The sequence below is a fragment of the Tachypleus tridentatus genome, chromosome 7 (assembly GCF_004210375.1).
Source record: "Tachypleus tridentatus isolate NWPU-2018 chromosome 7, ASM421037v1, whole genome shotgun sequence".
Classification (NCBI taxonomy): Eukaryota; Metazoa; Arthropoda; class Merostomata; order Xiphosura; family Limulidae; genus Tachypleus; species Tachypleus tridentatus.
Genome location: NC_134831.1, coordinates 2,639,523 through 2,711,611, shown reverse-complemented (window position 1 = coordinate 2,711,611; position 72,089 = coordinate 2,639,523). Strand labels below are relative to the sequence as shown.

Here is a 72,089-nt window from a genome sequence, read left to right as displayed (position 1 = left end):
GGCGGGACACTCGCAATATGTGTACTTTGCAGGCCCGAATCCCATCACAGAGCATGCTCACCCTTTCAGCCTTGGTTGCGTTATAATGTTACGGACTACCTCACTTTTCATTAGTAAAGAAATAGCTCGGTGGGTGATGTTGATTAGCTGTATTCTCCTTAGCTTATGACATCTAGACTAAAGACTATTAGCGAAGATAGTTGTTGAGTACCTTTGGGTCATTAGAGGTACAAACAGTAACCGTTAACCTGGTGCCTTGTTTTAATTCAGTGTTACAATTTGTCATGTGGTGAAGGTATAAAATGTTTTTGCTTTAGTTATAAGAAGTAAACAAAGGTTTTTTGGTTAAAAAATAGTTAACACAAAGATTTCTTAGATATATCTTTAGTCGAATTTGATTTACAAGGTGCTATTGAATATTCCATATTATGTACACGACTTTACTAATATAATCGTAATTTGTATACTTTGTTCTTCAGACTGCTGTCTACCTTAGACAAGGAAGTTTTAAAAGTGCTCAGTGTGGGGGCGCTCTAGTCACCAACAAACACGTGATAACAGCATCTCACTGCGTCGTAAACAATGCAGGAACAGATGTGTAAGTAATTATGCTATTTTACAGTATGTAGTTGGTAAATTCTACATGTTTTTGTTTTCTGTATAAACTTAAACACACCAATAATGAGGTGTAACATAAGTAATGGAGAAGTACTTCATTATGGAGGTGCTATCTTGTAGAAATTTGTTATAAAAGTAAAAAGTAGAGAATACGTGGTTAGAATAAATGGTTAAACAACTTTGAAATAGAAGAAGCTTGGAGTTTAGAAAAGTCAGGACCCAGAACAGTAAAATGTTCTTACAAGGAAACAAAGACATGTATTTTATTGTTGTCAAACAGCTAAGTACAACCTGACTTTATAGAGCCATCTCGAGGTGAAAAAAAGAACTAAATATGTAAATCTGGTATTCTGCTATGATTGAGGCTTAGATTCAGTCATCTGCACTCTAATAATACTTGTATGGATGACCAATAGTCTATAATGAGGCTAGTCCTAAGGATTTCAAAAACATTACAAGCTATAAACTGGAAGTACCAGTAAAATGAACGACACTAGAAATTCTAGTATTATGTGAGAGATGTATTTTATCACTACTAGGGATTGGCTGTTAATTACCATAACCTAACTCTGTAAACACCGAGATGAAGTCACATGAATAGAGTTATTCAATAACATAAATGCTAATGATATGTGAACGAGTGGATTAAATATTCATTATACACTTCCTACTTGATTTAAAAACACATTTCATAAACTTTAAACCAGGAATAAACTCTGTACGTGTAATTATTTCTTAGCATAATAGAGAATGCAAAACATTAAAAGCTTTCAACTTTGGTCATCAGATGTACGCCTATTTGTGTCTAGTTATGCAGAACGATTATATTGAATGTTTCATATTTTCATTTTGTAACTCAATTAATTACGTTATTTTATATTTCATTCAACTTTTGTAGAGGTTTTTGTCGTATTTTAAAATGCTAGTAAAGTTACTTTATTTCAAGATATGCTTTTTTATTTGCCTCTTAAAAATCAACCTTCTTATAGCTGTTAAAATAAATGTTACTAAATGTGAAATTGCTATCTGAAGCTTAAAAGCAATTAAATTTTTTTGAAGAAAAGCACAAAAAGTGAATTATGCAAAACATTCTTTAAAGAGTACAAGAATAGCTCTTAAATGCCCCATATAATTAACCCAGAGACAGTGAAATACATACAGACAATATCAACCTAAGTGTTGAAGTAAGGTGGACGAAGTTGTTGTACATTTTCTGACTTTAGATATGACAACAACATGAATCTTGTTATGTATCTGGTGTTATGTTTTATGTTTGCGTTATTTGCAGTGAACATGAGATCAGTCTGTGAAGTTTTGTGATACAAGATGTGTGTGTGTGTGTGGTTATGGCGGTTACAAAATGGCTTTTATGTTTTTTGTGTTTGGTGTGGGACAAATATGTGAAGATCTGTAACGCGTGGTATGTGTTATACAATTGGTGGCCTTTTAACGTTGTAGGTGGCAGTAGTACTTAAAGCTTTGTAAGATGTGGTGTGTTATACAGTGGAAATCTCGTGCATGTTGTAGGTGGCAGCACAATGTAAAGTTTTATGATCTGGGATAATTACGGAATATAATGAGTTACATTATGCGTATTGAATATGGGAGCTGAACCTCCATGATTTGGGGCGGAAGGTGAGAAATCAACGCTGTGCAAGGAAAGAATCTATCTTTTATTATGGAATTAACTTCATTCTGTGTGTTGAACAGGTCTGCATGAATAAATGAAAGTTTTAGGTTCTTCCGAGTGACAACCAAAAGCCAGAATGAGTTTTTGTTAATATCTGTGTTTGTTATCCAATTTAGGCTACCTGCAGAGGACTTTTCAGTTCGATTAGGTGAACACAACTTGTTTAGTACCAATGACAGTTCTGATCCAATTGATTTTCCAATCAAGTCAGTGAAGCGTCATGAAGATTTTGAACTCAAGACGTACAAGAATGATATCGCTATTTTGACAATAGATGGCACTGTTACATTTACGAATAGAATACAGCCAATATGTCTGCCATACAATAATTTACGGTTGGAAGATTTAGCAATGAGGAAACCTTTTGTTGCAGGATGGGGAACAACAGCATTTAGTAAGTAAGCAGAAAATGTATTTAGGAGTATAAAACTTGTTATTAATCATGCATCATTTCACTTGTTAAGATTTTAAATTGTTTGTTTCAATGTGTTAAATCACATACAATAATAATGATGCGTGTAATTATTTACGTTATAGTAGCTGTTTCAGACGAACCGCCAACGCTGTTTATTAAAGAACAGAACGTTTAGGCTAAAGAAAGTTCAAATGACCACATACTGGTACATTCCTCAGAATATGCTTTATGAAGCAATAACGTAAATTTATGGATTGTTCTATATTATCGGTTTAAATTTTGCGCAAAATTACACGAACACCATTTGCGCTAGCCGTCCGTAATTTAGCACTGAAAGACTAGAGGGAGGGAAGACAGTCATCACCATCCATCACCAACTCTTTTACCAACAAAACGTGGGATTGATAGATTATAACGCTTCCTCAGCTGAAAGGACGTGTATGTTTGAAGGAGAGGGATTCAAACTCGCTACCCTCAGTTACGAATCGAGCTCCCGTTAACCACCTGGTTATGTTGAACTCAAAGAACGTAGATATCCCATTGTGTAGCTTTAGGCAAAAATAAGCAAGCTTAATTTAAAGCTATAGAAATGCACTTTACAAACTGTGGTACCAATAATTCATTGTTTCAGAAAGAAAACATAAACATGACTTCAATTTTTTCTTTTAGAGGTTGGAGTGTTAATGATATATTTTTACAACAAGTTTTCTTTTATTACTTCAGATGGTCCTAGTAGTCCAGTATTACGGGAAGTTCAAGTACCTGTTTGGGAACATGAAAGTTGTCAAGACGCTTATAAAAATGACGTAAACATAACTAATGTTTACATGTGTGCAGGATTTGCAGTAGGTGGAAAAGATGCCTGTCAGGTGTGTTTTCTGGTTTATTAAAAAAATATATACACTTATGTGTCCATATATGTATAATATTTTATCTTCTAGTTTAATGTTAACACTCCATAACTACATTTCGCATACAATAAATCAAATGCTCAGAAAATATAGTTTAGTCTACGTTTAAAAACTATTGAGCTTAGATCACTAGTTAAACAAAGTTCTATTGTCGTGTGGTTTTTCTTTCAAATCACAATTTCAAATTGAATAAATTATATTTGTTTCATCTGTGAAATAAGTCATTAAAATATTTGTGCTGTTATAGCCACACACCTTAACTTTTTGCCATAGCTAGACAAACCCAACCAAAAAACAACAGTTTCCATAATTAATTTAAAAAAAATCGTTTTTCTTTAGGGAGATTCCGGAGGCCCGCTAATGTTGCCCCATGAAAAGAAATTCCACCTTATCGGGATCGTGTCCTTCGGAAAGAGTTGTGCACAACCCGGATTTCCTGGAGTATACACTCGAGTGACCGAGTTTTTAAATTGGATTGCAGTTAATTTAGTGTAGTTAAAGATGTGTTCAGAGTGTTGATGTTATCAGCAGAACTGAAAACTTGTTTTAAAGTCCAAATAGTCACACATTTTTCGCGTATTTTGTGTTATTTGTGTTTTATTTCTAGCTGATGACACAAAAAACATAAAAATAGTCTTTATAAGCCTTTTTTGTGTGGGTTTGATTTATTTTTAGTTTGCACTGTATATTGTCTCGCAACATAAACACAGTAGCCTGATTGATTATTAAAATAATATGTTACTCGTTGAGCCTAATTGACAAATATAAGTCGTTAACTTTAACGATCTCAGGTTCTTGGACGTTCCTTCCAGTTTCGTAATATTAGGCTCTGACTTAGTCTTGCTACGAAATTGTGGAATTATGTATTTTAGAAGTACGTATAATTATGTTTTACTTGTAGGTAAATATTTGTGAATTAATAAAAATGAAGTGACTAAGGCTGAAGATAATCTCTAAAACTGTAGTTTATTTTCATACACACATACATGAAGACATACTTTTATTCGTCAAGTGTTCCCGAAACCACGAATTATTTTGCAGAGAATATAAATTTAGAAAATGCTTGTTTCTTTGTTTGTAATTTCGCGCAAATCTATATAATGGTTACCTGTACTAGCCGTCCCTAATTTAGCAGTGCAAGACTAGAGGGAAGGCAGCTAGTCATCACCATTTACTGCCAACTCTAGGGTTATGTTTTTTATCAACGAAAAGTGGGATTCGCTGTTATTTAATAACGTACTCACGACTGAAAGGGATAGCACGTTTGGTGGGAAGGGGCTTTGACCCAGCGACCATCAGAGTGCGAGTCGATCACTTTAGCCACTTGGCCATGGCGGGCACTTAGAAAAATGTATCTTTCATGATGTTAGTTATTACTCATCACCATAGAGAATATAATTTCATTATATATTTTCTCTTTTCAAAAGTAAATATAAATACTTAGATATTTTCAACTCGAACGCTTTTCTTTTTCCGACATATGAGGCCCATAGTGGTACGTCTGTGGACTTACAAAGGTAGAAATCAGGTTTCAATACCTGTGGTGGGCAGAGCACAGGTAGACCATTGTGTAGTTTGTGCTTAATTACAAAAAACTAGAGCAAGCGACACATGGGAGATCACAAATACCACAAAGTTCAACACAGCTATTCCTAATTCAGAATTACTGATCAAGAGGACGGGAACTAATCAGGAGTACACACCGCCAACATAGTTATTCTTAAACAAATGGCAGGATTGTTTGTTTGTTTTGTGAATTTAGCGCAAAACTACACCAGGACTATCTGCGCTAGCAGTGTAAGACTAGAGGGAAGACAGCTAGTTATCACCACCAACCGCCAACTCTTGGACTACTCTTTTACCAACGAATAGTGGGATTGACCGTCACATTATAACGCCCCCATGGCTGGGAGGGAGAACATGTTTGGCGCGTCGGGGATTCGTACCGGCGACCCTCAAATTATGAGTCTAATGCATTAACCCATCTGGCCATGCCGGGCACAGATGGCAGAACTGATAGTCACAGTAATAACGTCTCAACAGCTGAAAGTTCTGGTGTGTTCAGCATTATATCACTTCTCGAACCTTGAGCTGTCCGAAACGTAACATTACACTCTAACCACTAGGCTAGGCCTGGGTTAGCAAAAAACTAACTACTAACTTGATTTATTTATATGTAGAAAAAAAATGGCCGAGAATGAGTTTTAACCATTGGTACATAGTGAAGATGTTAAAACAGAGAATGATGTTTTCAAGTGACATCGAAATGATGTAGCTTTATTAACTTGAATTTGTCCCAAGCGTTGTTGGAAAAAAAAAAATTGTATATTAACCCAATAATTTTCATTACTACTCACGTTGTTAGGATACTACTGATGAGATAACAGTTACACTTACTGGAAGAACTTCACCAATTTAAAGTAAAACAAAATGACTGTTCCATACAATTCATTCATTTTTTATTTTACTTACTGTAGTCTTGTACATAATACAAAGTGAAACATAAAATGATGGAGAATACCCACCTTGGATAGAATGTTGGACTTCGTCCTTTCTTAGGACTTTTCGTTCGCAATACTTCAAGCCAAGAATAAAATATTCTGTTCGAACTTTGTAAGCTCAGTATATAGAAACGGTTTGGTTTGAATTTCGTGAAAAGACTCACGACGGCTATTTGCAATAGCTGTTCCTAATTTAGCAGTGAAAGACTTATAAAAAATGATAACAGCCAGTCATCGCTACCCACTGCCAACTCTTGAGTTACTTTTTTACCAATGAATAGTGGGATTAACCATCACTTTATAACTTCCCCAGGTAGCCATGCCTTACTACATCTAGACGACTGTATATGTAAGGTGATTGGTCAGGTAATGTTTGTCGTGAATGTACGCATCAGTAACATATTTACTTCATATTTGTTTCGTCTAAATTTTCTATCAGATGAGATAGGATATAAGTGGTTCTAATATCACCACGTTCGTATTTAGAGTTGCCTGTGTGACCTGCAATATAGCATTTAAATTTTGGCTAATGCCATATTACCACATGGGCGAAAGCATTTAACAGGAGACAATGGCATGTAATGGGCAAAATGTTTAAGGTATATAAGAATCTTAGTGTATTATTATGAACTTCTGTTATTGCTAGAATTATTTATATCATATGCTTGTTTTGTGTTACAGACGATACAGGTATAAGGAAGACTTTTGTTAAGGAATCAGTGGTGTTACATGAAGCAAACAACTAGTTTTTATGTGTCTTGTATTATATTCAGTTTTCATTTAAAGCTTGCTTCATTAACATTATTATTTAAATATTTTATTATATATAATATAACATAAATTTTTATTACTTAGACATTTTATTATTATAGGGATCATTTTACACAGCGAACTTACAGTGTGAACTTAGGACTAATCTAAGCCCTCTGTGGTTATGAAACGTCACGAAGTTTTATTGGGCTTACTGCTAAAAATGCCGATGTTGAAAAGTGAACTCAACTTACGAATCAATACAATTATAATCATTAATAATTTTTAGTTTAAGACATACCTTTAATTAGACCTAAATATTAAATTACCTTTACTATTTTCTAGGTTTTTTTTTTAATTCTCATGTATGAAAATGGCTTGCTTTCTCCAGAAGATACTTATTGTTGAATGAAGTTAATTAAAAAACATAAATTTTATATGTTTTTTATCTTTCATTCACAACAATGAACTAATATTTATATAGATTTTGAAGAACTGTAACACTGATAATAATTTATTTTTCCTGAACTATTCAGATAACAGGCTGTTTAAGATATAAACAAACAAAAGAAAGAACTAATTACCATGAAGTCCAAACTGTTTCAATTCACCACTTGTTACTTAGTTATACACGTTTCGAGGAATTCCACCTCTCGCCAGAAACTCCAGTTAAGGGCAAATTGAAAAAAATACAAGGCTTAGGTTTCGTATATCGGTGAGCCCCCCAGTTACAAAGCGGAATGTTTGAGGAATCACACCTTTAGAAATCTAGTTTCGATATTCGTGATGGGCAGACCGCAGTTAACCCATTGTGTGGCTTTGTGCTTAATTACAAAACAATACGTTGGTGAACTGTGTATCAGAAGTTTGTTGCCATTACTCACTGGAGTGAAGATATGTTTTACAGGTTTCGAATATAAATACCTTAATTAATTTTTCTGAATTATTCAAAGGCAGTTTTTAAGATACTTAAAAAAAATATGAAGGCTAATTACTTGTTACTGGTTTATAAAGATTTCGGAAAATTCCACCCCACGTAAGTGAACCAAGTGACGAGTAAACTGAAGATAAAAAAACCTTTTTTGTTTTCGATTCTCACTTATCTCCAAAGTTGGTGTGTGTTTTCTTATAGCAGAGCCACATCGGTCTATCTGCTGAGCCCACCGAGGGAATCGAAACCCTGATCTTAACGTTGTAAATCCGTAGACTTACCGCTGTACTAGCGGGGGGCTCCAAGGTTAGAGACGAGGTGTAAAATCAATTGAAACTACTTGTGTAGTGGTTTAAGTACAGGTGTTTTCATTAATATGAAATTGATATAATTACAGGAACAACTTATGTAAAAAAAAACAAAATAAGGAAAAAAAGATTTTATGTAGTAGAAGTGTTTGTTACTCTTTGAATTTCCTTCAAAGCTACACGAGGGCTATCTGCGGTAGCCGTCCCTAATTTAGCAGTTTGAGGCTAGAGGGAAAGTAGCTAGTCAGCACCACCCACCGCCAAATCTTGGGCTATTCTTTTACCAACGAATAGTGGGATTGACCATACATTATAACGCCTCCACGGCTGAAAGGGTAAGCATGTTTGGTGTGACGCGGATTACAGTACTAAATGAATTAATTACAGTACAAAATGTATTAATTAATTACAAGATGAATTAAATACAGCACAAAACTAATTAATTAATTATAAAATGAATTAATTACAGTACAAAATGTATTAATTATTGTACAAAATGAATTAATTAATTATAAAATGAATTAATTACAGTACAAAATGTATTAATTATTGTACAAAATGAATTAATTATAGTACAAAATGTATTAATTACAGTAAAAAATGAATTGTAATTTGTTTTCACCAAACTGAAAAAATACAATGATACTAAAATTATTCGTTGATTAATATTTACATTACCCGTGAATACGAAGTCTGATAAAAAAGCTCTAAGACTTCTGTTACAGGTACCAGTACAAGGAACTGAGCTTCACTGAGGTGTGTACAAAGTACAAATAGTGATCTATCCCACGAACAAGCCATTTCTCTAGACCTCACACCCACGTTACGAAGAAACATGTTCAAAGACAGACGTATCTCTTACCCCTGTCGTAATAAAAATGAACAAACAAGAAGAGCAACGTGTTTATATCACGTTTTGTGTGAAAAATGGTAAAGGAGAAATAGAAATCCTCGAAATGTTAAGAACTGCCTTTGGTGATGACTGTTTACGTTAGGCTGTCGTTTATCAGTAAATAAAACGCTTACAAGATGGCCGGGAATCGGTCAGAGATGACCCACGTTCTAGGCAACCGTCGGCATCGCCCACTGATGAAACGGTCGCTAAGGTGAAAGACAGTTAACCAGGCCTTTTATAAAGAGGTCTTAATTTGCTTAAGAGACAAAGTTAGAAGAAACCTCCACGAGCTGTGGGAGAATGGTCACTGGTTTCTTCATTAGGACAACGGACATCACACACTGCTGTGTCCGTTCAGTAAGTTTTGGCAGAAAAAAACATTCCTGTGGCACCACATCTCCCGTACTCTCTCGATCATGCCCCGTGTGATTTTTTTTGTCCCAAAAATCAAAATTAAATTAAAAGGAAAGAGATTTGATGACACTCCAACCATCCATAGTAATGTGATAACAGAACCTAGTCATATGACAGTTGAAGACTTCCAGCATTGCTTCTGACAATAACAGAAACGTTGGAAGAAGTGTGTATCAGCTTGGGGTTATTACTTTGAAGGTGATAGCACATGATACTGATGTATGTACATTATTATTCGGAATAAAAGTGAAGTCTTAGAACTTTTTGATCACACTTCGTATTTTCAGATAAAACAATGTGCAAAAATAGGAATGGGAAAATGAGGTATTTTAATAGAATATTATGGAGTGACTATTAATAAAATACTGGTTAGTTTTTCGCTTACAAAATTTAAAACATTTGCCTGCTAGTTGATTTTTTCAAGTTATAAAGTTAAATTGTTCAGCAATTAAACCGAAAAAGACAAAAAAGCACTTGAGTTATCTGTAAACTAGCGTTGATTTAATTTAATATTTGATAAATATAATTATTGTGTTTGTTGTTTACCACGCAGTTACACAATGGGGGTTAGCTACGTTCTGCCACCAAGGGTATTGAAACCAGGTTTCTAGAGTTGTAAATCTGCAGAGAAACCGCTGTGCTACTGGGGGGAATGCCCTGCGACTTCTTGCTAAGCGTATCAAAGGAGAGGAGTGGAATAAACGATACGATATTTTCGATCACGTATTATAGTTGTATTTGGTTCTGAAACACACCTGTTTAACCAACCTTGTGGCTTCAGCTTAGTGACCAGAAATAGCCAGTATCTAATGAAAATTCATCTTAATGCTTTAACAAGAGATAGAAATCTCATATACACAAGTTCGGACTTACATTTTCAGAATCTTTTCCAGTTATATTCACATACCAGATGTTTTAAATCCTAGGTTCCTGTTTTTCTGCTGCTTTTCACACTATCATGGCTTCATAAACAAATGCGCACCGTAAGCGGACATGACAAGGAGATTTCAGATCGCCTTTTATCAAACGTATAGTTTTAACAACGTTAAACACACACATTCATATGAGTGAATTTCATCTAGATACACTGAGTAGTTGATATGAAGTTTGTGTGTAAGGCTTTCTCTACTTTATCTGAAACGTGCTCCAAACGTTTCTGTATTGACATCGTATTACACGTTTCGTTTAACACGCTAACTTAAAAATACATGGCAATTTTCCGTTCTAAATAAATTTTGTTTTAACAGTTCAGTTATGTAATTTGACGGAAATGAGCATCTAACACCGACAAACATTATCAGAACACCCATACTGCTCTGTTAAATGTTCATGTTGTATTGTGAGAAATATTTTACACCCATACTGCTCTGTTAAATGTTCATGTTTTATTGTGAGAAATATTTTATCCATTACTACGATATTTTACACTGCTACAGTGTCGACACAACCAGAACTCAAAGAACTACCAGTTGCTTTCTTTTCTGTGTAGAAGACGCGTTAAGAACACAGAAGTATTAGTATTAGAAAAAAAAACGTTTGACGATCCTACATCATAATACATAAATAATACAGGAACAGTTCCCGTGTCATGAAACTAAGGCACAGCTTTTGTATACTTTTCATTTCCATCTTCTGCTCCTGCCTTTTCTCGTGAGAAATAGTATGTATAAACCATTTTTTGGTAACATTAACATGATACTTTAGTAAAAAAAGAAAAATATGATAAAATAATAAATTAATAAACAACGATTTATAAGCGTGATGAAGTGAATTGTTTTGAGTAAATCAACTTAATGAGAACACGTTAGCATCTCACACTTAAAGTTCCTAGCGAATAAGACTGTATCTTAAAGATATGCTTTGTTTATGTCATCCTATTGGATGTGTTTAAGAACGCTATTATTGATCTTATTGGTTGTTTAAAAGAAGCCTTTAGTGTAACGTCAGTATATTGGTTGCTCTTAAAGAATATCTCAATGTCACGTCACGTTAAAAGATGTTAAATGTTATCCTATTGAATGATAATAAGTTAGCTGTTAGTGTTCATCGTCATGTTGGTTGTTTTTGAAGAATATTTCAATGTCACGTCATCCTAATGATTGGTTTAAGGAAAATTTCAATGTTAATTTATTGGTTCTTTTTGAGAAAGCTGTTAGTGTTGCGCCACGTTACTGGTTGTTTAAAGAAACGTAATAGTGTTACATCAGTTTGGTTTTATTTGCCATTAATTAATAGTGTCATGACATTCTGATAGGTTTATTTATACTTTTGATCTCTGATGTTACATTTCTTCGGTATATCTTGTGGCGAATATGCTTGTTACTAGAGAACTAGTCTTCTGATCCAATGACACTTATGCCATTTTAAGGTAACAAGCTTGAAACTAGAGAACTAGAATATAAAAAATAAATATACTATATAAGCGTTTCTGTTTTACCATTCTTTTATTTTTTGCTGTTTGTATTGTACTTAAGACTTTATCCACGTTTTATAAATCTGTGTTATTGTTTTGCTTCATTTCTTAACAATTAACTTTCAAAGAACTCAAATTTTTAATATTTTACCTAATTTATCGTTAAAATTGGAACTTTGTTTAGGGTGAAGAGAAAACGCTTAACTATTCCAAATATCATTTTTATCTTGTGGATAACCGGCCCAAAGGATGTGGGAAAATAATCAATCCACACATAGCTGGTGATCAGGAAGCAGGAATTTGAAAGTTTCCGTGGGTGGTAAGTCACAATGGATTTTTAACAGTCTTTGTTTAGTAAACATATATTTCATTCATTGTTACATCATTAATCAATCGTGAAGAGGTTTTGTATCATATTTATTGTTCAGATTATAAACTAATTATTAAAATAGTGGTATTAGTTAGTTGTTTTATTCGTCCTGAAGATAAAATAGTCAGGAAAATCTATGTACACTACAGAAGATAAAACAGTCAAGGAAATCTATGTACACTACAGAAAATAATATAGTCAGGAAAATCTATGTACACTACGGAAGATAAAATAGTCAAGAAATGCTATGTACACTACAGAAGATAAAATAGTCAGGAAAAGCTGTGTACTCTACAGAAGATAAAATAGTCAGGAAAATTTACACTACAGAAGATAAAATAGTCAGGAAAATCTATGTACACTTCAGAAGATAAAATACTCAGGAAAATCCATGTACATTACGGAAGATAAAATAGTCAAGAAATGCTATGTACACTACAGAAGATAAAATAGTCAGGAAAAGCTGTGTCTCCACAGAAGATAAAACAGTCAAGGAAATCTATGTACACTACAGAAGATAAAATAGTTAGGAAAATTTATATACACTATACAAGATAAAATAGTCAGGAATACATCTGTACACTACACAAGATAAAATAGTCAAGAAATGTTATGTACACTACAGAAGATAAAATAGTCAGGAAAAGCTGTGTACTCTACAGAAGATAAAATAGTTAGGAAAATTTACACTACAGAAGAAAAAATAGTTAGGAAAATTTATGTACACTTCAGAAGATAAAACAGTCAAGGAAATCTATGTACACTACAGAAAATAAAACAGTCAGGAAAATCTATGTACACTTCAGAAGATAAAATACTCAGGAAAATCTATGTACACTACGTAAGATAAAATAGTCAAGAAATGCTATGTACACTACAGAAGATAAAATAGTCAGGAAAAGCTGTGTCTCTACAGAAGATAAAACAGTCAAGGAAATCTATGTACACTACAGAAGATAAAATGGTCAGGAAAATCTATGTACACTACAGAAGATAAAATAGTTAGGAAAACTTATATACACTATACAAGATAAAATAGTCAGGAATTCATATGTACACTACACAAGATAAAATAGTCAAGAAATGTTATGTACACTACAGAAGATAAAATAGTCAGGAAAAGCTGTGTACTCTACAGAAGATAAAATAGTCAGGAAAATTTACACTACAGAAGAAAAAATAGTTAGGAAAATTTATGTATACTTCAGAAGATAAAACAGTCAAGGAAATCTATGTACACTACAGAAAATAAAATAGTCAGGAAAATCTATGTACACTACAGAAAATAAAACAGTCAGGAAAATCTATGTACACTTCAGAAGATAAAATACTCAGGAAAATCTATGTACACTACGGAAGATAAAATAGTCAAGAAATGCTATGTACACTACAGAAGATAAAATATTCAGGAAAAGCTATGTCTCTACAGAAGATAAAACAGTCAAGGAAATCTATGTACACTTCAGAAGATAAAATACTCAGGAAAATCTATGTACACTACGGAAGATAAAATAGTCAAGAAATGCTATGTACACTACAGAAGATAAAATATTCAGGAAAAGCTATGTCTCTACAGAAGATAAAACAGTCAAGGAAATCTATGTACACTACAGAAGATAAAATAGTCAGGAAAATCTATGTGCACTACAGAAGATAAAACAGTCAGGAAAATCTATGTACACTATGGAAGATAAAATAGTCAAGAAATGCTATGTACACTACAGAAGATAAAATAGTTATGAAAATTTATATACACTATACAAGATAAAATAGTCAGGAAAACATATGTACACTGCACAAGTTGTTGAATAAATAGTACACTATTTATTGAATCAAAATAGTCAGGAAAAGCTATGTACACTACACGAGATAAAATAGTCAGGGACAGCTGTGTACACTACACGAGATAAAATAGTCAGAGACAGCTATGTACACTACACGAGATAAAATAGTCAGGGACAGCTATGTAATTGATAGTTGCTGAGAGACCGTCTTGTTTTTTATTTTCCATGTTTTTTGTTGTATATTTAAGAAATAAATAGTGTTTTAGTTTATTACAGTGTACAGTAAGTAACAAAATAGTAGAAAATATAGTTAAATAATCATTGCAAAATTCCCACCTGACTTTTGGATGTCGTTGTAGGATTTTCAGTATTCGCATTTATGTTTCAAATTTCCATTAAAATGGGAAAGTGAAGTGAAATAACGATGTGTTTAGTGCTTCAACATGTTGTTAATTAATTATTTTATAATGTTTCAACATCGACGCTCCGCCCTCACTTCATTTATTCTCTACTGATGTTTGAGCATAATTATTGAAATGGGGTTTTGGCACCTAAACATGTTTAGGTTTATTTATATTATGCGACTTTAAAATTGCAGAAAACCGAATCAAAACTGTTGATCCAAGTATGAGTCAATCAAGAAAATGTTCACAACTGCTGAAACGACGTAGTCTAAATCAAACTACTTCGAAAAGAGGTCGCACTGGCAACAAAGCTTTGTATATATACCATTGTTTTTATGAGAAAGACATTGTTGGAAAAAATACACACGTAAAAGAGAGATTAAGAAATACAAATTATTTTTTAATGTTGTTGTCAAGATGTGTTTCGTCAGACTGTTATGTCGATTTTGCACAAACACACACACACAAAATATTAATTTATCGACATCAGATAGGGCTGAGCTTCGCTTAGTGATTAGTTACCCAAACTGTAACTCCAAGAGTTCGTGGTTCTCATCCTGCACATCTTGTTGCTGCAAGAACATGCTCGAAAGGGCTCTGGAGCTGCTGTTGCGATGTTACAGTTATTATCAAATCTTATTATTCAGGTAAACCAAAAGTTGGCAGTGGATGCTGTTGATTAGCTGCCTTTCCTTTATTTTGTAAGTTTCAAAATAAGAATAGCTGGCTGTGTACAGATAGTGTAGGAATGCGAAAAAAAATCTAAATAAATAAACAAACTCAGAATACAATATGTCTAAAGTTTCGTGTTTCAGATAGGTTGGTGGACAAGTTTCGACTTTTTAATAATGTTAAAAAAATGACTTAAGTTACTTATTTAAATAACATATTTTAATCACCAGCTGACCGAAGGAAAACAGAAAGTTGCTTTTACTCATTTTAACCTCGAAAAGGTAGTTAATTAAGCCGGACTAGCCGACTTCTCGCGGCGCCAGTTCTTTAAATCAGTGCATGACGTTTCATGATGTCATATCTATACCCTGAGAATAGAGAAAAATAAGGTTTTATGTGACGAGAAACTGAGACAAAAGGAGAAAACCGTGACCCTATAGCACATTTGTAACAAGGATAGGAAATTGTGCTTGTATTCTTTTTTCTCTCTTGACATAACAAACATTATGAGTACAATAAAAATACGTGAAGGTAACAACACTGGAAAGAAAAACAGTGTTTTCAAGAATTCTAACAATACAGTGAATTGAAGCGAAATAACAATTCGTGTTTAGTGCTTTAACTCTTTGATAATTAAATTTTATAATCTCTTAACATCTAAGCCTCACTTTATAACCATAACCAACTTTCAAAGAGTTCAAGTTTTCAAAACTGTTACATTTACTTCATTTAGTATTACGTAATTTTACCAGTGTTTTTAAAAGTGTTTTAAAAGTTTTCATGAATAAAATTATTTTTGAGAAATTCATAAAATCTGGAAGTTTTGCTCCTGTTTCATTTATTGTTAAAAGTAAGGCTATGTTTTAACGTTATAAATTCAAAGACCTACTGTAGTTTCATTAAAAACAAATTCAACGCCACTATATAAAAATGGATCTTATGAAATAATGCGTGCCATTTAGACCTTATGATTGTTGCCATGTGTATAAGAAGAGTATAATTTTCTTTTGTTATTGTTGTTTGGAATGGGGTGTCTGTCCACCACAGGTATCGAAACCCGTTTTCTAGTGTTGTAAGTCCGCAGTCACACCGTTGTGCCACTACAGGTCAATTTTCTCTTCGAACCATTATTAAGATAAATAGTATGGCAGTGGCAATGATGGTGAAGTACTCTAAAATGTTGTGGAATTATGACTTCAATCATTTATGATACTTAAAACACAGGAAGAGGAGAGATACCTTGATACGCTTCAGTACCATATGTGATAGTCAGGTTTTGTAAATGTCGCACTCATGGGTATATTCTAATTAATGAATCTACTAGTCCAAATTATGTAGTTCACATAAGAGGTTGAAAAGCGTCACAGACTGGATCGTGAATTTGTGTTAAACAACGAAATGGTTAATAATAAGCAAGTAAAAGCATTATTATGTTAAAGCTCTGAAACATACAGTGTTTACAAAATGAGGCAGGTTGTAGTCTCTTAAAAAATGTGGTTAGACAGCTGAGGTAATAATCTATTTGAGCATTTACTCTTCATTTAAAATTTCAAAATAAGCAAGTAATAAATACCAAGGTCATTGCTGTAAACTTTTTAGGTAATAAACTCGTGAATTCTTATCTTTGTCAGACTGTCATTTTCATTAAAGAAATAGGTATCAAATACTTTCAATGCGGAGGCACTCTAGTCGGCGACAAACACGCAATTACAGCAGCCCACCGCATTACAAACATCGAAGGTTTGTTTGTTTTGTTTTTGAATTTCGCGCAAAGCTACTAGAGGGCTATCTGCGCTAGCCGTCCCCAATTTAGCAGTGTAAGAGTAGAGGGAAGGAAGCTAGCCATCACCACCAACCGCCAACTCTTGGGCTACTCTTTTACCAACGAATAGTGGGATTGATCGTCACATTATAACGCTCCCACGGCTGAAAGGGCAAACATGTTTGGTGTGGCGGGGATTCGAACCCACGACCCTCAGATTATGTCAATGATTTTACTGCTCTATTTTACCTACGCATATAAATTTATGGCGTTGACTATTGAAGTCAGTTTATTATTAAATAATTATTAGTTTCGGTAATTTAAAATTTACTTTTTGATATTATTTACTTCCTGATCCAGGCAGCTGTAATATTCTGTGACGTAATCATTTCCCATCTTCCTTGTTTAGGACAATATCCATATTAAATATTAAATAAACCAGTAACTTTGTCTCAAGTATTTGTTTACGTATATTTTGCGACTAATAAGAATAAAATAATAACACACACATAATCGATATGCAAAGACGTGTTGTATTAGATAGAACTAAGTTATGACAGCGTTTGGTGTTCCTTAGCTTTTTAAAATGTCACACGTTTGTTGTTAAACGCGAAGCTACACAATGGGTTATCTGTACCCTTCCCACCGCGGCTATCGAAACCCGATTTTTGGCTCATGTCTGTCTCTGCAGCATGTGAAGTCCAGTGTGAGACGTGGTGGAGATCATCACGCCGCGCAGTGGACGAAAAACAAACAAATCATAAATGCGGTAACTGCGGAGAAAACCATACATGACGTGTGTGAAATAGTCAAAATTAAACAATCCATATTTAAGATAAAAACAAACAAACCACAATAAGCAAAGACATAAATGCCAACACCAGCACACAACAAATCAAGCAACCACAACTAGCAACACCATAATATACTAAAACAATGCATGCAATGTGCTTAAAAATGTAAAACTAGCAACCATCAGCAGAAAACACAAATACCATTATTTCAACTCAAAAACAAATTGAATTGAGAATAACAACAAAACAGCAACAAATATACGAACAAGAAAGAAAACACACGTATTCATGAACATTGTTAAAAACACGTTCGTATATTTCTTTGTGGAGTATTCTAATACAAAACAGACGAAAGACTGCATTGAACTTATTTTCCTAGAATTAACACACGATTAACTTGGGTTGAATACTTAACTAATATTCTAATATGACGAAGTCTTACGGGGCGAAAACAACGAAAATTCAGTGGCCAACATAATTAAAATTTATGAAACATATGTATTCACAGTTATTTAATGAATGCCCAGCATGGATAAAAATAGCTTCGACAGACGTTAGTAAAGTACAAACAGTACAAAACTTGTTACTAACCGCTGTATACACTTCAACTTTTATGAACAGTTATAGAAATTTACAAATTATATCAGACAGACTTCTACATAATTTCTAAATTATTTCGCAAAAACATAGCAAAAAATGACCTTCTGTGTGAATTAGATCGCTACTGCGCACGTGATGGGAAAAGTCCTGGATACCTTTCACTAATTAATGGTCATAAATAAGCATTTATTAATGCCATCTATTACTAGAAACTCACATTAGTTTTAAGGTGACACGACAGCATTAAAACGGTATGTATGTGAATATTCTCGATTTATAGTTAATAAAGTTAACTCAGTTCAAAATTACGTACAATTTGCACAGATTATCCTTGCATATTTTTGAGCGGACACAAGAATGTCTGAGTTCTAAGTAATCTGTCATCCGAGTACTTCAAAGTTGTTATCTTTCGAATCACTCGATCCCGACTAGAATAAGAAAGATAAATAATTAGATACATTATTGTTTTTAACTAACGCAAGACTGTTATTTTAGGGACCGCATTTTTATTTTTTATTTAAATATCACTGCTTATAGAATGCATTAAAACCTATTTCTAATAATATTTCCTTCAGGGAGATTCTGGAGGGTCACTCATATTAAAAGGCGAAGACTTTACTTCGTGATTAGCATTTCTTCGTTTGAACGGAAGTGCACCGAACCTGGGTTTCGTGGCAGTTTACACACGAGTCGTTGATTTCTTTGACTGGCTTGAGAGAAGCACAGCCTAAGACGAAATGCCACCTATTTTCACTTTATCATTAGTGCCAGAAAATTCATCTGAATTTTGCTGTCTTAAAGAGTGCCACAAAAGTTGTAAAAATTGTTTGATTACTGTTTAAATAAAAATCGCTGTTTATCTTTTCTTATTATATTATTATTTTCTTAATAGTGATCGAAATATTTATATAGTCAATACAAGTTGAATAAATTTAATGTTATAGTTATCTGTTTAAAGAATCAAAATGACACAACATCGTGTGTAACAGTCAGAGAACAATAACAACAAAAATGCTGTAAACAGAATAGATTGTCAGAAGTCTTGTCACTAAACTAATTTCGACACGTTCTGGTGTCTTCTTAAGCCTTTCTTTGTCTCCTGGCAACTGTTGTTAATAGTTGTAGGCTTTGAATCAGTACTTAATTGTTGGTTATAAACTTATCGGAATCATTGGTGAGTGGTCTGAATCTGAGCTGAGAAAATTGTGCATCTGTATTTTTGTCAAACAAAGAAATACGTAACATAAAAGGTGTGTTTCATTTCATCATCAAAACATAACATAATTAATGATAGTCATGTGTTTCATTTATTTTTGACTATAAAACAATATAGCAGTTGTGCAAGCTGTAACAAACTATATTAAGCAGTTATAATATAACACAGAAGGAAAATGGACGTAGTTAAGAAATATCAATACTTATATCATACATAATTACTCTACTTTAATTTGTAGAACAGCTGCTGATACATAGAATTGATATTTTAATTTATTAAGTTTCAACCAACAAAATTCAATCAACGAGAGGGCGTTCCAAAACAAAACGCGAAGTACATTATATTACCTAGTAGTAAAGAGTACTGTTTTTGATGGGATGGAGGCGCGAATTGAATTACATTTTTTATACTAACAGATTTGGAACGATTTCATACCACATATAACAGTTTAATGAACCGAATATTTTTAGGTCAAATCTATATTTCTGTTATCAATTAGGTTATAATAACAAGTCTATAATTCACGTAGTGCCCAAAATCACAGGGTGGCATTAGAATGGAACGAACGTGGACAGTTATTACTAAGGCTGCCTTGAAAATGTATATATTACTAGCACGTGAGAGTAAAAGATAAAATACAAGCGGTTGTAAATATTTTTATTGTCTTTCAATATTGGAGTTCATCCCTTAAATTCCATCCCACCCAGATTTCAATGGATACCATATGGAGTAGAAATATTTCTAAAATTATTATTCAACAACTGACAGTTTCCCAAATAGAGTAGTCAATAATTATGTAAACATTTGTGTATTACTTTTACATGATACTAATGGTTTTTCAATTATGTCAAACTGAGTAAAAGGTGAAATAACCTTATTGACCATTCATTTCTTCCTTTATTATGGTAAAAGTTCCCGTGGAACATTAAGGTACTTTACTGTTGTGTACCTAAAGGCTACATAACTGTAGCAAACACTTTTTTAGGTAAACTAGAATTATCATTATTGTAACGAATGGATATATTGTTGTCACAAATCCTATTTTTGGGTTAACTAACATTATAATCGTAATTGTTTAACATCATGGTTACTAAACCGTTAGAAATTTAGATATTATGAAAAAAAAACACCCCAAAAACACTCAGCAGAATTGAATAATATTCTAACACTCTAAATATCTAGAATGATAAGCAAAAATTACGTAACAACTACAAATATTTTGAAATGTAATACAGACACAATTTATGTTTTTCTATTCTTTCTGCTTTAAGTTTCAGTTTAGTTTCAGCTTGGCGCAATTGATTGTATATTCCACATCAGTATCATGTGATGAATATCATCAAATACTCTCTTGACGTTGTTAGTATCAGTGGCAGTGGTAAAGTGCCAGTAGCAATCTCGCTTCTTGGTTTCCCTGTGTAAGTCGTAGTACATTTCTGTTGTACTCATGCGTCGATTTGTTTGTGGTTTTCTGGTAATTTCCTAAATATGAGAGATAAGTTGTAATAGAACGTGAATTTGATAATTTAGATTTAGCATGACAACAACAAATATTATGATTGCTATGCTTTAACTGAAAACACCGAAGAAAAAAAAAAAGGGCCTGGTTTCCAATTAATGTTTTCTAAGATCAGAAACAGAGTCTTCCTTAAACATTGTTCTTAATATTATATGTATTTTTGTAGGGGTTTTATTATTACAGTGAGCACATCACAGACAGCCAATTATGCAACATTGTTCTTAATATTATATGTACTTTTGTAGGGGTTTTATTATTGCAGTGAGCACATCACAGACAGCCCAATGTGCAACATTGTTCTGAACAATTAGTTTTCAAAACTTTAATTACATTTTATCCTAAAACCTCACGAATTAAAAAGACAAACAAATAACATTTAATCCATTGCATTTAATGAGATTTACGAGTGATAATTAGTGGTCGGAGAGTAAACTAGGAATTTTGTCTATATTCAATATTAAGAGATACATTTGTCTGAAGTTTTCGACATTATGCTTTTATAAAAGACAATGTAATTTTAATTATTTCCTGAATATTTCATGTTAAAAGATGAATTAATGTATGCATAAGTATTTACTCACTGTCATGACTTTTGATTGTTTTTAGATCAGTAAATATAATTCATTCAATTAAAATATTAATATGAGTCACTAGATGGAGACATTAATGAAATTACCTATAGAATTATTTCAAATTAAACCTCTTTAAGTTTGGACAAATGACAGTTAATACAATTTTAATACTAATAAATCACCTTCAGCACGTAATTATCCCAAAGAATAATAATGGTTTCTTAAACTAATAGGTTTGTAAAATTTGACTTTTAGTTGATGTACATATAAGAAATTACAAGCCTAGAAAAATGTTATTTTTTGTGATAAAGCGCGAAAAATAGTTGTATTTGACACTATTTTAAAATTAGAAATATAATAACTTTCTTAAACTCAGTATCTCAAGACGGATAGTATGGCTAGTAAAACGTTTATTAAAATAAAGTAGAGAACAGCATTTCGACCTTCTTAGGTCATCTTCAGGTTAACAATAAGAGTTTGCAACTAACTGTTGCCGGGCGCATATCTTAGGAAAGAGAGTATAAACATATACGAAATTGAAGGGAGCGTTCCAGTATATGTTAGGTTATTAATTAGTATTGGTATAAAGGTTTTCCTTTACATTGGTTTAATATTGTTTTTTGTTATTGTGTAAGTAGGGCTTCTTTCATTTTGCGTTTGTTTATGTTTCCTCCTTAGTATTTTTTTTTATAGTTATGTTGTGTTTATTTGATTTGCAGTGCTCAAAAGCTTATGAATGAATTTTCTGTGTGTGTTTTTAATCTAGTTTCCATTTTTCTGCTTGTTTGCCCAATATGAAAGTCATGGTAGTTGTTGCAATGTGTTTTATAAATAATATTGGTGTTGTGTTTGTCAGTGTAGTTTTTAATAGTATGGACTTCAGTTTTGTACCTGATTTTTTAATATATTTAGTGTTTACTGGAATGTTACATTTTGTTATAAGTTTTTTTTCCAAATGTTGGTTATTTTTCTGCTAATATTGGGAATATATGGCATGTAGCAGTGTCAGGTTTTGTAGTTTGTGGTTTCATTGAATTTATTATTGTTTGTTTATTATTAACTGTGTTGCTGGTCTGTGTGTACAATTTTTCAACGGTTTTTGAAACTTACGTTGATGAAGTGTTGTTTTATTTTGTTGATTTCATCGTTAATTTTATGGGGTGAGTATAATTTTGTGGCTGTGTTTATTTGGTTTCTAAATATGTTTGTTTTTTTTTGTTTCATGAGTCCAGGAAATGTATAATCCAGTATGGGTGATTTTTCTGTGGATTTCTGTTTTGAATTATGTATCGGTTCTTGTGATCTTGAGGCTGAGAAATGCTATTTGGTTAGTTTCTTGGTGTTTACAGGTGAACGTAATGTTGGGGTGTCTAGATGTAACGTGGTTCAAGAAAACTAAGTGTGTGTTGTTTAGATGTGAATCCAGCAATTGTATCATCAACATACCGGTACCAATATAGTGGTGGGTGTAAGTCTGAATTGATTGCTTGAGAATCAATCTGTGTCATAAAATTGTTGGCTGGAGCTGGTGACATGGGATTACCCATACTTAGGCCATTTATTTGTAGGTAGTTTTGGTTATTGAACATAAAGTTAGTTTTGGTAGTAATTAATTCTATAAGGGTTGCTAATTGGTTGCTGGGGATGTGTATCAATGGGTTGGGATCTTGTATATAAAGTTCTAAAGCTACCTTGCAGGTTCGGTAGATGGAACTTCTGTGAAGAGGGAGATTACATTAAAACTGACCACTAAGGCTTTATGGTTTAGTTGGTCAAGAATAGATTTAAAGCTAAAAGAGTCTTTAAAAAAGGAGACGGCCGATGTTATATATTTAGAAAACGCCCACGCTAAATAATAAATTTCACGAAACAACACACTACATAACTTCACACTGCTGCATATCATATATTCCATATATCAGCAAAAAATAAGCAACATTCGAAAAAAAAAACTTATAACAAAACACAACACTCCAGTAAACACTAAATATATTCAAAAACCAGGTATAAAACTAAAGTCTATGCTATGTAAAAACTACACTGACAAACACAACACCAACATAATTTATAAAATACAATGCAACAACTGTTACGATTTCTATATTGAAGAAACACGCAGAAAAATGGAAACTAGATTAAAAAAAACCCAAAAGGAAACACCTTCGCACGTTTTTGAACACTGCAAATCAAATAAACACAACATAACCATAGAAAATACCTAGATATTAAGAAGGGAACAAATATAAACAAACGCAAAATTAAAGAAGCCCTACTTATAGAACAACTAAAACTAAAATTAAACCAATATAAAGGAAAACCTTTGTGTCTATACTAATTAATAACCTAGCATATACTGCAGCGCCCCCTACAATCCCATACCTTTTACACTCTCATCCCCATTTAATTACATGAAACATGGATTACAATAAAAACTGTTGTCCTTACCAAAAATTTATCACGAATAAAACAGCGAGCTCTATTGTACTCATTATCTTCGTCTTCGTCTCGATCTAAAACTCACATTAAAGTTTCAGAGTGAAAAGTGAGACATTTGTAAAATAACTGTTTAACACTTTAGTAACATTTCATATAAATATTAAAACAACTGTGTATAATTACTGTCATTCTACAATCGCGCACCTACAATATTAAAAACTTTCTCACAATTACTCAATTTTTAAACCTTATTTAGGGCTATATTTAGTTAAGATATTTCGGCCCGGCATGGCCAAGCGTGTTAAGGCGTGCGACTCGTAATAATAGGGTCGCGGGTTCGTATCTCGGTCGCGTCAAACATGCTCGCCCTTTCAACCGTGGGGACGTTATAATATGACGGTCAATCCCACTATTCGTCGGTGAAAGAGTAGCCCAAGAGTTGGCGGTGGGTGGTGACTAGATGACTAGCTGCCTTCCCTCTAGTCTTACTCTGCTAAATTAGGGATAGCTTTCGAGTAGCTGTGTACGAAATTCAAAAACAAACAAGCACACAGTTAAGATATTTAAAAAAGCAAATTTAGATATACTAAGAACCTTGAATAGTAGACATTACGAAAAGATGGTTACGTGTGTGTGAAATTGAACATTGTTGGTTTGTATTTTTTGAATTTCGTGCCGAGCTACGCGATAAATAACCATAATTTACAGGTAATAAATTTGAGGGAAGGAAGATAGCCATCATCATCCCTCGCTAATGTTTGAGATACTCTTTACTAGCGTGTAGTAGGATTGACCATAACTTATAACGACTTCAGGGATGAAAGGACGAGCACGTTTGGTGGAGTTGGGGATTCGAATACGCGACCCAAATAGTGCAAGTTGAGCGCCCTAGCCATCTGCCTATCGCCAGAAATAGCATTATGTAAGGGGTTTGAAATGGAAGTTACGTTGCATGGTTGCCAGGATGGAGCATGATCAAATATGGCGAGATGGACCATAACAACGTGGTTAGGCTAAAAACGCATTTAAATATAACTTTGCTGGTGTGAGTTTGCTCGTAGTGCCAAGAAAAGCTAAACATTGGTAAAAACTTCCAAACTTTTAAGTTATCGTGCTTGAACTATCAATTAACATGATAAAGCTTGATTGTGTTAATTTAAACGTTGAGAATAAAGTGAATTTGTTTGTTTTTATCTAACTTCGCGCAAAGCTACACGAGGGCTATTTGCGCTAGTCGTCCCTAATTTAACAGTGTAAGACTAGAATGAAGGCAGCTAGTCATCACCACCCACCAACAACTCTTGGGCTACTATTTTACTAATGAATAGTGGAGTTGGCCGTGAATTTATAACGCCCTCACAGCTGAAAGGATGAGCATGTTTGATGGGAACGAGAATTCGAACCCGCGACTCTAAGGTTGCGAGTCGAGATCACTAACCACCTGTCCATGACGGAAACTGACTCTTCCAATGATTTTTTTTAACAGTGTGTTGCATTATTTGAAAACCAAAGGTTTGCTTATTCAAACTGAATGAAGAAATATGTTTAACCGTACGCTATTTTGACATACGGATGTAAAACTATTACCAATCTTCGGAAACTAGCTCTACCTTGTGTACTTAGGCTATAACTGTCAAATTCTGGAAAATACTTCGCCAGTTGCGCTCCGGCTTGGAGTTTCTTTTTCAGAACATCCTGCTTGTTTAGAAAAAGAATAAATCCGGATTCGCGTAGGAACCTGTCTAGAAAGAAACAGATGTATCAGAGTTTATATAAATATGTTCAAGTTAAGACGTAACATGAAATTTACAAACTGTTCACAAACAGAAACAAATATTTAGTGAAATATCACAAGTGTTGTCAACTTACCAGACTCTGTCTGATATTCCAGTCTGTCTTTTAACATTTTCTAGGTCCCACTTAATGTGTTTGCAATGCTAAATTAGTAACCAATAGAACGGTGATCAGTTAGAAACACTTAACTTGTCCGTCGTTGACAGCATGATTATTACTTTAAAATATTTATCCAATACTTGATGGTGTGGTGGCCAGTTTGAAGTATTTCACTAGTAAATGATATATTAGCGGTCAGATTTAAAAATTTAGCAGCTGGTAAAATGGAGGTCAATTTGTAATTTTGAATTAGCTGTTACTGTAGTTGTAAAAGTCATTTGAAATATTTAACACGTGGTCACTGGTAAAATATTTAACATTATTTGATAGAATAATGATTCTTCGAAATATGAAGTCATTACCTGATGGAGTGGAAGTTAGTTTATTTTAAAACCGTATGTGGAAAAGTGATGTTTAATAATGTTATGGTCGCATAGGTTAAGCTTCGCGAACACGAATGTGAAACGCGTTTTGAGTAATATATTATGTATTCCTTGTCAGTTTGTTTTTCATAACTAGATTAATTTACTTTTATGTTTTGGTGTGGATTGTTTTGACTATTTGCACTAGCTGTCCCTAATTTAGCAGTGTAAGACTAGATAAAAGGCAGCTAGTCGTCGCCACCCACCACCAACTCTTGGGTTACTCTTTTAACAACGAATAATGGTATTAACCATATTATTATGACGCCTCCACGGCTGAAATGGCGAATATATTTGGTGTGAAGGGGATTTGAACCCGCGACCCTCGGATTACGAGTCGAGTGCCTTGACCGCCGGGCCTATATGGTCTGTCTGTATAGTTATTTATAAAATCGCACATTGTGTGCCACTTTAAACCGTTTAAATGTTTATAGAAAAAACAATAACTTTAAATACATCATTGTAAAAAAGTTAAATTATAGTGACTTCTAATATAATAGCGTGTTGTCAATATTATTCTAAGTTACGAGTTTAAGTAATTCCTGTAAAAATGAAATAATTGATTTAATAATATTTGCTACAATCTTGAATTTTTGTAAATAATAAGAGGTTGTAGTTGTATATTTTCTTGGATAATGCGTGTGAAATAGAATACATAAGAGTAAACGATACTAATATAAGTACAACTGACAGAGAGAGACACCTATCTGCTTGACCAGACGTCATGGAATAGAATACACAGCAGTAAACGATACTAATATAAGTACAACTGACAGAGAGAGACACCTATCTGCTTGACCAGACGTCATGGAATAGAATACACAGCAGTAAACGATACTAATATAAGTACAACTGACAGAGAGGGACACCTACCTGCTTGACCAGACGTCATGGAATAGAATACACAGCAGTAAACGATACTAATATAAGTACAACTAACAGAGAGAGACACCTACCTGCTTGACCAGACGTCATGGAATAGAATACACAGCAGTAAACAATACTAATATAAGTACAACTGACAGAGAGGGACACCTACCTGCTTGACCAGACGTCATGGAATAGAATACACAGCAGTAAACGATACTAATATAAGTACAACTGACAGAGAGAGACACCTATCTGCTTGACCAGACGTCATGGAATTGAATACACAGCAGTAAACGATACTATTATAGGTACAATTGACAGAGAGAGACACCTACCTGCTTGACCAGACGTCTTGGAAAAGCTCGAGGGATTCTTTCATTCGGTTTCTGTCGCTGTCTTCTCTAAGTTTCATGTCGAAACCGGATGATGATACAAGAAATAAGATGGCTGTAATACCATCAAATACTTGAATCCACTTGCGACGTTCTCCACGTTGTCCTCCAACATCAAACATCCTAAAGTATATGAATATATGAGCTTCACCTAATGAAACTGAGAAAGTGTAATGTTATGACAAATGACCTACTGGGGTATAACTATATATGAGCCTTACTCACAGCAAATGAAACCTAGAAAGTCTGACGTTTTGAGGAGTTACGTAATAAATAACAGGTGTAACCTTACTTACAATAAAGAAACCTAGAAAGTTTGACGTTTTGAGGAGTTACGTACTGAAGGTGTAACCTTACTTACAATAATGAAACCTAGAAAGTTTGATGTTTTGAGGAGTTACTATTAAAGGTGTAACCTTAATTACAATAATGAAACCTAGAAAGTTTGATGTTTTGGGGAGTTACGTATGTGATAAAAATAATATCTTTAATTTACCAAAACAGCTGTGAGCTACCCCCATATTTCTTCGGGACTTTAACTTGAAATTCAACCTTCTGAATTTCTGATGTTCTTATTCTGCAACATAGGATGTCCTGTTGAAAACACAGAAGGTAATTATATCAGATAATTAAAAAAATTATTTACATACGTTTTAAAATATTATTAATAATTCTTTCAAATGTTACAAGATAACGAATAGTGTTGAGAAGCTAACTTTCTAATATTCCACATAACGTTCACATTGAAAGTATAGCATAAAAACAGAACAGTAAAACTGGACATATAAAACAAGGTGTCATACGGTTTATTCCGTTTGATTGTTTGTTTTGTGAATTTTGCTCAAAGCTACGCTAGGGCTGTCTGCAATAGCTGTCCCTAATTTAACAGTGTAAGACTTGAAGGAAGGCTGCTAGTCATCACCACCCACCGCCAAATGTTGGACTACTCTTTTACCAGCGACTAGTGGGACTTATTTTCACAGTATAACGTCCCTAACTGAAAGGGCGAGCATGTTTGGTGTAACGGGAATTCGAAACCGCGACCCTCAGATTATGAATCGAGCGCCCTAACCACCTGACTATCCTGGCCCCTCCTCGTTGGAAGTGGTAAATGTGGAAGTTATGAAGTCCACAACCTGGTGTGTAGAGAGAAGGAAAGGAATCAATACAATATTACATTAATTATGTAGTCCACAACCTGTTGTGTAGAGAGAAGGAAAGGAATCAATACAATATTACATTAATTATGAAGTCCACAACCTGGTGTGTAGAGAGAAGGAAGGGAATCAACACAATATTACATTAATTATGTAGTCCACAACCTGTTGTGTAGAGAGAAGGAAGGGAATCAACACAATATTACATTAATTATGTAGTCCACAACCTGTTGTGTAGAGAGAAGGAAAGGAATCAATACAATATTACATTAATTATGTAGTCCACAACCTGTTGTGTAGAGAGAAGGAAAGGAATCAATACAATATTACATTAATTATGTAGTCCACAACCTGTTGTGTAGAGAGAAGGAAAGGAATCAATACAATATTACATTAATTATGTAGTCCACAACCTGTTGTGTAGAGAGAAGGAAAGGAATCAATACAATATTACATTAATTATGTAGTCCACAACCAGTTGTGTAGAGAGAAGGAAGGGAATCAACACAATATTACATTATGTAGTCCACAACCTGGTGTGTAGAGAGAAGGAAAGGAATCAATACAATATTACACTAATTATGTAGTCCTCAACCTGGTGTGTAGAGAGAAGGAAGGGAATCAACACAATATTACATTAATTATGTAGTCCACAACCTGTTGTGTAGAGAGAAGGAAAGGAATCAATACAATATTACATTAATTATGTAGTCCACAACCTGTTGTGTAGAGAGAAGGAAAGGAATCAATACAATATTACATTAATTATGTAGTCCACAACCTGGTGTGTAGAGAGAAGGAAAGGAATCAATACAATATTACATTAATTATGTAGTCCACAACCTGTTGTGTAGAGAGAAGGAAGGGAATCAACACAATATTACATTATGTAGTCCACAACCTGGTGTGTAGAGAGAAGGAAAGGAATCAATACAATATTACATTAATTATGTAGTCCACAACCTGGTGTGTAGAGAGAAGGAAGGGAATCAACACAATATTACATTAATTATGTAGTCCACAACCTGTTGTGTAGAGAGAAGGAAAGGAATCAATACAATATTACATTAATTATGTAGTCCACAACCTGGTGTGTAGAGAGAAGGAAAGGAATCAATACAATATTACATTAATTATGTAGTCCACAACCTGGTGTGTAGAGAGAAGGAAGGGAATCAACACAATATTACATTAATTATGTAGTCCACAACCTGTTGTGTAGAGAGAAGGAAAGGAATCAATACAATATTACATTAATTATGTAGTCCACAACCTGGTGTGTAGAGAGAAGGAAGGGAATCAACACAATATTACATTAATTATGTTTTTCATAATACTTTATGTTAGGCCCATCATGTTCTATAATACCACACCCTTTATTTAGTTCCTTATAGATATTCACGTATTAGAATATTGTATAATAGTAGTATTCCATTACAGACGCTGAGTTTTGCTCAATTCAGAGCTCATTAGGTTAGCTGGGACAGAACAAACACACTAGTTATTATATCTGTAAATCCTACTCATGTGGATACTGCCACATAGTGCTTACCTGCCACTCACACGTGGATAGTGCTTACCTGCCACTCACACGTGGATAGTGCTTACCTGCCACTCACATGTGGATAGTGCTTACCTCCCACTCACATGTGGATAGTGCTTACCTGCCACTCACAGAGAAGGAAACTTTTCATCACCATTCTATCACACACTATAAGGTATCACCGTCACTCTTATAACACACATACAGCTTAAAGTACGAGAAATATTTTGTGGTATAAGATGGACTGGAATCTAGTTCGCAGTTCCGAAATCCAAAGCTCTTCGAAAAGCTCGGACCTCGTGTCCATTGATATTGTGTAGAAATAAACCTCATAATGCGAGATAACTCACAGCTTAAATTAAAAAAATAATATGTTGGAACAACAAGAATGAACTAGCCTTTATAGAACTTTATTTCACAACGATGGATTATATCACAAATCGGTAATATTATCAAGCAGCTAACATACAGACATAAGAAAATAACTAAATAAAACTAACCTGGTCTGAAGGTTTGTAATCTGGATCACGGATTTCGTCAATCTTGTCTAAAAAGCTAGGAGAAAAATAGAGGAAAAAATTATATAAATATTATCGTTCGCTTAAGAGAGAGAGAGAGAAAAAAAAGCGACATTTTCTTGAGTTTACATGAATGTTGTTCTTCAAAAAATCTGGAATTTGTGGGTTCAAGTCATAAACACTCGAAAAGATTTAAAACATTCAAAATACGGGCCTCTGATTATGGAGACGGGTGTATGTCGAAAAACATGTCAGACATGTTTATAAAACCGTATATTTCTAATTTCTTAATCAATAAATATTAACAATTTTTTATCTTTTTTTTTTGCCCAGTCAGGTGTTGAAGGCACTCGGTTTGTAATCCGAGAGTCGCGGGTTCGAATCCTCGTCACACCAAACATGCTCGCCCTTTCAGCCATGGGAGTGCTACTATGTTACGGTCAATCCCACTATCCATTGGTAAAAGAGTAGCCCAAGAGTTGGCGGTGGGTGGTAATGACTAGCTGCCTTCACTCTAGTCTTACATTACAAAATTAAGCATGGCTAGCGCAGATGGCCCTCGTGTAACTTTGCGCGAATTTCAAAATCAAACAAACAAACATCTTTATTTTTTTTGTAATTATACGTTAAAGAGAATAAACGTGGATGAGTAATAATAAATATAAGGCAAAACATTTAAAATTCAGTGTCATCTTCTCCGAAAAAAATAATTACTAAATTGAGTAAAAGGGAAGTACAAAATGTTTGGTACATTTTATTAAAACGAATCTGAATATATAGCTCAGAGAGTCCAATAATAGCCACTAGGGGTATACAGTCGCGGTAAAACTAATTATTCAGAATTACAAGTTGTTATTGTATGGTATTGAGTAAGTCAATAAATAGGTGTTTAGATCGTGGACTGATAATTAATAATAATGACATACCTTTTGTATTTAATGGCACAGGATAACAACAGAATATGGGCCAACTTATAGCACCAGGAGCATTCTGAAAGTGACCAATAACAATCCGTACCCCAGTCATGGTAAGGAAAGTGAGATGTATAGTAAGAAATGATAGAGGTAAAAGCAGTCCACGCACCCCAGACAACTAGCTGTAAGCAGCATAATGAAGAAGGATCTACTTCTGGAAGAGATGTGTGTATACAAGTTGCTTCGTGACATACTTGTTAAAACTTCTGACACTACAAGGAGTTGCAAACGAAACAGGTATTCGAACTATTCATTCTCTACATCCTTCCCTAACCCCCAGCGACATAGCGGTATTTCTGCAGACTCACACAGCTAGAAATCGGGTTTCGATATCCGTGATGGGCAGAACACAGATAGCCCATTGTGTAGCTTTGTTCTTAATTCCAAACAGACAAACATTCCATACGGTTACGTACCAGTTAAATAGCCGGACGCAGCTCGAGAAATTCCCGTCTTTATGTACGAGATGGATTATGGAAATTATGCAAAGATGAACAGAGCAGCTTAGACATAACACCCTTACAACCGAGCCTTTTCACATGGAAACTACACTGGTGAGCTATTGTTAAAGATGAAACTTCGTGAGATAGAGTGTGACTGGACGTGGACAGTAATGATGTGATAAGAATTCGAAACTATTTCAATACAAATACCTTCTTCTCCTTACTAATTTATTTTCACTTCAGAAACTCAAAACACAAAATAACGAGGTTATGAATTATTACTCAAGTATCACAGGTATAAGAGAAATTGCAAGGTTAACTGATTGGTTTGTTTTGAATTTCGCGCAAAGCTACTCGAGGGTAATTTGCGCTAGCCATCCCTAATTTAGCAGTGTAAGGCTAAATGGAAGGCAGCTATTCATCACCACCCATCGCCAATTCTAGGGCTGCTCTTTTATCAACGAATTGTGAGATTGACCGTATTATAACGCCCCCACGTCTGAAAAGGCAAACATATTTAGTGTGACGGGGATTCGATTACAGTTTTTCATTTTAAAGTGAGAAGAATGTTACTTACTATTTGGCAGAGTCTATCAAAGAAAATTCATTAGATCTACCATAGCATTCTTGTATTCCTTCATCAGCCCAGACTTTTGTCACGTGCTCATAAAATTCCTGTAGAAAGGAAAAGACATCTTCAATGCAAAACTACTGAAGAAATATATAAGTTTTGAACTTCATCATATCAGTTGTAATGTTATAGAAAAGTAAAGAGTAAATTAATACATGAAAATATTACATAAGAAATAAAAACGCTGAACTAAAATATTCTGATCATTTCTTGACAGTGTATGAATTCTTTTATAACGTGTTTTTGCAGAAGATTCATTGGGAAAGGGCCTAATTTCGAAACCTAATGTTCAACTCACGAATATCTTACACCTTTAGCGGAATTAATGTATTTACCTAAATGTTTATATTTAATCGAGTTATCAACCCAAATAACTTTAAAATAAAGACAAATTTCCAAAGTTAATATGAACCCGTTTAAATGGTGAAATATTTGTATACATATTTACAAAATCAGCCCTACCTCACTAACTTAGAAGTTAATGTTGAGAGCTTTTACAGGTAGATTTACGAGTCAGATCCCTGTAGTTGTCATATGGCAGGTAACCTATTCTGCGCTTATAATAGATTAACTAGCTAAACTAAATGCTAAGCGTACTGCTTTCTAATAGTACGCCAGCCTTCGGCTTTAAGCCTTTTAGCTAGTTCGTTAATTAGTTTTAACAGAAATCTACACAATATGATGTGTTCAGCATGGCCTGGTGGTTAGGGATTTCGACTGGAAATCTCGCGGCTGACTTAAAATGCTCTCTCTTTTAGCTGTAGGGGTGTGGTGACGTAACGGTCAGCTCCTACTTCTGGTTGGTTGAAATGTAGCCTAAGAGTGGTGGAGAGTCGTGTTAACCAGCTATCTTCCCCTTAGTTTATCACTTTTAAATTAGGGACGACTAGCGCAGATAATCATAGAGTAGCTTCACGCGAAGTCCAAAATGTATTAAAAAAGATCACAAACTGAGAAAAAGTTAACAGTTTACCTCGCCGAAGTTAAGGTTTCGAATACCTGTTGTATGAAACTACAATGTTTCATTTACTTTACTAAGGGCCCGGTATGACAAGGTGGATTAAGGCGTTCGACTCGTAATTCAAAGGTCGCAGGTTTGAATCCCCGTCACACCAAACATGCTCACCCTTTCAACCGTGAGGGCATTATAATGTGACGGTCAATCCCACTATTCGTTGGTAAAAGAGTAGCTCAAAAGTTGGCGGTTGGTGGTGATGACTATTTGCTTTCCCTCTAGTCTTACACTGCTAAATTAGGGACGGCTAGTGCAGATAGCCCTCGAGTAGCTTTGCGCGAAATTCAAAAAGAAAACAAACACTTTAATAAGTCATTCAAATCCTAATACTGTGTTCTTAACAATAGAAACACAGCTCGAATCATGAGGAAAAGTTAATTGTTTCGTTTGTAATTTAGATTCCCTTTATTGAGAGATTTGCAGTGCTCTGCCATATATACTGATTTTTATTATATACAGATATACACTATTATTTTATAATAACTTTTATACTGTTGTACTTTTATTGTAGAGATTTTTGTATAGGGTTATATTAACATCGACACTTTGTGTCCAACCTAAATCACCTAAACTCGATTAATCTCGCTTATTGGGATTACAGTCGAAAACGTCGTTAACAGCGAAGGGACCCAATCTGACATTTAACGAAATTATAACACGAGAAAATCATGCCAAGTTTCTGCACGATATGTTAGGTCGTAATACAACATAACTTACCTGTGGGAAGGTATAGTTATCCATCATATCCAAGTTGTGAATAAATTGTAGACTCTCCATATTTTCCGGGTTAGCTATCGTCACTGGTGGGCGAAGGTATCTCATATTTGCTGTAAGTTCCTGCATGTCAATATTAAACAAGTTTTTAGTGTTGTGAGGGAAGCACTGAAACATTTCTTATAATTTGTTTTAATAAAACCGCATGTTATCACTAAACGTGAATAATAGTGTGGTTGTAGAAACTGTTTGGTGAATTTTGCGCAAATCAGTTCGTGGACTACTTGCGCTAGCCGTCTATAATTGAGAAGCGATAGACTAGTAGGAAATCACTTAGCCAACTCCACACACCGCCAATTCTTGGATTAATCTAACCGAATAATCGGATTGATTTTCATGTCATAACGTCCCAACAGCTGAAAGAACGAGTATGGTTGGTGATGGGATTCAGTTATGTGTGGGGGGAGATCTGCATGTAATGGTCAATCCCAGTATTCCGTGCTGCCGACGGGTGGTGTTGACTAGGCGCCTTTCTTCTAGTTATAGTTTCAAAACCGGAGACAGCTAGCACAGATATATGTATATATACTTTTAGTATCTTTATGTGGAATTTAACAAACAGAAACGTATAAGCGTGAATTTTATTTTTATTTTTTTACTTTCTAACATTTTTGTTGTACCGTAATTTTAAAACATCTTTGAGATAAATTAGATGTAATATTTTCAACAATGTTTTATTTATTTAAAGATTTTTTTTCAGAGTTAATTCTGAAAGCCAGTCTCTAGAACTCCTGTAACATTGTCCTGTCACTTCGACAGGTTGTTATGACGAAAATAAGATCATACAAATATAATATATTTTTTCATATTCATTAGACAAAATACTGGCCTCAATACTACATCTGGGGTGATCGTTACGAATTATGAACACAGAAGTAACAAGATATATTTTAAAGCACAACGTGCAGTATTATTACTCAATAAATTTTTTTTATATTTCGGTGTTAAGTTTTGAACAGTAGGTTCACCAGGAATATCAGTTCTAGAAAAACTAATATAACAGAAAAAAAAGCTGATAAATTATTTTCAAGTTATCGTTTAATATATTAGTTTGTTTTGAGGTTCGCGCAAAGCTACTCGAGGGATATCTGCGCTAGCCGTCCCTAATTTAGCAGAGTAAGACTAGAGGGAAAGCAACTAGTCATCACCACCCACCGCTAATTCTTGGGCTACTTTTTTACAAACAAATAGTGGGATTGACCGACACATTGTAACACCTCTACGGCTGAAAGGGCAAGCATGTTTGTTGCGACGGGGATTCGAACTCTCGACCATCGGATTACGAGTCGAGTGCCTTAACCACCCGGCAATGCCGTGCCTTCCTTTAATATAACAAAACGACTACTTTCTCATGTAGATTTCACAGCTTACAAAGAGTGTAAACTAAAACTACATAAATGAAACTATTATCTCTGAATGGAATATAATACTTAAACGTTGATGTCGTCAGAAACCATAAAAGTTAAAAAAAGAAAAGAAGCCTAAACTGAAATTTATCTCAAGAGGGCGTTAATGAACTAATGAATGAATAAAGGTAATCTGATATTATTTAGCATAAAATTAATTTCTATATATTTATAAAAGTAAAACTGAGTATTAGGCGCTTAAAACCAACTAAAATCCAACAATAGGTATTTAATATGAATTTAAATTCAAAAACAGATATTTAATTACATATATTCAAATCCAACATTATATATTTATCACAAATTAAAGTTCGTGTTCAGATAATGAAGTTGTAAAACATTAAAAACTCACCAAACTTACCTTGATAGCTTGTAGAACGTTTTGTCTGATTTCCTGAACTTTGTCTTGTCTTTCTCTGATGAAAAATATTCATGAGGTGAGAAACAGTTAAATAAACTTTTTGTTTACCTTACGTCAAAAGTAACTTTCATGGATTTTCTTTGTTAGGTAAAGGACATAAAGACTCTAGATACCACAAGTAGGAACCATCAAAGGTGAAATCTGTTTGTTGGCATTACGTTAACAATACTGCTTATAGTCCTCTCTGTGGTGGGTGAATGAAAGAAAGATCCTAGGTTTAGCACATGTAGGGCTCAGATACGGTCACTGCATCACGTAACCCTAGTTTAACAGGTAAGTACTATCTATGATGAATTCTTTAGTACAATAGGCTGTTGAATTAGAGTATTGGTAACACAAAAGCACAAGTACAGTAGAGATGGCGAATAGTTGGAGTACACTACATATTATTTACATTTAAGTATAAATAAAAATTTAAAGTACAATAGTATAGTCCACAACTTGTTAAAAATATTTAGGAATTTTTATTGTTTTTAAATAAATATATAACCTGAAACTGTTTTGAATTAACTGACTTTGATTACCTTTACAAGCTCATGATGTTAGAAAAAAGTAAAACCTATTCTCAGTAACCGAGGCGTTTTTATTTAAATTGAGAATTATTCCGTTTCATAAGAATTATATATATATATATCTTCACAACTAGTTAGAAATAGTTGCTACTGATAATGGTATCCAATTTTTAAATGTCCATAACTTCACACCGTAAGGTCATAGTTTTTTTTTTGAAGATATGAAATGCAATTCAGTTTTTTATTTTTATAATTTCGTATCCTTAAAAGTAAAATATGTTTTAATGTAGCACCTACGAATGTATGACATTTTTACTCACCAGAGTGAACGTATATAATATAGAGGATTTGAATAATGTATAACACTGATGATATTAGGAGAAAGTGAGATAAGCTGGTCTGTTTCACTAAAACGACCACTCCTGTGCATTATTAGTATGACGTTCTGTTATCTAGACTAAAAGTTATATGTAACTACTTTTCACGTGACCACTAGCGGAAGGGCTCGTATGTGAATCGTTAAAACATAACGTCATGTTTTTTGTTTTCTTTTGAACAACTTCGACCTAATGCAAGCACGTTGTTTCTTTTTCATGGTTACAAAATAAATATTGTAGGAAAACTCACTTTTCCTGATATTAAACAGTAAGAAATTATGGAAAGTCAAGTATGCCGTAAAAAAAACAACAACTTTGTTTAACTTAATTTATTATAACTTTTAACGTATGATTGCTTTAAAATGAGTGTCTATTTTCCATGTTAGAACAAATTGTTGATAGTATATATAATAGACAACATTTTTCGTTTGTTTGTAGTTATGGGCTATTTGTACTGTGCCCACCATGGGTATTGAAAACAGATTTCTAGCATTATAACCTTTCAGCTGTGCTACTGGGTTGCAAAACGTTCTCAGAGAATGTCGTATTTAAAAACTCAGTGACAAATTGGTATAGTTGTAATTAAGTGTAAATCTCCACAATGGGTTATTTGTGCTGTGCTCATCACAGGTATCGAAACCCGGTTTTTAGCATTACTTTAGAATTATCTCTATGTCATTTGTTGGCAAAATTTTCTTACACTATCGTATTATAAACTTGAGAATAAATTGGTATGTTTGCCTTCAGCACAAACGTGTACAATAGGGTCTCTGTGTTCAGCTCATCACGGGTATCGAATCCGATTTTTAGAGTGGTAAACCTGCAGACTTTTCAATGAGTCGCTGGAAGTTTAAAGTTTTTGGACGGATTTATTTGCCAAGTCTTGTATTTGTAAACTCTTATTGTGGTATTATGAATGTGTATAACTTTCTTCGCATGTGTAACGAAGCAAGGTAGAATTTTGTTCTAAACTTAGTCTCAGTTCAAGACAAAAAAAAAATTTATTATTATTATTGAAAGTGTAATTTCTTATAAACAAAGGACTTTTCCTAAAACGTTTTAACTTATTCTAGAAAATAAACTTAATCCGACTAATGGAGAAGAATTGTGTATTAAAAATAGTTCTCGTTCATCCAGCACTTGAAAAAACACAGTTTAACATTTAACAGAAATTAGCGTCTAAGCATAGCATATGAAATATTATAATGAATACTTAAGACAGTTTGAACAAAACGTGTAAGTATTGTTTTACTACCCGTTTACAGAACTTCGTTCCTCAATATTAAAAAATTTCACAACAAAAATTCTAATCGCTTTGTTACGTAACGCGTTTTAAAGTACTATATGTTATATACTAAAATGATGCACTTTTTAATTTTTTATATACACATCTACATATGGACTTCTATGAAAATATATGTGTGTGTGTATTACATCAAAATGCTTTAACAATAAGTCTTGTAAACCAATTTATAGCACGATGAGTGAAAAATAATCCCTATAATTGTTGAACCTTTGTAGAATGGCCGGCAACTGCATGTTGTGGAGACACGAGTGTAAAGGACGACGTTTCGTCTTCAAGGACTCTAAGACCAAAGGCGGAAGACTTTCGAAACGTCGTCCTCTACACTCGTGTTTCCACAACAGGCAGTTGCCGGCCATTCTACAAAGTTTCATCATGAATACTCTGCCTAAACAATTTATCAAAAAATAACCCTTTAATTTGTAAGTTTTTACTCTCATACTTACTTTTCTGAGAACCCCTGAAGATGTAGAATTCTCATCTGTTTCAAAATGGTGGTTTTACCTGACTCTCCAGCCCCTGCAAGTTTATGAATATAACTTCACATGAATAATCAAGTTACTTCGTTCTGCCTACAGATGTGAAAATCAAAACACAGTATACACTTCAAAATGACATAGGTGGTATGTCGAAACCAATCACAGTAATCGTCTTCATGTCTTTGTTAATTTGTGTTTGTTACTTAATTTATGCTTATAAATCCGTTAAACTTTACACTATTCGTATGAATCATAACTTTCGGATAAGTGCCGTTTGATATCCGCCATGACAGTTCTTTCAAGAATAACAAAGGTTGCATTTTACGCGTAGAACTTACTGCTGCTTATGATAGCCGGAATTAAAATTAGTTTTATCTGTTATTCAGTAGCTTATCCACTGTTGAATATTCTTAGATAATTACAACAAGAGTACAAAGTTAATTGTGTTGTTGATATAAACCTCTTATTACGTTGTGCAGATAAATTATATTGCAAAAGAGGCCTGGCATGGCCAAGCGTGTTAAAGCGTTCGACTCGTAATCCGAGGGTCGCGGGTTCGAATCTCGGTCGCACCAAACATGCTCGCCCTCACAGCCATGAGGGCGTTATAATGTGATGTTCAATCCCACTATTCGTTGGTAAAAGAGCAGCCCAAGAGTTGGCGGTGGGTGGTGATGACTATCTGCCTACCCTCTAGTCTTACACTATTAAATTAGGGACGGGTAGCACAGATAGCCCTCGAGTAGCTTTGCGCGAAATTCAAAAAACAAATAAACAATATTGCAAAAGGCAAACTTCGACTGTTGTGAAACTGAATGGCGATGAAGATGAAACTATAACGTCGTTATTGAAACGTTTTAATGTTATTCAGAAACGTTTCTAACGTAAATGTCGAAGCTGCTAGCCTGCTTAATATAAGTATACATGCTGTACTTTTAATACAGGACTTAATAGTAAACAATTTTTTTTCAATAAAAACACTTTATATGCGTGGCATTTATATAAAAAAAGTACAATAAAAATTGTAATGGTGGGAATCGTGATATGAAAATTCTGCCAAGGTAACACCTGTGATGTTTATTACGTGATAACTGATAAAGCACACCATCGCCTAGTGCGTACGTACACTCACACAAGCTTCAATTACTAAATAATGTTGAGCCTTTTTTTGACATTTTAAGGAGAAATTTTACCAAAATGTTTATTTTCATATTTATATTTCTAATTTCTAGCTGTTATGCCATAAGTTCACAGTAAATACCCCTTTAAGAACTATATATCAAACTTCTTACGTTAAAAGTGTATCAGTAACTGATATTGTATAACATGATTGGTACATTTGTGTATTTTTTGTTATTTTCAGTTGCCTGGTACTTAAACATGAAAATCAGATGTTTGTAATGGTACTTATTTTCACGCAAATCGTATTGTTGTGATGGTACTCCTAATGGCACACAATCTCGTTACTTTTTTTGCTATAGTACCCACGTTGACCAAAATCAATTATTTTTGGTGGTACTCACAGTGACTACAATCAGTTGACATTGGCAATCTGTTTTAACCAAAATCAATTATTTTTGGTGGTACTCACAGTGACTACAATCAGTTGACATTGGCAATCTGTTTTAACCAAAATCAATTATTTTTGGTGGTACTCACAGTGACTACAATCAGTTGACATTGGCAATCTGTTTTAACCAAAATCAATTATTTTTGGTGGTACTCATATTAACCATCATCATACGTTTGCTGTGTTTCTGATGATAATCAAAATATTGTTAGTTGTAATAAGATTTGTAGAGTGACGTCATTGAAGAACAAAATAAATCGACTTTGATACTGTGTGTGTTCTCTTATAGCAAAGACACATCATGCTATCTGCTGAGTCCACCGAGGAGAATCGAATCCCTGATTTTAACGTTGTAAATCTGTAGACTTACCGCTGTGCTAGCAGAGGACAACTTTGATATTGATACGAACAAATATTTAAACAACACCGAAAATGTGATAGTTAAACAGAGCTTTGGAGGCTGGAAGCATTAGATATTAGTTCGTTTAAAACTTAGAATTCCCCCACTGAGAACATTCGCGCGAGATAAACACTTGTATTTCTTGTTTTTTATTAGGAATTCAGTTGAAATTTATTTCATGAAATATATATATATAAAACATGAAGCTTTCCTATGTTTGGTACTATGCAAATAACCTACATGATAAGAGGAATTACCACTACTTTAGTTATTTTCCAAACCATGCTGTTGACTGTGATTTATTTATTTAAGCACCTTGCCAGATTATCATGTTACAAACTATGCTATCGAACATTTAATCAGATAAATAGGAAAGATATAGATCTATAAACGTTCTTACAGCTTCTGCTCTATTTAACCAATGATAAGAAATGTGTTTGACTGGAAATCCATTTTATATCTGTAAATATGCAGGCATAAGATTTACCCTCATTGAATAGCGAATTTATAATAATTAGAAAATAATTTATAATATGAAATGTAATTTAACTTTCGGCGTTTCTAATACCGAGATTTATTACACTTAGGAAATACTAATAAAAGTCAACAACAGTTATTATCTGTACAGTTACACATGTAAAACATGACGTGGACCAATGTGATATCTATATGAGAAACAGGAACATGTCATTTACAATGCTTAGAAAAATGAAGTCACCAGTTTCTCATGGAATCATCAAACTTACGTTTAACGAGCTTAAAATGAGGGAAAATGATTCGTCTAGAAGAGCTCACGTGATTCAACCATTAGCTAGATTTTGTCTGCAGACAAAGATTAAATATACAATTTCACTAACTTTGTTCGTTTCATTGTGTTTAAGCGCAAAGGTTACCACGAGTACCGAACCCAGATGGCTCGGCTCGCAATCTGACGATGGTTGATGATAACTAGCTGCTTTCCATCTAGTCTTTCACTGCTAAATTATGGACGACTAGCGTAGATATCCCTCAAATAGATTTGCGCGAAATTCATACCGAAACCAGATTTTTGACGTCTAAACTCTCGAGTTTACTTTTGAGCCACTGGGAGGCGTTTTATTAGCACATCACAACGTCGTATCCGGGCAATTTAAATCGGATGAATAAATATTATTGATATTTATTCGAGCCTTACAAGAGTTTGTACTGTGTGAAAACAATATATTCATTACCTGGTTTATTGTGTGGAGACGAAAGTGCTTCACCACCTTATGAAATATAAACTTATTTTAATACAAAACCTTGCCATCTAGTGGGTGAAATAATTACAACATCTAATAATCAGAATAAAGAATCATACTGTCAGCAACATACATACATATACATATTTGTTGTTTTTTTTTCAAAAGCCTCATACATGTAGTAAGACAAGAAAAAATAAGACACGTGCCCCTAAGGGCCAGCGCTAGCAGGGAGAGGGGAAAGAACCACCTGAAATGTTGTTAGCTTCTCCAGGATAACGCTGCTCTTTAATCAGGTTTTAAATTTGACCCCACTATATGTTTCCAAACCCCACTTCTCAAGTTAGAAAAGCTGAAGCCAGTAAATATGGTTCTTTAACACTAGAAAAAAAAAATTAACTGAAAATTTCTGAAAGTTGTGTGTGTTTTTTTTTTATAGCAAAGCCACATCGGGCTATCTGCTGAAACCACCGAGGGGAATCGAACCCTGGCTTTAGCGTTGTAAATTCGTAGACTACCGCTGTACTAGCGGGGGGCTTTCTGAAAAGAAATTTGTATTTCACTGTCGTGATGCGGGTTCGCGCCTGAGTCGCGCCAAACATGATCGCCCTCCCAGCCGTGGGGACGTTATAATGTTACGGTCCATCCCACTTTTCGTTGGTAAAAGAGTAGCCCAAGAGTTGGCGGTGGGTGGTGATGATTAGCTGCCTTCCCTCTAGTCTTGCACTGCTAAATTAGGGACGGCTAGCACAGATAGCCCTTGAGTAGCTTTGTGCGAAATTCCAAAACAAACAAACAAACAAACAAAACTGTCGTGATAGATTGTTCAGACTAAACAACTTATCACGAAACCCTTTATAATCATGTTTTCAGTTTATGAGAAACATAATACAAACACCTACATGAGAAACATAATACAAACACCTACATGAGAAACATAATACAAACACCTACATGAGAAACATAATACAAACACCTACACTATTCTCTTTCTTTAAACCATTTCTGTGAAATATTACATATCCGACCAGTACAACTCTTTAGTCTCTCTCTCTCTCTCTGGTATTTGGGTATATATATATTTGTATACCCAGGAGGGTCAAGTACACTAGACCTCTTCCTCCAACTCTTTAGTTTGGAGAATTGTTTGCTTGTTTTGAATTTCGCGTAAATCTACACGAGGGCTATCCGCGCTAGCGTTGGTAAAAGCCGAGCATGTTTGGTGCGACAGCCATTCGAACAAACGAGACCAACAAATGGACAGGGCAAACATAAATATGTTAATTAGGTAAAATAAGAGCAGAAAAATACAATAATTCATGGTTCGCGACTCATTGCCTTTGAGTCGTCTTTTGGAGTGTTCGAGTAAAATAGTCCAAACTCTATAAGTACAAAAGTAGGGACGACTAGCGCATGTGGACCTTCTGTAGGTTTTCGCGAAATTTTAAAATCCTCAAGACGTATAGGTTTCTAACCTAAATCTTCACTTACCTAAAAGAAGCAGTTTGATGACTTTTTCATACTCTCTCATCCACTGGGCGATTCTTTTATCAAGATCCTTACTAGCTCGACGGTCTGGATCCTCTGGTTTCAAGCAACTCATCGCTTAATTAATAAAACAAATAAATTAAATATAAGGAAACTATTTAACACGTACTTAACTCCCGTATTTTGTGTTAAAGGTGCTCGAAGCTTTTTAATTGTTGATATCAATGATGCTATAAGAATACAGGGGTAAATTATTGTTCATATTTCTAACAACACTATAATGAGTTTCTGATAAAATTCTGTATTATGAAATTACACAGGGGGTGATGTGAGGTCAAATTTGGTTTGAAACGACCACTATAATGGAAATATTTTCTATTATATTTGTGACACCAATGCAAAATGACTAGCTCAAGTGTTGTAAATCAAGTTATAAAACGTAATTTGTATCTACGAACTTACAGCGCTAAAATTCAGGGTTCGATTCTCCGTAGTGGACACAGCAGATAGCTTTATGTGGCTTTGCTTTAAAACAAACAAGCTAAGTGTGCAATATGTATTCTTCAGGTGTTAACGTCAACTTACCATTTTCTATACATCCAATTATCTAGGAATACACACGTATGTGTATACATATACATATAAACGTAATGCACACTATGATTATTGTGATATACATTGTACAGGTAAAAAAAAACCTTACCGAAAAAGGAAGTAAATGTAGAATGGGTCAATATTGACCTTAAAAACAGTGTAAATATGGTGGTTAGGATGGCATTTGTATCGGTTTTGGGTTATTATGTAACGTTAACAGACAACAATAGGATAAACTGAATTTAACTTTGATTGATAATTATATATATTGTTATATGTTAAGTCTTGACTGTGCTATCATGTAAGAATGATGCAAGTGCAATCCCTACTATCTTATTTACACTGTTTTTACACGACTGATACTAGCCATCCTTACTATTTTGTTTGTATTGTTTTTACACGACTGATACTAGCCATCATTACTATTTTGTTTGAATTGCTTTTACACGACTGATATTAGCCATCCTTACTATTTTGTTTGTATTGCTTTTACACGACTGATATTAGCCATCCCTACTATTTTGTTTGTATTCCTTTTACACGACTGATATTAGCCATCCTTACTATTTTGTTTGTATGCTTTTGAAGGATTGATGTTAGCCATCCCTACTTTTTGTTTGTATTGCTTTTGAAGGATTGATGTTAGCCATCCTTACTATTTTGTTTGTATTGCTTTTGAAGGATTGATGTTAGCCATCCTTACTTTTTGTTTGTATTGCTTTTGAAGGATTGATGTTAGCCATCCTTACTATTTTGTTTAAGTTGTTTTATGAAGGACTGATGTTTTCCTTATTTGTTTTTAATGCATTGTTTGAATGTTCATAGGAAAGTCGTATTTATAAGCAAGTGCTAAATACAGTGAGGTTCCAAGTATAATATTTATTATCTATTATTGGCTGGTTAATTCCCGTTTCACCCTGTAAAAATATTTTTAAAGAAACATCAAAGTTCTGTAAGAAAGCTAACCTCTAGGGTTAATGATAACATCGTTTGCACTAGAATTGTTTTTTGTTTTTTTTGTAATTAGTACTAGTTATTAACAACACTTATATAAGCGAATACTCTGTTTGAAATTATGTCACATCAATGAAATTGGTTAATACTGTTGTTTTGGTTTTTGAGCTATCATGCAATAAAAAATAAGCAGAATAATTTGTTTGTTTTTGTTTCTGAATTTTACGCAAAGCTACACGAGAGCTATCTGTGCTCGCCATCCCTAATTTAGCAGTGTAAGACTAGAGGGAAGGCAACTAGTCATCACCACCCACCGCAAACTCTTGGGCTACTCTTTTACCAACGAATAGTGGGATTGACCGTCACATTATAACGCCTCCACGGCTGAAAGAGCAAGCATGTTTTGTGCAACGAGGATTCGAATCCTCAACTCTCAGATTACGAATCGAGCACCTTAACCCACCTGGCCATGCCGGGCATAGCAGAACAAATAATAACAAGAAGTCCAAAGATTTTGCTATGAATACTTACATACATTCCCATAACTGGTGACCCAGTCATTGCACATATATTGTTATAAAAGGAATCACTGTATAGTATTGTAAAGTTCTGATGACCTAACGAGAAGACATTTAAGATACCAATTTTATGAACCATCCGAATCATCTTCATATAGACAGTGTTGAATTGCTTCGATAAATGTATGTATAATTATCTAGCCAACATCTTATAATTGCTAATTTGATATTTGTCATTATGGACAAAACAAATTGTTATTTTGATATATCATGTATTTTAAATACGTGTGAGTATGTGACATTATTCATACATATTATGTACGTATGGATATATAACGGTCATGTATAACAGTTTTACGAATGTATTTTTGTTTCTTGTTGTAACAACTGTTTGTTTGGTGTCAGACTTGTGAGACTGGTTTGTAATTTCAAAAAGTATAAAAAGGTAAAAGAAATAACTCTATGTTTACCTGTGTTCTTACCCATAGTCATGTTTGGAAAAGTGTAGGTTATATAATTTTTTCAAATTAGCAGTGGAGACAAAAGGTTGCCTTTCACACCGCTGACGTAGTAAAGACGAGAGATCACGATAAAAACACGGTTTTTGCTACGTTTGTAGATAATAATTACTGATCAGTAAGTACGTTGAGCTAAAAATAAAACAGGCGTGACGTTCAAGCTACATAGAACACGAGGAGTCGTTATGGGTGTTTACTTATCGTACTGATGTGAAGATATGATAGAGTATGACTGACTGTCTCTTTGTAGCCTACAAATGGCGTGTATTAATTCAGTTCCTTGTATAATTTATGACATTGTTTTTCTTTATATATTTATATTTTTAATAATTTGTGTTTAAATACTTTGACATAAGTGATTTTTACTATCAGTGACATCTCTTAATATTGAAGCATCGTAATATTTTAGTGACTTTTACATATTTTATAGTTTAAAAGTTTCTCATCAAACAAATTGCATCTTTTCCTCGGTGCAACAGCTGTAAGTCTACGGATTTACAACGCGAAAATCAGGGATTTGATTCTAATTCAGTAGCAGAGAGCCCAATGTGGCTTTACTATGAAAACACACACACACAAATCGCATCTGTAGTCTACTTAGGTCCAGTTTCTGTCATTAGTAAAAAACAAACAAAAAACTTTGTATAATCCACCATCGTGTGAGAAAATATAACTTTTTAAAATAAATATGTATTTATTCAAATTTAGCAACTAAAATTGTAAAAATAGAAGAGTCGCAGAAATACGTTAGAGAAATAAAAGTCATGACACATGATATTTGTTTGTAATAGAGCAAAGAAACGTTGAGTTATTCTCTGTGTTTACTGCAGAGAATCAAACCCCAGATTATAACGGTTTAAGCCCATACACCTACCACTGGCACATGAACAGACAGTAAAGTGTAAGAGTATCTTACTGGAAGTAGTTTATGCAGGTGTAGCAAGCGGAGTTACACGTTGTTTGTCGTATGTAACAAGGATTTAAATCTTAAGTAATGTATTATTACTCCACCTAACCACTATTTACGACTTCACATTCTTCGACAAGTTGTGAAAAGGTGTTTACTCCTGAAGAAGAAAAGAAACAGATTTTTGTTTTACTCGTACCGCCACTGATGCTAAATTTAACGCCCATCGTGACGTAGAGATTCACAATATTAAATTGCCGACTAAAGAAGAGAACAACCAGCTGGAATCATCCACCGCTTCAAACGCTTTAAACTAAAGAGCAGAATTGACAGATACCTTTATAACGCGTATTCACTGACATCATATCTCCATTGTTAGTCCATCCGACCCGCAGCCGGAACACTAATCGTTTTGTTTTATCCTAAGTAGACGGGAAAATAATAGGTTATTTAGTGTAGATAACTGCTGAAAATATTTATATTTCCTCTTAGACTGACATTCCATGCTACACCTCTAGTAAAAATAAAATGAAAAGGACCACAGAAAACGAAAGAAAAAAAATTCAAATTATTTTTAAATAAACAACATATTTACATCTAATCTAATAACCCTTATCAGAAACTTTATTGATTTAAAAGCAGGACTTTACAAAGTAAAATAAGCTTTACAGTAGGGTTACTTAGGAAGCATAGGACATATAGGATACGTAAATTAAAGACAGTCACGTGAGAAAAGGAGCATCTTTTAGATAAACATATATTAAAAGTTACTTCAGTGTGACTTTTTTACAATATTATGTCAAGCATCATTACTTATATTGTGATTAATTTCTAACGACAGTTTGTAACGTTTAGGATAAAAACAGCATTCAGTGGTTCCTTTCCCCCCAGTGGCACAGCGGTATGCCTATGGACTTACAATGCTAAAAACCGGGTTTCGATACCCGTGGCGGGCAGATCGCAGATACCCCATTATGTAACTTTGTGCTTAATACCAACCAATCAACCTAATTCGTGCAATAATTGTGTATAACGAATAGTAATTGCAGCGAAAATCTTGAGTTTTGTAACAACAAAAATCCGTGTTCGATTCCTGAGATGAGCAAAAGACCTACAGTCCATTATATTTATTTGAATCTAACAAACAAACAGAAGCTTTTGAATGAGTTCACACAAATTTATAAACCATATAGTAATAATAATAATAACAACCCCCCAGGGGCACAACGGAATATCTGCGGACGCTATAATCTGTGTTACGATATCTGTGGTGGGCAGAGCAATGATAGCCCATTGTGTAGCTTTGTGTTGTTTTTAACCGCTACTAAACATGAAAACACACATATATATACATATGTTTGTAAGTAAATTATTTTCATTTAGTCAGCTGGTGGGTAAGTTGTTAGTCTAAACTCCAGGTTCAATTCACTGCGGTAAAAAGAAGCTCAGATAACTCAGTGTGCAGCTTTGTGCTAGAATGACTTTATCACAAATATGGATGAAAAGAAAATTATTTGCTATATTATGTCAAAACGCTAAATAACTAGATGAGAAGTGTCAGTTTTTTTTTATATTTAATTTCAGAACATGTAACCTTAGTTAGAGCAAAGCCAATTTGGACTATCTGCTATGGCCCAGGTTTCGATAGCCGTGGTGGACAGAGCACAAATAACCTATTGTATAGCTTTCTGCTTAATTCCAAACAAACTTTTTAACAGATTTAATAAACGTCTGAATATTCCAAAGCATAATATCTATAATTGATTTGAGACAAACGTTCAAGTATTTCAGTTATAGAGCGCAGTTTTAAAGTGGAATATAGGGCAAACTTAAATTAATCACTGGTTCAGTACGTGTGTCTAATCATCTAAGATTAAAATGTATTTATTGAAGGGGCACGTGAAATGTCAACACTTATTTTCATTAAAATTTGGTATTGTTCTTTTAGTGTGTATTGAAACTTTATTGTAAGTTACATTACGCGATGCTTATCGGAGTTTACGTATTTTTAACTCTTACAGTATTGGAATTAAAAATCTCTAAAGATATGGTAGGAATGGAAAGGCTAACCCTAACCATATATGGTATGAATGTAAATGATATAAGGTTGGCAGAAGACGTGATGTTAATGGCCGAAAATCCGGAAGAATAAGATGCAAAGAATTACAAATAAAATTGAAGACAAACGTTAGGAATATGGAATGAAGATAAATGTTAAGACAATGCTTATTAACAGGAAGAAATAATAGGTAAAATAATAACAAACGGAGAGGAAATAGAATAAGAGAGCATTTTTACACATCTTGGAAAAGTAATTACAGAAGATGGCACATAAGTAGAAGAGATAAGAAGAACAGCTTTGCAAAAACTGCCTTTAGTGATATTAAACAAATTCTGATATAGAGAAAAAATCTTCAAGTGAAAACGAGAATCTTTATTTGCTACAAATCGTCAACCCGATACGGAAACTTGGACAATTAATAAAGATGACACGAAAATGATACATATCTCTGGACATTTCATAGATTTGAAAGAACAGCATGGATAGACGGACACAAAACCAAATGAAGGAAATTATTTAAGAAAATTAAGAATGAAAAGAAAATTCCTAGAGACCATAAAGCAAAGGAAAATAGCATAACATCTTATAAGGAAAAGTGGAAATAAAGAGCAAAAGGAAACAAAGAACTAAAGGAAAATTAATGTCAAACAGTAGATGGTTCTTAAGGTCTCTAAATGGCTCAAGACGGACAATGTTGGCGGTTCATTGCAGTCAAATTTTGTAACAGAAGTGTCAATAGAATGAATGATTAGTGACATTAATTCTGGAATTCCTTAGGTCCAGGTTTCTTTTTGACAGAAATCAACTTATTTTGCTGGATCCTGAAGATGTACAAAAGTTGGTTTGAGTGATCTGAATTCTAGTGTTTACTGGTGGTTTTACTGATCTAAAGTTACTTAATGATGCTAAATTATTTAACGAAGTAAATGTTGCTGTAATAAAAATAAATTATAGATACTAAGTTTACGCTTTCTTTCTGTAATACAACTACTAAAGCTTACTAGATTTTGTAGGATTGATCTGAAATTATGCGATTAATTTATTATCCAAAAATGTTTCAACATTTTAGAATTGTTTTCTTTTGTTCAGTATTGTAGGATTACTTTATATTAGTGTTGTAGGACAGCTTTTCTTGTTTCAAGTGTTGTAGGGCTGGTTCTTTTATTTTACGGTGGACTCAGCATATAGCCCGATGTGGCTTTGCTCAATGAAAACAAACAAACAATTCTTTACTTTAATATTTTAATACTGCTTTCTTGAGTTTCAGTGTTGTAGGACTGTTTCCTTTATTCTAATATTTTAATACTGCTTTATTTAGTTTCAGTGTTGTAGAACTGTTTCCTTTATTTTAATATTTTAATACTGCTTTATTTAGTTTCAGTGTTGTAGGACTGTTTCCTTTATTTTAATATTTTAATACTGCTTTCTTTAGCTTCAGTGTTGTAGGACTGTTTCCTTTATTTTAATATTTTAATACTGCTTTCTTTAGTTTCAGTGTTGTAGGACTGTTTCCTTTATTTTAATATTTTAATACTGCTTTCTTTAGTTTCAGTGTTGTAGGACTGTTTCCTTTATTTTAATATTTTAATACTGCTTTATTTAGTTTCAGTGTTGTAGGACTGTTTCCTTTATTTTAATATTTTAATACTGCTTTCTTTAGCTTCAGTGTTGTAGGACTGTTTCCTTTATTTTAATATTTTAATACTGCTTTCTTTAATTTCAGTGTTTAATATTTTAATACTGCTTTATTTAGTTTCAGTGTTGTAGGACTGTTTCCTTTATTTTAATATTTTAATACTGCTTTCTTTAGTTTCAATGTTGCAGGATTGCTTCCTTTATTTTAATATTTTAATACTGCTTTCTTTAGTTTCAGTGTTGTGGGACTGTTTCCTTTATTTTAATATTTTAATAATGCTTTCTTTAGTTTCACTTTTGTAGGACTGCTTCCTTCATTTCCAGTATTGTTTTTTGCTATTTCAATATTGTAAGACTAATTTCTTTATTTCAGTGCCTAAGATGTGTATTTGCTTAAAAATGACAACATTAATATTAATCCAAGGTGACTAAGATATCCCATTTCTTCACGATGTATGCCTAGTGTATAGTTACTAATATAAATTAAATATTCACTTACTTCTCACTGTATTTTATACGTACTGTATAGAAACTTGCGAATGAGTTTTGAATGTGTTTAAATCTAGATCGTCGTGATAAAAAGGTAAAACTGTTTACTAGTGTCATAACAACAAATGATAAAACATCAAGCAGATGGTGAACTGAACAATATATACCGAGTTTCATATCTTACTTTGGGTAATTTTTTCGTCTGGTAAAAAAATGGTTTCTTACTGATATGTAGATAACATAGAATTGAAACATAGCTTCAGGTTCTTTCTCAACTTTTATAATTTTTATTTTTCTTTATACCTGTGAAAACCGTGAAAGAAGAACTATCTACAATAACCTTCCTAATCTGGAGCTTTTAGGCTAGAGGTAAGATAACTAGTCAATAGAACCCACTGAAAATTCATTTGCTGACACTCATCTAATTAGTGGAAATTGACTTTTACCTTTATAATGCACTGAGCACAGTTTTACAACAATGAGATCGAACCTTGGATCCTCGAATTCACAATTCGGCAATTATAAATTATGATTATTCTGTGTTTAATACCTTTAGAAAGAGACATTATGCTACAAGCAATATTTTTTACCCGTTAAGCAACAATACGATACTCTTGACTTGATTGGTTCCAGAAATCTCCTTATGATTCATGAAAACCGGCTGTAAAACTGTTAGGTTCAGCTAATGTATAGTTAGGCCTGTAGTTTTCATATAAATTATATAAGATTTTATGAATCCAAAAAAAAAGGAAGATTCGCATTTCGTTGTTTCGGTTATCCGAGTAAAACTACATAGCTGTTACCTGTTTGTTTGTTTTGAATTTTGAACAATGCTACTCGAGGGCTATCTGTGCTAGCCGTCCATAATTTTGCAGTGTAAGACTAGAGGGAAGGCAGCTAGTCATCACCACCCACCGCTAACTCTTGGGCTACTCTTTTACCAACGAATAGTGGGATTGACCGTCACATTATAACGCCCCCACGGCTGGGAGGGCGAGCATGTTTGGCGCGACGCGGGCGCGAACCCGCGACCCTCGGATTACGAGTCGCACGCCTTGCGCGCTAGGCCATGCCGGTCCCTGCTGTTACCTACACTATTGTGTAAAACTACATAGCTTTTACGTACACTATTGTGTAAAACTACATAGCTGTTACCTACACTATCGTGTAAAACTACATAGCTGTTATCTACACTATCGTGTAAAACTAAATAGCTGTTACCTATACTAAAAACCAATAAACGCCACCTATTTCCAACTATTAAGCTACTTTTTACCAGCGAAAAGTAGGATTGATTGTACCATTATAAATACCCGCCTCCCAGTGGCACAGTGATATATCTCCGGACTTACAATGCCAGAAACCAGGTTTACATATCTTTGGTGGTCAAAACACAGATAGCCCTTTGTTTAGTTTTGTGCTTAATTTCAAACAAACAAATACCCCTCACCAGTTGAAAGGGCGAGTATGTTCATATTATTTTTGTTAATATTATAAATATTAATCACTTGTAGCCTCGTTTACAAGTTGTTATAAATATTAATCACTTGTAGCCTCGTTTACAAGTTGGTATTACTCATTTACTAACTTTTCATTACTTCAGTATATCACTTATTTTTTTAAAAATTCCCCTAATTCCGGAAAAGAAATTTTAAAAGAGTTACTAACTTCTGTGAACGATTTACATGTGTTTTTTTTTGAGATCTGGTAACTCCTGGGAAAGGTTCAGCATCTTTCAAAGATTTGATACTTTTTATGAAAGATATAACTATATTAAAATTTGTGCCAACTTAATGAGAAAGACTTAGCCTTTTAAAACCACCTACAAATTTGTTAGAAAATTCTAATTGGCTTTATAAAAAATCTGCTATCTACTGGGAAAGGTTTCTTAATTTTTCAGGTGATGAAAAACAGTAATTATGATGTAGATAATGTTTCATAAAATAAACAAATAATGGTACTTGCGCTGATATAAAATCATTCAATAGGTTTCTAGATGAAAGTTTAACACACACACACATATTATCAATAAATTTAATTATTATTCAGTTATTGGTATACGTTTTTTTTAAGGTATTATGATGCTTAAATAGACTACAGAATATAATATATTCGCAAGACACTTACTGGAGTTGGAATACCGAAATAGGCAATACGTTACAATATATTCAATGGAAGTTCGATAACTACTTAAACAATGGTCTGCCTTTATCTTTATTGGATGTGGACTTATATGGACAATACTATCTCATTGGTGATGAGTTTATTATTGTTGATTTGTAAACAATGTGTTTAACATTCCCAGGAAAGAATATTGTATTATTATTTTACTTATACCCAGTACATCAAGAAGGCGTACAAGCACCACTGTATCACGAATTAATAGGTAATAAAATAGGGACGTATTAATACTCACCCGTATCTTTACGCTAAAGAAGTGTTGTTATTGCAGAAACATAGAAAATCCAAGTTAATAATCCAGATACTCTACCAGGAATGAAGAACCAGATCTACCACACCTAGTTCACACTCAGAGTAGAGTGAAATACCCTCTACTTTGTCTTATCTCAACTAAAATCAGGTATGAGAGAAGTAAGTTAAGAAACCAATATCAACATGAACCGATATGTTGTGGCTTATCTGTCTGTCTATGTAAACTTTATCCATAATATGCTAAGGGCGTGTATATGTGTCAAGGGGAGAAAGTCCAACTAGCTCTTCCGCAAATCAAGCACGTTAGATTTCTAAGACAATGTTCGACTCTCCACTCGATTAAACACTTTCTGTGTAGGTAAAACAATCAGTTTTTAAATATTGTTTCGGTAGGACTTTAGGTAGGATAGACACAGTGATTTTGTGAACTTTAATGGATTACAACTGCCTGTTGAAGAAAAAGGAAACAGCGTTTCTGCTGCTGTATTGAGACCTTCTTGTCGTTGAATCGCAGTTTTAGCTCAACCAGCAGTTGCTCGGTTTTCAAACCTATTTTCTTACATATTATTACTAGGTTCAAACTGTTTGTTTTACGATGAATATTTCGATCACGTGAAGCTTAAGTTTTCTTACATGTATATATGGTTATGAAAGACCGACTGTGTGAATTTCTTTCTAGAAATATTTACAGAACGATATGCCATGCACAGCAAAAAAAAACTAACAAAAAAAAGTGTTATACATTATTATTACTGTTAGATACATGTAGATCATATAAATCCCTTTAATGAACTATCCTGATATACAGTATTTAAAACGCATGTTAAACGTACTTTTGGTTAACTCTAAATGAGGAATTAATGGATAAACGCCATTTATATTTACAACAAACCTGCTAAACTAATGATTATTGTGACATAAGACATGATATGATTTCTCTCGCAACTACTTCTTTTGATACATATTAGTAAATGTCCATTAAATATTTCAAAAATCCCACAATAAACATTGAACTATTAGCTTTATAAAGAGGCGCATTTTCTTAAAATATGCACGTTTAAATCCAAACGGTTAACTTGTCTGAAATATGCACCATTCTTCTTCGAAGATGTTGAATTGTTTGAAATGTGTACCTTTCTTCTCCAAAGATGTTGAATTGTTTAAAATGTGTACCTTTCTGTTCCAAAGATGTTGAATTGTTTGAAATGTCTACCTTTAAGCTCCAAAGATGTTGAATTTTTTGGAATGTGCACCTTTCTGTTCTAAAGATGTTGAATTGTCTGGAATGTGTATCTTTCTGCTCCAAAGATGTTGATTTGTTTGAAATATGTACCTTTAAGCTCCAAAGATGTTGAATTGTTTGGAATGTGTATCTTTCTGCTCAAAATATGTTAAATTGTTTGAAATGTGTACCTTTCTGCTTCAAAGATGTTAAATTGTCTGAAATACGTACCATGCTGCTCTGAAGAAGGAACTTTTCTCAGAGTGTGTACGTTTTTGTTCTGAAATGACAAATTTTTCAATTAAACAGTTTTACTTCTGTAGACGGACATTATTGAATTGTGTACCATTCTTCTTTAAAGAGGAGAATGGTAAAGTTATCACTTTAAATGTCTAAATACAACAAAAATATACCATTAACATGAAACTCGTTATAGTGCTTGCAATAAACGTGCCAGATATAACATGATTATACTGCAAGTCTCCGATAATAATGCATAAAATTAAATTGTTAAATGAAAGATACAAATATCTTCCACATTCTTTAGACCAGAAATGAACTTTGATGACTTTATAGGTTATATTTTTATTTACATTAAACCATCGTACAAAACAAGAGTTGTCTACAGTTACGACAGAAAGTGTTCGTTTCCCTGCGTAGTGAATAGTTTTCTTCATAACTTAAAAAGTATCACGATTAGGATAATGACAGTATAGTATAGTATAAATATTATACTAACACATATTTACATAAATTTTTATGTAAATTAAACGACAAATAAACTGCTTATAAACAAATGACCAAACATAGAAGGGGCAGAAAGTGTTCGTGCGTCTACTTTAATGGTCAGTTGTGCAGCCTTTCAGGTGAATTACTTGGCGCAATCTCTCCTCATAGACCTCCACGATCGTTTGACAGTATTCGACTGGTATTTTTTTCCATTCTTCTTTACAGAAGGTCTCCAACTCTTGCAAGTTTTTCGGATGTCGCTGATGAACCCTGGTCTTCAACTCATGCCAAATGTTTTCAATTGGGTTAAGATCGGGTGACTGCGATGGCCACTTCAGAACGCTCATATGGTTCCTCTGCAACCGGGATTGCACATATTTCGATGTGTGCTTAGGGTCATTGTTACTAAATCCACTTCAATTGGTAAAGATAAGGCTAAATAATTAATCAAAAACCCCTAAAAGTGAAAATTTCTTTAACCTTTAGACCTCCTACACTGACCAAAATTAAGCATACCACATGTTTTTGTACGTGTATGTATTGTATCTGTAAAAAAGTATCTGTGTACCAAATCCCATGCATATTGGGCGAAATATGACAGAGTAATCGTCAAAAAAACCTAAAATTATGCTATCAGCGGTATCTTGACGTTCCTGAACTTGCTAATTGTAGGTAAGTACACCATTTTTGTTTATCATTGTGTGGGATATGTGGAAAATATTTTGTACCACATCCCACGTACGTTTTTCAAAATATGATAGAATAATTGACCCAAATTTCCAAAATAATGTTATATTTTGTGAGTTCTGACCCCACCCCATTAAGAGAATCAAAATGAGAAAATTCCATCTTCTTCGTGTCAATGTGATGAGCGAATTAAAGTTGATATTTGGGCCAAATTCCATCTTGATTGCTACGAATATGACCGTACAGAAACTTAAAATATACTACATTTCTGGGTTGTTTGGCTTTTGAACCCATAAACTCCCTAAAAAGAAATGAAAAATTTGTCTGGGCAAGTTAAACCAAAGTATAACCATATAAAGATTCAATTCAATCCACAGAGAAATTAAGGAACTGTTGTTGATTGGAAATAAAGAGACGATGCAGAAACAGGATGTTTCCATAGAGATTTGGTTTGTTTTGAATTTCGCGCAAAGCTACACGAGGGTTAACTGCGCTAGCCATCCCTAATTTAGCAGTGTAAAAGTAGAGGGAAGGCAACTAGTCAGCATCACCCACCGCCAACTCTTGGGATACTATTTTACTAATGAATAGTGAGAATGACCGGACATTATAACGCCCCCACGGCTGAAAGGGCGAGCATGTTTGGTGTAAGGGGGATTCGAACTCACGACCCTCGGATTACGAGTGGAGTGCCTTATCTCCGCAGAAACATAATTACTGAAAACTAGAGAATTAATTAGCTTCCTTCACTTACCAAAGATTTATTTTACTTGACAACCAAGAAGATTATCTTAATGTTTGTAAAGTGGAAGATTAAAGATAATTGGTAAATATTGGATGGAAAATACAAAATGAAAATGTTTTGGGAAAAGAATTATAATTAAGAATATGAATATTATAGAATGCTATACGTAAAGATCTGGATGTCTAACATCCTTATGGATTTAGTAACACAATTGTTTCTTCTCACATTTTGAAAAAAAAGTTTTTTTTTTCATATCGTTGTAAATTCAAAATAAAGTGTTGCAAATATACATTACAAATGTAAAATAAGTCATGGCAAATAGGCAATAAAAATGTCAAATACTATATGGCCAGTAATCATTATAACTGTTTACTTGTTAGAAATGAAGTACAAAGCAACACAATGGGCTATTTGTGCTCTTCCCACTACTAGTATCTAAACTCGGATTCTAGCGCTGTGCTATTGGGGTCATTGTAAGTGAAAAATAGAGTTTGTTTGTTGATGCTTTAAGGCACTTAGCAAAAGCAAGGGAATAGTCAAGAAACTTTAAAGTTTATATATTAAGACGTTTAAAAAAGTAGTTCAAAATTAAAGGGACATATAAATAATTCTAGAAAATAATTTTTGATAATCAATTTTTACTTTTGATTAACCTTAAAATAAAAAAAAAATCAGTAAGTTTACATTTATTTCAATTATTTGTGCAGCTATCGAAATGTAGCTAAACACAGAATAGACTTTATGAAGTCACTGCAAGTGTTAGTGTCATGGATACTGATTATCATCTCTGAAACTGTAACTTACTTATTCGAATTTATAAAAAAACAAAGAAATAAAAAAATATTAAAACTACGAATAAAAGTTGACTTTGTGAGTCAATAGATGCCGCCACGTTAAATTCTCAAACTGATTACACTGCACAACAATTTTTGGAAAGTTTTGCTTCCTGAAAAGTTTTTGCTGATTGTGACAGGTACCTGGTGGGTATGCACAAATATAGTTTTAGTTTTGTTTCATCACGTAGGAACTCTGAGATATAGACAGTTAACTGTTTACTGGCGATAACGTATTTAATTGCGTTTATGTTTCTAAATACGCTACAAAGTTCAACATAATTAAAAGTGTTTTGCTCCTGATTTTCGTTTGTATTCAATGTCCAGTGCATCACGTTGCAGTGTCCAACAGTAGTCAGCAAGCATTGACGGATTCCAGTTGCCCTGATATTGTTTTTCCATTGTAGCAATGTCCTGGTGAAACTGAAGATTTTGATGAAACGGTACGTGATGGACACATTTGGATGTGATTTTCGTGATCAGCAGCCAAAAATCTATAATGAGCACCCAACAGTGTTCAAGAAGTAAAAACTTTGTTGTGCAGTGTTATCTATCAACAGTTAGTCAATCTTTCAGTATTCTGTTGTTAAACATCACTCACTCAGTTCAGGCCTTGTCTTACTTTTTGTTTTTACTTGTTTTACAAAAGTCTACATGAAGTATAACCAATTATATTACACTGAACCTTCAGTAGAACCACATTTATTGTTTTCATCCAGGTATGAGTTTATTATAATAAAATAAAGTTTTTCAAACGTTTTGCTTCAAAAGAATGGTTCGTTGCCTCTCCAGACAGTCGTGGGTCATTATCATACAAGTACAACGACGAATCGTTACAATTTACATTGAATAACATAGTAATTTTTATTAGTTTGATTTTTTTTTTACTTTCGTGCAAAACAACTCGAGAGAAGTATGAGCTAGCCATCCCTAATTTAGCAGCGAAAGACTAGAGGGAAGACAGCTAGTCATCACCGCCCATTACAAATCGTGGGACACTCTTTTATCAAGGAATAATAGTATTGACTGTGACTTTATAACCTCTATGGCTGAAAGGGCCAGTATGTTCGGTGGCGGGAACTCGAACCTGAGAACCGCATATTACGAATTTGTTTGTGTTCGTGAATTTCTACTGGCCGATGATTTATAAATATTGTATTAAATAATAACGACAAACATGTAGCTTATGTATTGGTCCTTGTCGCTTATTAATAATGTAATATGTTAGTATAAACCTCAATAAGGAAGTACTTAAGGAAAAGAATATTTAAGAAACTATGTTTGGGTAACTGTTATTATCATAGGCCACACATAATGTCTCTATTTTCCCTCGTCCTCTATAGATATCCATGACATAACTTTTGTTATAATAGTTTTTTGATCTTAGATATTACTAGGTACTTATTATGATTAACTTTACTATTTAGGCATTTATTATTGTTATTTATTGTTGTTAAGTTTTATCGAATTAATAAAAAAACTTTCATCAGACTATTCAATGTAATGTTTTGTAGCTTTTTCAATTGAAATTCTTGAAAACAGGTCACAAAATTACGGTGTATGGATGTAATTTTATTTATGAACTGTTGTAGGCAGTTATCTCGTACGACCTAGAAGTTAGGATGTTTGACTCACATCCTGAGGCTCGTGAGGTCGAATTCTATTACTGAACATTACTGTCCTTTCAGCCGTGGGTACGTTATAACAGTCGGATAATATTCCTTTTTATCGTTGGTGAAAGAGTTGCCGTTGGGTGGTGTTAACTAGCTGCTTTCTTAGTTTATTATCGCTAAATTAGGGAAGACTAGAGCTGTTGTTGTACTATTTTTTATTAGGTAACTGGAGTTCCCTGTGTTTTAGTAGTGTCAATGTGCCATTCAATTGAATTTTTAAATGGCTCCTAATGTTACAACGGAATATCTGCGGACTTACAAATATGATGAGTTATATATATACATATAACAACAACGTCAAAGCTGGTAAAACTGTGGTGGAATAGAGTAGCTAATCAATCGTATCTATTGATCTAACATACTCGCCTGATCCGGCACTTTCCTACTGTTTCAAAGCGTATTCTGCAAAAGTTAAGTGATGTCGCGCTTGCTACTAGTGCCACCTGTTGATAAGTAAAACGAACTTTCCTCAACACAGGCTTAAATTGATGAAGAGTTACAACAGCTGTGCATTTTTAGGAGGCAGCCATTATAATCTCGATAAACTGATTTAAAGTTTTATTCATATATTCGTATTGGAAATTATACGAAGTCGAATAATTCAATTCAGTAGCACCCATATCTTATCCCCTTAATTGAGTAACGTAGTCTGATGGAAGTTAGCTATATAATGGCTGATACAGTTAATAATATCTGTTGTTTAGGAAAAATAAACACGTATTTGTTTGGTTATTATTAATATTTTTTTATGTTCTACCTTTTACTTTTGTTCCTTATTTGCAACGTTTCTGTTTCGTGATACACCTTGGAAGAATCGTTGAGTAAATTACAGAACATGCTAATTAACAAAACATGATATTTAAATAAATCATCAATCGTTTTGTGGTACTGTATCCCGTTTATCATTTGAAAAAGTGTTCAACTTGTGCTGGGTGGTGCCTAGTGACTAACGTGTCGGGTTGCGGATCAGAGAGTCTCCAGTTCACATGTAAGATGGGAACCTTAGAAAGAAAGGCACTCCGAAGTAAACATCGCTTTCAAAGGTTTTTTTTTATTTAAAGTTAAGCACAAAGCTACATTACGAGCTATTTGTGGTCTTTTGTTTCGTAAAACGTTTGGAGTCGGGGACACTAAAAGTAGTTAGAGAAGCTATATTGTTGTCCCTTAGCTCCCTTGCTATTTTTACTTTATATTCTGTTTTTGAAGATTGAAAGTTCATTCGCTTCTTGATTTATCCAACTGTTTGCAATATCTTAGAAACCACTTTCTTTCTTTTTTCTCATGGTGATTTCAACTAGAAATGAAGTAATAGAGCTTTCTGTTTTTTCCTCCAAAAGAGGGCCGAAGTCCGCTAGGAGGGGTTACCTGTTTCGACCACTTGCACCATTATACAGTAGTATGTTGTCTGTCAGTCACTCAGGAGACACTAAAACAACGTCACATAAAGATCACTCAACGTTTCAATTTATACTGCCGTGACGTTAGTAAAACGTGAGTATGTCACGTATCACGAGAAGAATTATGAACTCTGTTAGCTACAACACAGCATGACACATAAACGTCAAAGATACGAAACAAATATATTTATTACTCTTAGTTTGGATTTAATTTACTCTTGAAACATAAAATTTCTGGGGACCCTGCGCAAGTGCATCTGGTTTATACAAATATAAGGACAGGTTGTTAAGCGTGACTGGAAATTATCTCCTTATGTACCTTCGCTTTTTGTCTTTAACTGTCTTAGAGCAGGAATAACTTATACAGTTTTGGTAAAGCTTTAAGGGCAAACATGAATATTTCTGCTGAGATGTAGCTATACTTAACGAATATACTGTGTTGCCTACTTCCTCTACTTCATTGTTAGAAAGTCTAAATGTATCCAAATAATATTATATTAAGCATTTGTAAGTTAAATCAACTACCATAGCAGTAAAGCATTATATTAGCGTTCTCATAAATAACTATGGTCTGTAGAGGCTTACATACTGAGATGTAATTAAAACTTTAAAATAAATCATTAACAGCTACAGTTATTAGTTTTTTTATTTATGACGATTTTAAAACAGTGACGTTCTTTAACACTTGAAATATAATACTTTTTTGGATTTAATCGCAATTTCCAAGTAGCTCCTGCTTCCTAAGAATCTGATGTTAAGATGATAAATATATCCGTCTTTTGTTGATTTCAACTGGGAACAAGCTCTTAGAACATCTCTGAAAAAACGGTGAGAAGTTTAGATTTATATATTTTTGAACACTGAATCATATGGTTGACTTCTGTAAATAGTGATGCTAGTAAGGTTAGAAAATTATATTATCTCAAACTTTAAATATTCAAAGTGGGTTGCTAAATATTTTTTGGTAAAAAAATGTTTCATGATATATGCAAGAAATGTTTCTTGGGCTACTTTTTTAATAACAAATAGTGGGGTTGAGCGTTATGTTATAACGCCCCCATGGCTGAAAGAACGAACGTGTTCCATGAGATGGGAATTCAAACCCGCGACCCTCAGATTACAGGTCGAGACATCTTGCCATGCCAGGCCAATAAATTTGGTTAAAATTTGTATTTTAAGGAGATGTCAATATGTGGCGTATATTTCATTAAAATATATTATTTTCAGATAATTAATTACAATCAAATAGAAACACTTTTATTCAGTGATACTTTTGCAATGTCAGCCTAATATTCTATGAATTTAATTATCTCATGTAAGTGAAAGAATAAATCCTTTGTATGACTACACTAATAAACAATAACAATTTTAGAACAGTACAAAACCCTCCTTTTGTGATAATATACAGTATTAAAACGTTGAAAATACTTGCAATTATACAACACAGCTGTATAGCTTTCTTTTGCGTCTTTAGATAATTATTTATACAGTAAAACCTATCTAAGGTGGAGTCGCACGGAACCGAGTAAAATTTCCGGCTTAGACATAGTGAAAATGCATTTCCTTAATTATATATAATTTTTGAACAGGGATCGGCATGGCCAGGTGGTTAAGAGTGCGACTCGTAATCTCAGGGTCGCGGGTTCGAATCTCTGTTACACCCAACTTGCTTGCTCTTTCAGCCTTGGGGGCGTTATAATGTGACGGTCAATCCCACTATTCGTTGGTAAAATTGTAGCCCAAGAGTTGGCGGTGGGTGGTGATGACTAGTTACCTTCCCTCCAGTCTTACACTGCTAAATTAGGGACGGCTTACGCAGATAGCTTTTGAGCAGCTTTGCGCGAATTTCAAAACAAACAATTTTTGAGCGGAACGTTATACTTGCTTGACTTGAGGGAAGTAACACGTTTGTGAATAAAGTTATTATACTGTTTATGCTATATTTATTAGAATAAGAACAAAAACAGACATTCAAAATATACATCGGTACACAAAATCTTAATCAAATTTATTTGAAGAAAGTATCCAATTTTAACTGTTTCATTTTTTAATGGGCTTTCTCATGCGGTTAAATGAGAACGCCAATTTTACGGCCTTTTTCATGAAGTTCATTTTCCCTCTTCATTTTTGCATACAATTTGATAGAGTTAATATAATTTAACACTTGCGATGAAGTAGGAATTTCTATTTCCTCGCTATCTTTTCCATTTTGTTCATCTTCTGAATCTCTCACACTGTTACCATCTGCATCAATCTTTTCAATCAGAGTTTGGATTTCACTAGAATCATCATAACAAACAACTTCTCCACAATCTCTGCCATTATCAAGAATAAATCCACAGTTTTGAAAGCACTTTATTACACATTTGATTAAATTACTTAAAAATGCAATTGCATCTAACACGTTACTTTTCATGGTCATTTCAGATGTTCTCTTACAGTCGTCTATGTTTGCAATAATATACTGAAGCATCAGTTTTCTGTATTTCAATTTTATACACTGTATAATTCCATTATCTAGTTGCTGTAGAACTGATGTTGTACATTGAGGAAGAAAGACTAAACGAACATTTGAAAGTTGAACTTTTGGGTGACAAGTTACATTACCTAGGAAAAGTAGAATATTCCTATTTTCTTGATCCATTCTTTTGTTTAATATGTTCAAAAATTGCTCGAATATAGCACTTGTCATCCACACTTTATTATTTGCTTTCCATTGCACAGGAAGTTGATTCTTCCTGAAATTTTTGAAATGGAGCGGATTTTCACTTTTACCTATTACCTATTACCTGGAGTTCAGCAACTCTACTTAGGGACAGAGAACCTTATATGAAAACGATCATGGAGTTCAGCAACTCTACTTAGCTGGGTATTATAGGATAGAGAACCTCGTATGAAAACGATCATGGAGTTCAGCAACTCTTCTTAGCTGGGTTTTATAGGATAGAGAACCTTATACGAAAACGATCATGGAGTTCAGCAACTCTTCTTAGCTGGGTTTTATAGGATAGAGAGCCTTGTATGAAAACGATCATGGAGTTCAACAACTCTTCTTAGCTGGGTATTATAGGATAGAGAACCTTATGAAAACGATCATGAAAACGATCATGGAGTTCAGCAACTCTTCTTAGCTGGGTTTTATAGGATAGAGAACCTTATACGAAAACGATCATGGAGTTCCAGCACATTGTTACTGTCATGTCTCCACGTTTATTTATATTATTTCTAATGACCTTGTATCTTGGCAACAGTTTTGCTGCTTAGTTTCGATTGCAAAAGACGTCGTTACAAGGCTGTTGTGTCCAAAGCATACGTGCATTACTTTAGAATTCATTTAGCATACGAAGTTGACATTTTCTCAACGCTCATTTCAAAATTCCAATTGCACATGAAATTCATAGCTACTGTATCCAGTAACTTGGCCAGCATGTATTTGTATGGAATAGCATATACCTTGTAGCATGCGACGGTTGAATGAAGATGCTGTGGAAGCAACTCGTGTACACGTGACGTATGCCATTTTTCTTGACAGAGATCCTCCTTTGTTATGCAGCCTGGGGCACGTAGATGGCTTTTATCATTAACATTTTGATTCGTGGATTCTCATCTGTTACAAGACGTGGCACTTTGTTTACCACGATGTAAATACGACCTGTTGCCAGCCTCTTTCTCCACAAATTGAACTAATTTCATTTGATTTCAATATCATTCAATACATTTAATATACCTGTCTTGGAAACGTTAAATTCCCAATATAAACATTTTGTTATGGTTTGGTGTATCTGTATGTTGCTTCAGAAAGAGGTGTCGCACACCCTTACCAAAATAGATTAATTTTTGACGACATCACACTATATACAACACGCAAAGTAATGTCAAAATATAGTTTTTATACATTCTTTTCTACTATGACTTTAATATTGCTGTACTAATCAAATGATTTACTGATTTGGATATAATAACATACTCAAGCCCGCTGTAATCTAAATGTGGACACTTAAATGCTGTTAATAAGAAATTTAGTTCCGTGTGCTGGATCTCTGTCTAATGTTCTGCAGTTCTGCATAACTTGTCTCAAATATTGTGAGCAGAGTGTTTCACTAAATATTGTGAGCAGAGTGTTTCACTAAATATTGTGAGCAGAGTGTTTCACTAAATATTGTGAGCAGAGTGTTTCACTAAATATTGTGAGCAGAGTGTTTCACTAAAAGCTTTAGTTGTTTGTGACAAAAACTCTACATCATCTTCACAGAACAAATGTTTTAAATATAAACCTATAAATTTATGTATATTTTTTACCAGGTAAAAATCTTAAACCCATCCATCACTGTTTTTTTTTTATCGTTCATTTGTGTTCCGACAAAGTAACACAAGAGCTCTGAATATACAGGTATTGATTAATGACCGAAAAACGTATTTAGACTGTTGGGAAGGTTACATATTTACACAAACACCAAAGTTTTGTTGCTGTATAAATATAAATCTGTCCATACTTTATGGATAATGACAGCGTGTAAACTTCTTTCCGATAGACGAGAGATTTACATTTCTTTAATGACAGTACTCTTTATTTCGCTTGTGCACGTGCACAGGGATGTCTTCCAAGTTACCCTACGAACCCATGAGCGAAAGCAGTTCAGAATAAGTTAGATATATTGAGTTTCTTCGCAGAGATAGAGCGATGCTTCAATCACAGAACAAACAGTTGGTATCAGTTGTGTACTTTCATCAGACACTAATGTACTTTTTTCTAAACAACATAAACAAATAAGAAATACACATTTTAAAATATTAGTCCCATTTCCAATTTGTTATGCTAATATAATACTGTAATAAAAACTTTCTCAATATGTTAGATTCCGTATAGTGTGTGTCAGTATTCATAAAGCACGGCTCTTCTAAAACTCGCTTTTTTTTATTATTTCTACATTACATTGAATGAATAATATACGATTCCCCTCCCTAATGGCTCAAGGTAAGTTTGTTGGCATACGTTGCTAAGGTTCTGGTTTTGTTACCTGTGGCGGAGAGAGTACAAACAGCCAGCTGTGTAGCTTCGCGCTTAATAACAAACAAACCAAACTACACAGCGTCCCCTGTCGTTAATTGTCTTCACTACTTCTTAAATCGTTGTTATCTCAAGCTAAATCAAAATTAAATTTTTTTATCCGCTTTTTTAAATGGTATGTAAATAATTATTAGCTTTTCATAATAACAGCACTGAAAAACCTTAGTAATACTACATAATAACCTTAATAATAGCACTGAATAACCTTAATAATACTACATAATAACCTTAATAATATCACCGAATAACCTTAATAATACCATTGAATAACAGTAGCACTGAATAACCTTAATAATACTAGATAATAACCTTAATAATACTATAGAATAACTTTAACAATAGCATTGAATAACCTTAATAATACTATAAAATAATCTTAACAATACCATTGAATAACAATGTAGCACTGAATAACCTTAATAATACTACACAATAATCTTAATGATAATAGCTCTGAATAATCTTAATGATAGCACTGAATAACCTTAATAATACTAGATAATAACCTTAATAATACTATAGAATAACTTTAACAATAGCATTGAATAACCTTAATAGTAGCAATGAATAACCTTAATAATACTACACGATAATCTTAATGATACAGAATAACCTTAATAATACACACAGAATAACCTTAATAATACTACACGATAATCTTAATGATAGCACATGAATAACCTTAATAATACTACTATTCGTTAATCCCAAATGTGGGTGGTGATGACTAGCAATTAATAACTAGGGACGGCTAATAATACTACACGATAATCTTAATGATAGCACAGAATAACCTTAATAATACTACACGATAATCTTAATGATAGCACAGAATAACCTTAATAATACTACACGATAATCTTAATGATAGCACAGAATAACCTTAATAATACTACACGATAATCTTAATGATAGCACAGAATAACCTTAATAATACTACAGGATAATCTTAATGATAGCACAGAATAACCTTAATAATACTACACGATAATCTTAATGATAGCACAGAATAACCTTAATAATACTACACGATAATCTTAATGATAGCACCCTTAATAATACTACACGATAATCTTAATGATAGCACAGAATAACCTTAATAATACTACACGATAATCTTAATGATAGCACAGAATAACCTTAATAATACTACACGATAATCTTAATGATAGCACAGAATAACCTTAATAATACTACACGATAATCTTAATGATAGCACAGAATAACCTTAATAATACTACACGATAATCTTAATGATAGCACAGAATAACCTTAATAATACTACACGATAATCTTAATGATAGCACAGAATAACCTTAATAATACTACACGATAATCTTAATGATAGCACAGAATAACCTTAATAATACTACACGATAATCTTAATGATAGCACAGAATAACCTTAATAATACTACACGATAATCTTAATGATAGCACAGAATAACCTTAATAATACTACACGATAATCTTAATGATAGCACAGAATAACCTAATAATACTATAATCTTAATGATAGCACGATAATCTTAATGATAGCACAGAATAACCTTAATAATACTACACGATAATCTTAATGATAGCACAGAATAACCTTAATAATACTACACGATAATCTTAATGATAGCACAGATAATCTTAATGATAGCACAGAATAACCTTAATAATACTACACGATAATCTTAATAATAATAATACTACAGAAATAACCTTAATAATACTACACGATAATCTTAATGATAGCACAGAATAACCTTAATAATACTACACGATAATCTTAATGATAGCACAGAATAACCTTAATAATACTACACGATAATCTTAATGATAGCACAGAATAACCTTAATAATACTACACGATAATCTTAATGATAGCACAGAATAACCTTAATAATACTACACGATAATCTTAATGATAGCAATAACAGATATAACCTTAATAATACTTAATAATAATGATAGCACACGATAATCTTAATGATAGCACAGAATAACCTTAATAATACTACACGATAATCTTAATGATAGCACAGAATAACCTTAATAATACTACACGATAATCTTAATGATAGCACTGAATAACCTCTAATAATAATAATCTTAATGCAGCAATGAATAACCTTAATAATACTACACGATAATCTTAATGATAGCACAGAATAACCTTAATAATACTACACGATAATCTTAATGATAGCACAGAATAACCTTAATAATACTACACGATAATCTTAATGATAGCACAGAATAACCTTAATAATACTACATGATAATCTTAATGATAGCACAGAATAACCTTATAATCTTAATGATAGCACAGAATAACCTTAATAATACTACACGATAATCTTAATGATAGCACAGAATAACCTTAATAATACTACAATCGATAAATCTTAATGATATAATAACCTTAATAATAGCACAGAATAACCTTAATAATAGCACAGAATAACCTTAATAATACTACACGATAATCTTAATGATAGCACAGAATAACCTACAGATAATAATATAGCTAACCTTAATAATACTACACGATAATCTTAATGATAGCACTGAATAACCTTAATAATACTACACGATAATCTTAATGATAGCACAGAATAACCTTAATAATACTACACGATAATCTTAATGATAGCACAGAATAACCTTAATAATACTACACGATAATCTTAATGATAGCACAGAATAACCTTAATAAATAACCTTAATAATACTACACGATAATCTTAATGATAGCACAGAATAACCTTAATAACCTACAATAATAATAGCACTGAATAACCTTAATAATACTACAGAATAATGATAGCACTGAATAACCTTAATAATACTACACATAATAATGATAGCTAACCTAATACACGATAGCAGCACAGAATAACCTTAATAATACTACACGATAATCTTAATGATAGCACACGATAACCTTAATAATACTACACGATAATCTTAATGATAGCACAGAATAACCTTAATAATACTAATCACACAGAACCTTAATAATACTACAGATAATCTTAATGATAGCACAGAATAACCTTAATAATACTACATGATAATCTTAATGATAGCACAGAATAACCTTAATAATACTACAATAATCTTAATGATAGCACAAATAACCTAATAATACTACACGATAATCTTAATGATAGCACAGAATAACCTTAATAATACTACACGATAATCTTAATGATAGCACTGAATAACAGAATAACCTTAATAATACTACACGATAACCTTAATAATACTACAATGATAGCAAGAATAACCTTAATAATACTACACGATAATCTTAATGATAGCACAGAATAATTATAATACTACACGATAATCTTAATGATAGCACAGAATAACCTTAATAATACTACACGATAATCTTAATGATAGCACAGAATAACCTTAATAATACTACACGATAATCTTAATGATAATAATACTGAATAACCTTAATAATACTACACGATAATCTTAATGATACTACAGAATAACCTTAATAATACTACGATAATCTTAATGATAGCACTGAATAACCTTAATAATACTACGATAACCTTAATAATACTACACGATAATCTTAATGATAGCACACGAATAATGATAGCACTAATAATACTACACTAGATAATCTTAATGATAGCACAGAATAACCTTAATAATACTACACGATAATCTTAATGATAGCACAGAATAACCTTAATAATACTACACGATAATCTTAATGATAGCACAGAATAACCTTAATAATAATCTTAATGATAGCACAGAATAACCTTAATAATACTACACGATAATCTTAATGATAGCACAGAATAACCTTAATAATACTACACGATAATCTTAATGATAGCACAGAATAACCTTAATAATACTACACGATAATCTTAATGATAGCACAGAATAACCTTAATAATACTACACGATAATCTTAATGATAGCACAGAATAACCTTAATAATACTACACGATAATCTTAATGATAGCACACGATAATCTTAATGATACTAGCACTGAATAACCTTAATAATACTAGCACTTAACCTTAATAATACTACACGATAATCTTAATGATAGCACAGAATAACCTTAATAATACTACACGATAATCTTAATGATAGCACTGAATAACCTTAATAATACTACATAATAATCTTAATGATAGCACAGAATAACCTAATAATACTACACGATAATCTTAATGATAGCACAGAATAACCTTAATAATACTACACGATAATCTTAATGATAGCACAGAATAACCTTAATAATACTACACGATAATCTTAATGATAGCACAGAATAACCTTAATAATACTACACGATAATCTTAATGATAGCACAGAATAACCTTAATAATACTACACGATAATCTTAATGATAGCACAGAATAACCTTAATAATACTACACGATAATCTTAATGATAGCACTAATAATACACGAAATAACCTTAATAATACTACACGATAATCTTAATGATAGCACTGAATAACCTTAATAATAATGATAAAGCTTAATAATACTAACCTTAATAATACACTAACACGATAATCTTAATAATAGCACAATGAATAACCTTAATAATACTACACGATAATCTTAATGATAGCACAGAATAACCTTAATAATACTACACGATAATCTTAATGATAGCAATGCAATAATACTACACGATAACCTTAATAATACTACACGATAATCTTAATGATAGCACAGAATAACCTTAATAATACTACACGATAATCTTAATGATAGCACAGAATAACCTTAATAATACTACACGATAATCTTAATGATAGCACAGAATAACCTTAATAATACTACACGATAATCTTAATGATAGCACAGAATAACCTTAATAATACTACACGATAATCTTAATGATAGCACAGAATAACCTTAATAATACTACACGATAACCTTAATAATACTACACGATAATCTTAATGATAACTAATAACCTAATAATACTAGATAATAACCTTAATAATACTACACGATAATCTTAATGATAGCACTGAATAACCTTAATAATACTACACGATAATCTTAATGATAGCACTGAATAACATTAATAATACTAGATAATAACCTTAATAGTAGCAATGAATAACCTTAATAATACTACACGATAATCTTAATGATAGCACAGAATAACCTTAATAATACTACACGATAATCTTAATGATAGCACAGAATAACCTTAATAATACTACAGGATAATCTTAATGATAGCACAGAATAACCTCAATAATACTACATGATAATCTTAATGATAGCACAGAATAACCTTAATAATACTACACGATAATCTTAATGATAGCACAGAATAACCTTAATAATACTACAGGATAATCTTAATGATAGCACAGAATAACCTTAATAATACTACACGATAATCTTAATGATAGCACAGAATAACCTTAATAATACTACACGATAACCTTAATAATACTACACGATAATCTTAATGATAGCACAGAATAACCTTAATAATACTACACGATAATCTTAATGATAGCACTGAATAACCTTAATAATACTACACGATAATCTTAATGATAGCATAATAACCTTAATAATACTACACGATAATAATGATAGCACAGAATAACCTAATAATACTACACGATAATCTTAATGATAGCACAGAATAACCTTAATAATACTACACGATACTTAATATAGCACAGAATAACCTTAATAATACTACACGATAATCTTAATAATACTACAGAATAATCTTAATAATGATAGCACAGATAGCAATAAATAACCTTAATAATACTACACGATAATCTTAATGATAGCACAGAATAACCTTAATAATACTACAC

At 33.2% G+C, this 72,089-nt stretch overlaps 2 protein-coding genes across 10 annotated transcripts in view; one reads left to right on the top strand and one right to left on the bottom strand.

Annotated features, from left to right (window-relative positions):
- LOC143255000 (proclotting enzyme-like) overlaps positions 1-4,282 on the top strand; it is an 11,575-nt gene extending 7,293 nt beyond the window's left edge. For all 5 annotated transcript variants that reach the window (XM_076509966.1, XM_076509967.1, XM_076509965.1 and 2 more), the window contains 4 exons: positions 480-598; positions 2,425-2,702; positions 3,447-3,592; positions 3,974-4,282. In XM_076509966.1, the coding sequence (XP_076366081.1) occupies positions 480-598; positions 2,425-2,702; positions 3,447-3,592; positions 3,974-4,129 (699 nt within the window). In that variant the 3' untranslated portion in view covers positions 4,130-4,282. The remainder of the gene's footprint in view (positions 1-479; positions 599-2,424; positions 2,703-3,446; positions 3,593-3,973) is intronic.
- Positions 4,283-19,516: 15,234 nt separating this feature from the next.
- LOC143254999 (guanine nucleotide-binding protein G(s) subunit alpha-like) lies at positions 19,517-54,077 on the bottom strand. Of its 5 annotated transcripts, none has more exons than XM_076509959.1 (13): positions 53,877-54,077; positions 47,612-47,696; positions 43,787-43,900; positions 39,073-39,145; positions 36,366-36,429; positions 34,551-34,670; positions 32,765-32,862; positions 30,753-30,807; positions 28,049-28,146; positions 27,496-27,675; positions 25,586-25,713; positions 23,985-24,049; positions 19,517-20,930 (listed from the first exon to the last, which is right to left on the bottom strand). In XM_076509959.1, exons 2-13 carry the CDS (start codon positions 47,637-47,639, stop codon positions 20,733-20,735), a joined length of 1,221 nt encoding a protein of 406 aa, XP_076366074.1. In that variant the 5' UTR covers positions 47,640-47,696; positions 53,877-54,077; the 3' UTR covers positions 19,517-20,732. The 5 variants fall into 5 exon arrangements, with proteins under 5 accessions (XP_076366074.1, XP_076366075.1, XP_076366078.1 ...); XM_076509960.1 differs by having other exon boundaries at positions 36,375-36,429; positions 53,877-54,073; XM_076509963.1 differs by lacking the exon at positions 34,551-34,670 and having other exon boundaries at positions 36,375-36,429.
- Positions 54,078-72,089: the final 18,012 nt, after the last annotated feature.

Excerpts from the sequence above, each read along its gene's own strand:
- LOC143254999 (XM_076509959.1), bottom strand. The coding sequence starts at position 47,639 with ATGATGTCAGTGAATACGCGTTATAAAG. Across the intron at positions 28,147-30,752 it reads ATTACAAACCTTCAGACCAG|GACATCCTATGTTGCAGAAT; the intron begins GTTAGTTTTATT and ends TGTTTTCAACAG. Across the intron at positions 20,931-23,984 it reads TTATTCGTGATAAATTTTTG|GAAATTACCAGAAAACCACA; the intron begins GTAAGGACAACA and ends TCTCATATTTAG.